General features: G+C 42.6%; 2 protein-coding genes and 1 pseudogene across 10 annotated transcripts; all 3 read left to right on the top strand.

The window, feature by feature from the left end:
* The first annotated feature begins 9,347 nt into the window (after window positions 1-9,347).
* LOC119526785 lies at window positions 9,348-18,596 on the top strand (annotated as a pseudogene).
* Window positions 18,597-30,985: 12,389 nt separating this feature from the next.
* On the top strand, window positions 30,986-37,275 carry NME6 (NME/NM23 nucleoside diphosphate kinase 6). 9 transcript variants are annotated; one of them, XM_037850034.1, is made up of 6 exons: window positions 31,013-31,032; window positions 33,404-33,496; window positions 35,096-35,198; window positions 35,747-35,786; window positions 36,176-36,336; window positions 36,606-36,772. In XM_037850034.1, the coding sequence occupies exons 2-6, from the start codon at window positions 33,407-33,409 to the stop codon at window positions 36,770-36,772; spliced, it is 561 nt and encodes a 186-aa protein (XP_037705962.1). In that variant the 5' UTR covers window positions 31,013-31,032; window positions 33,404-33,406. The 9 variants fall into 9 exon arrangements, with proteins under 9 accessions (XP_037705986.1, XP_037705962.1, XP_037705967.1 ...); XM_037850039.1 differs by lacking the exon at window positions 31,013-31,032 and adding an exon at window positions 31,052-31,078; XM_037850030.1 differs by lacking the exon at window positions 31,013-31,032 and adding an exon at window positions 31,313-31,574 and having other exon boundaries at window positions 32,829-33,496.
* Window positions 37,276-61,711: 24,436 nt separating this feature from the next.
* On the top strand, window positions 61,712-63,964 carry LOC119526789 (alkylated DNA repair protein alkB homolog 8-like). Its single transcript, XM_037826217.1, is given in 2 exon segments — window positions 61,712-61,732; window positions 62,900-63,964. Coding segments are annotated over 2 exon segments (1,086 nt in total).
* The last annotated feature ends 8,125 nt before the right edge of the window (window positions 63,965-72,089 follow it).

Below are 72,089 nucleotides of genomic sequence, written 5' to 3' on the forward strand. Positions count from 1 at the left end.
AATTCTGAGAGATTTATTGCTTCCAGGCATTTAAAAAAATCTCTGACCAATCATTAACTATTCACCAAGCTAACAGAACAGAGACTTCAGTGGTCACACATGATAATGAACATAGACTTTACCAAATTAGTTCAGAAAAGTCACTAAACGAATAACAGCAACAACTACAAATACAGCAACAAACAGGCACAACAACATTATATTACTTAAAACGTCCAGGTTTTGACAAAAAATTATGACCCATGCAAAGAAACAAGAAAGTATGGCAGGCTCATAAACGGGGGAAAAAAGCAATCAATAGAAATGTCTCTGAGGAAGCCTAGATGTTGGCCTTACTAGACAAAAACTTTAAATCAACAATTTTAAATATGTTCAAAAAATAAAGGAAACCATCTAAATAACTAAAAGGAAGCATGAAAAAAATGCCTCACCATAAGGAGTATCAGTAAAGAGACAGACAAGTAAGATTTTCCCTATTTCCTGCTCAGAACACAGACCCACAGTCTGGTGGCTGGGTGTCCTTTCTTACCAGCCATTTTTCTTAAAACAAACTTTTAATTTTGGAATAATTTTAAATATACAGAAAGTTGCAAAGATAGTACAAAGGACTTATATGTACTCTTCATGCAGGTTCCTCTCATGTTACATCTTATTTAACCATGGTACATTTGTCAAAACTAAGACATTAACATTGGTACGTTACTATTAACTAAACTCAATTTTATTTGAATTGCACCAATTTTTCTACTAATATCTACTTTTGTTTTAGGATCCCATCCAGGATTCCACAAGGCACTTGGTTGTCATGTCTCCTTACTGTTTTTGATCTGTGATGGTTTTTCAGTCTTTCCTTGTTTACCATGACCTTGGCAGTTTGGAAGAACACTGGTCAGATGCTTTATAGAAAATCTCTCAATTGGGGTTTGTTTGAAGTTTCTCTTATGCTCTTCTTATTGTATATAATGTATAGGATTAACTGCTAGTAATGTTAATTTTGATCACTTGGTTAAGGCAGTGTTTTCCAGGTTTCTCCTCTGTTAAGGTTACTATTTTCACTTTTCTACACTCTATTCTTGGTGAAAGCTAATCACTAAATCCAGCCTACATTCAACAAAGGGAGGGAATTAAACGCCACCTCCTGGAGGGGAGAGGATCTACATATATTATTTGGAATTCTTATGTAAGGAAGATTTGCCTCTTATCCCCCATTTATTTATTCAATACTTTATTTATATCAGTATTGGCTCATGTTTATTATTTTATATTTTGGCCTATAATCCAATATATATTTATTTATTTTGTTGTTCAAATTGTTCCAGTTTTGACCTTAGGGAGTTCTTTCATGATGGCTCTGGTATCCCTCTGACATGCTCCCATCCTTTCATTTTTTGAGCACATCTTTATTTTCTGGCATTGCAAGATACTCCAGACTTATCTCATATTTTCCTGTCCCCAGACCTAGAATCAGCCATTTCTCCAAAGACCCTTGATTCCATTTATTGGGAAACTATACTTAGAAACCAGTTAGCAAGATAGCAGATTTTAAACCAACTATATCAATAATCATTTTAAATGTGACTGGTCTAAATACAGCAGTTAAGAGAGATTTTCATATTTGTGACAGTTTGAATGTATTGTGTCCCCCAAACGCCATTATCTTTGATGTAATCTTGTGTGGGCAGAGGTTATCAGTTTTGATTAGATTTCTTTGAGTGTTTCTTTGGAGATGTGCACCACCTAACTGTAGGTGATAACTCTGATGAGATAATTTCCATGGAGGCATGGCCCCACCCATTTAGCATGGGCCTTGATCAGTGGAACCATATAAATGAGCTGACGGGCAGAGGCAACTCATTGCAGCTGTGAGTGACGTTTTGAAGAGGAGCTACAGCCAAGAGGGACACTTTGAAGAAAGCACAGGAGCTGCAGATGAGAGACAGTTTGAAGACGGCCGTTGAAAGCAGACTCTTGCTCCGGAGAAGCTGAGAGAGGACAAATATCCCAAGTGCAACTAAGAGTGACATTTTTGAGGAACTGCAGCCTAGAGAGGAACATCCTGGGAGAAAGCCATTTTGAAACCAGAACTTTGGAGCAGACCAAACACCACTTGCCTTCCCAGCTAACAGAGGTTTTCCGGACACCATTGGCAATCCTCCAGTGAAGTTACCTGGATTATTGATGTGTTACCTTGGACACTTTATGGCCTTAAGACTGTAACTGTGTAACCAAATAAACTCCCTTTTAAAAAAGCCAATCCATCTCTGGTGTTTTGTATTCCAGCAGCATTAGCAAACTAGAACAATATTGGATTAAAAAAAGCAAGAACTAACTATATGCTGTCTAAAGGAAACCCAGTTTAAACATAAAGACTAATACGGAGTGATTTCCAGGACACAAGTTAAGTGTAAAAAAGGAAAATGCAGAAGACTATCTACAGTATACTCCCAATCATTTAAGAAAAAAGGGGATATAAGAAAATCCACCTGAATCTGCTCATTTGTGTAAAGGAGATATAGGAAAGGTAAAACAGAAACTAAAGAAATAGGTTACCATTTTAGTTTCTTACGCTGCTCCAGCAAATACCATGAAATGGATCAGGTTAAACAATGGGAATTTATTAGTTCATGGTTTTGAGGCCAGGAAAATGTCCGAATCAAGGCATCATTAAGGTGATGCTTTCTTCCTAAAGACTTGGGTGTTCTGGGGCTGGCTGCCTGTGATTCTTGGTCCTTAGCTCCTCTGTCACATGGCAATGGTGAACTCTCCTGGCCTCTCTGTTCTCTTTTGGGTTCCACTAAATTTCAGCTTCTGGCTGTTCCCTGTGGCTTTCTGTGTCTCTCTGTCTGAATTTCACTCTGCTTATAAAGGACTCCAGTAATAGCATTAAGACCCATCCTGATTAAAGTGGGCTACATCTTAACTGAAGTAACCTCATCAAAAAGTCCTACTTATTATGAGTCCACACCCACAGGAATGGATTAAATTTAAGAACATGTTTTTCTGGGGTATATACAGCCTCAAACCACCTTATAGGGAGTGGGTGGAAAAAGGACTGAAAGAAATGGGTAATGGGAGCATGGTAATGGGGATGAGGGTGAAGTAACACTTTTCTGAGCATAGTTTTTTGTACAGCTCTGACTCTTAGAACCACAGTGATATTTCACATACACACACACACCCCACACACAAGCTCAGAAAGTCATGCACAAATGATTAAAACCAACCAAGATGTGGGGGAACCCAAAATGGAAATCAAACCAACAAATGAATCTAACTGTATTACAAATAAATAACAACCATACCGTAGGTGGTAGAGAAGAGAAAAACTATCCTAAGTAACTTCGGAGAACATCAACTTGACTGGCTGCTGTCAGGCTAATGACAAAAACAACTATCCATAAATGCTGCAATCTAGTCAGTAAGTGTGTTTCTCAGAGGGTGGGTTATTAATTCTGAAACTACTTTTTGATTATACCACAAGTGAACAAATATGTAAATTTATTGTAGATAATAAGAACTGGGTTTCTCACTGCTGGAGAAAGAAGTTAAAAATAAGGAAAAGGAGAAGACTAAAATGAACCCTGTGGCATTAGACTGTAATCTGAGGTATCAGTATAAATACACGGCTTTTAATACACACATATCCAAAAGTGTAGATCTGTGCATATATGTAGTTTCATAAACATACATACATAGCCAAGCTCTGTCTGTTGAGAGAGCAACAAAATCCAAGTAGCAATGAGCTCACTTAGCACCCAAATCTTGTTTTCTAAACACCATTTGCCAACAAAAGGAATGAGGGTTGGAGCAAGGAAATACAAGATGAACCTTGAATATCTTGCAGAATCAGAAAGTAAGGAAGTGAGTGCTGAACAAAAGACAGGGACTTGAAAAATCAATGACCAAACTGAAGGAGCTCCTAGTAGCCAAAGCTGTAACAATTTAAACAACAAAATAAATAATGATAGACTGGATTATAACTCAGAGAATAAAATAAATGTCCTCAACTCCAGAGTAATATGAATAAATGAAAATGCAGTGGAATTCCAATGCATAAATGTGGAAGGAAGAAGGGAAGTAGAAAACAGCCATTAGGCAAACACCACAGTGAACTGTTACAGACAGGATCCACTGAAGGCTACTAAAATTGGTGGAGGAGGTTTGAGAAGAAAAGGGATTTGCATAGTCTGAAAGTCTCTTTCCCAAAATATGTGTTGACCACACAGGAAAAGATAACTTTACAGTGGAAAATCCCAATGGAGACAATCTTGACCAGGTGTTCAAAGCTAACATCATCAATAATAAACATATCATCATCATGAACCTAGTGATATGATGTGCTGAAAAGGAAGCAATATCGTTTCTGTGGTGCTTTTGCCAGAGATATATGACCTCAGTCCAATCATGAGAAAATATCAGACAGACTGAATTGAGGGAGATTCAGCGAAATCACTTATTAATACACCTCAACAGTGACAAGGTCATGAAAGACAAGGAAAGACTGAGAAAATATTGCAAACTGCAGGAGAACAGGGAGAAATAACAAATTGTAATTTGGGATCCTAATCCTTGAATAACAGTAATTAAAAAATTAGTGAAAAGACAACATTCAAATGGGTTCTCTAGTTTACCTAATAATTAATAGTATTGTACCAATACTAAATACTTTACAGTATTGTTTGTACCAATGCTCATTTCCTGCTTCTGAACCTTGTATCATGGTTATGTAAGATGTTAACATTGGGAGAGATGAGTGAGGGATATATAGCAAACCTCTATTCTCTCTCTTAAGTGAGGCCCAAGCACATTTATTCTTAACTTCCCCAGATGACTATGATGTGAATGGTTTGGGGTCAACTCTTTGAGAGCTTCTTGGGATCCTTTTCCCCAACCTTCTCTCCATCCATCATACAGTGCTGTCTGAATTCTGAGACAGCCACAACAGGGCCACTTTACTTGTTTTTCCCCAAATTGGGCTCACTTTTCTCCTTTCCATCCAGGACTACTTCCCTTGTTCCAGTAAGGAGATCACATATGGCTTAGAAATAAATACCCCATGCAAAGGTGAGGGGAAGATTATAGCAGGTGAAAGTCATCACAGGTGGATGAGAGGAACAGGAACAGCCCAGGTGGTCAGAGAGGAAAATTCAAAATACCCATTGGGAAGATCACAAATTTCTGAAGAGCAAAGGGAATTCCATTTCTACTGGAGCTGCACTGGGGCCTTCCTTTGCCTTCATTCACTATCTTCCCTCTCCCCCACCCCACAGTTCTATCTATTCTCATCTCATCCCTAGGGCCAATGGTGGACTACCTCTCCTAACAACTATTCAAGACATTTATACAAAAACATCACTGCCTCTCAAATATTTCTCCTGTCCCTCATATCATTCTGGTGGAGTTGCTGAAATGGAAATAACATTTGCTTACCAGATTGTCAAAGGTACTATTTATACAGAGAACTCATCTGTTAAACTGAACATAATGCCAACAAGTAATTTAACATTGGTTTTGTTCCTTTGTATTTTAAACTATTCTAAGTGTGAAGAAATTCTAGAGTTATGTTACTATCATCTTGAAGCTATATCGTGAGATTTTAAATAGAAAATCTGTAAATGCAGAAATAAAGGCTTTAATATGTTTTATATAATGATGCATCACCCTTACTCCATGGTACAATCAAAGCATTAGTCTGTGTGTGAAATTGGCAATGTATAAAACTGACACAAAATTCCTGTTAACAGGAAAAACTTTGTGCCAAATTCAGAATATAACCACAAAAACTATTTAGACTTACCTGACCATGCAGTTATTAATCAACAATCTTAACAGGTTGTGCCGATTTGAATGTGTTGTGTCCCCCAAATGCCATTATCTTTGTAGTCTTGTGGGGGCAGACGTTTTGGTGATGGTTGGATTTGCTTGGAGTGTGCCCCACCCAGCTGTGAGTGATGATTTTGATGAGATGTTCCCATGGAGGCGTGGCCCCGCCCATTGAGGGTGGGCCTTGATCAGTGGAGCTATATAAATGAGCTGACTCAAAGAGAGAAAAACTGAGTGCAGCTGGGAGTGATGTTTTGAAGAGGAGCAAGCTTGCTAGAGAGGAACATCCTGGGAGAAAGCCGTTTTGAGGCTGGAGCTTTGGAGCAGACGCCGGCTGCCTTCCCAGCTAACAGAGGTTTTCCAGACACCATTGGCCATCCTCCAGTGAAGGTACCTGATTGCTGAGGTGTTACCTTGGACGCTTTGTGGCCTTAAGTGAGCTGACTCAAAGAGAGGGAAGTGAGTGCAGCTGTGAGTGGCATTTTGAGGAGGAGCAAGCTTGCTAGAGAGGAACGTCCTGGGAGAAAGCCGTTTTGAGGCCAGAGCTTTGGAGCGGACGCCGGCTGCCTTCCTAGCTAGCAGAGGTTTTCCGGACGCCATTGGCCATCCTTCGGTGAAGGTACCCAATTGCTGATGTGTTACCTTGGACGCTTTGTGGCCTTAAGACTGTAACTGTGTAGTGAAATAAACCCCTGTTTTATAAAAGCCTATCCATCTCTGGTGTTTTGCATTCTGCGGCATTAGCAAACTAGGATATAGGTAAAAGCACATGTTTCTACCAAAAATTCAGCCTCTTGTCAGAGTCAATAGAATTTTTCCACTTCATAAATACAAAAATTTTGAGCAAACTGATATACCTTGACTACCTCTGAAGGGAATTCATGAGATTAAAAGGTCTCTTAAAATCTAATGGAATAGCTGTTATTGTAATTGTCTTTTAGAAGCAATATTGCTATATTAGATGCTCATGTAAATGTAAAGACGGAGAAACTCAAAATACATCTCTATATTTGTTTAATTTCCTAGTCTTATGCCTTAAATATGTTGGCTCACCAGAATTTTTTTCTAAAGCTAGAACTCAGAAAAAAAAACAGTTGTAACTATGAATTTAATGATCTTCATGACCAGGTTATAAGATAAAGATGCAAAAAATTATTCTTAAACACCTCGTTCCATAAGGAATGCTTGCTATACCTCTTGTCCCCAGGGAGGAAAGAAGGGACCTGGCTAAAGCTTCATGGAGACAGTCACAGTCAAGCAAGCGTAGCTCTGTCCCTTCTTCCTTCCCTTATTTTGGGAGCCAGTTGCCCACAGTTCTGCTCTTCTGTGTTGGAATTTTTATAGTAGTAGGCTCTGCCTCTTGGCATGGGTAGGGGATAAATTTCCTTCAAAGAAGTGTTAGGATCTTATGATTTTACAGAGAACCTAAAAACGAGAGACAAGGTGAAAATGTAAGGATCACAACATCAGGTATAAATTGAGGGTATTGCAGGTCAGGACTTGAGGCATTTCAAGTTGGTCACTGTCTTGGTTTCCCAGCTGCTAAAATAAGTACCATGCAATGGGTTAGCTTAAATAATGGGAATTTATTGACTCATGGTTTTGAGGCCAGAAAAAGTCCAAAATCAAGGCATCAGTGGACTATGCTTTCTCCCCAAAGACTGTGACATTCTGGGTCTGGCTGTGAGTGATCCTTGGTCCTTGACTTCTCTGTCACATGGCGATGCACATGGAGGTGTATTCTTTTTCCTCTGGGTTCTGATGACTTCCAGCCTCTTTCCAAGGCTTTCTCTCTCTCTCTGTCTCACTTTCACTCTGCTTATAAATAACTCCAGTAGTCTGATTTTATATACAGGAAAGGGATGAATTAAGTGTCTTAGCCAAATGCCAGTTACATGGTTCAGCAAATTCTGTCCTTATGCAAGTACGTGTGGTTTTAGTATGGAAAGGCTAAGGTCTGGCCCATAGAGCACAGCCGATTACAGTCTGACCCTTAACCAAACCAACACTGGCCTTGGCCTTAGCACAGACACACTGCCTTCCCTTGTGGGGCATCTGCAGATCCCAAGCAGTGGAGGGGGTCTCAGTGAGTAGGCCCTGCTGAGACACACATTTGACTTAGGGAAGTCCTTCCTTCTACAGGCCTTTTAGACATCAGGGGAAAAACAATTACTTGTTACTACGTTTTTTAGCTAATTCTACAGGCCAGGGCTTTAAACCACAATCAAGTTCCACATAAGGCTAAGGGACGTAAGTGTATAAGCTCCTAGTTTTATACTGTTAGTCCCAGCCTGATCAACAGCATGGAAGGACTATCCCAGATTCAATCCCTTGTTATGTTGTTCTCAGCAACACTCAAGAGCAAAGGACAAAATTGGAGGGACTCATGCGGGACACTGATTACGTGCTTCGACTTGGCGGGCCTGGGCCAGGGGATCGGCCACCCCTGGGGAGGGTAGTGGGTACGGGTGAACAGCGCCCTTCACAGCCCCCCGGGCCTGGGAAAGTGAGGCCGGAGGCAGGCCCCATTTCCTCACCCAAAATACCACTGTTAGGAGAGGCTTGCCGGAGGGAACCGCCTTTTCCCCACCCCCTTATCTTGCCCCTGACACTCCCCGTTGCCAGAGCAACTCCCCCACCGTCAGTGCGCATGCGCAGTTACCAGAACAACTCTCGCCCCTTGTCTATCAATCTCCGCGCCCTCTCCGAACCAATCCGAGCCTTTGACCTCTACAGCTACCCCGCCCTCTAATCGCCCAATATAAGCTTATGCTCTCGCCTAATAAAGCTCTCTTGGCTTCTTCACCCTCAAAGAACCGTGTCCTGCCTGTTCCTTCTCGCCGCCCTCCACACCTTGCACGCCTCCGCCGGGGACCGGGCCCAGTCCCCCGCCTCGCCCTCGCCTCCGGGAAAGAGCCCCCGCCGCCGGTACCCTCCGAGCAACGCCGAGAGCCGAGGGTTCAGCAACCGGCCGCCCCCCCCCCCCAGACAAATCAACTGCGACCGCAACTGGCGCCCAACGTGGGGCACCTGCACTTGGAAGTCCTCTCCACGCAGCGGTCCAGTGACGCCACTCGCTCGCCCGGACGCCTCTCCAGCTCTCCTTCTCCTCGCCTGCAAGGTAAGGGCCGCCTCTCCCTCGCCGCTCCCAGAGCCGCTTCTCCCTCGCCGCTCCGCGTCAGGGGCCGCCTCTCCCTCGCCGCTCCGGAGCCGCTCCTCCCTTCCCCACTACCCATTCTTCCGTCTGCCTCTCGTCCTTTTCTTCTATGACCCCCATTCCTCCTAACGCTCTCCCTCTTCCCCTCCATTACTTTACTGTAGTCCTTTGTGTCTTTGTCTCTTTGTTTGGCGCCCTCTGCCTCTTTGCAACCGCCCCCCCAGATTGCTCACGCTGCCACAGGGTCCTGCTTTCTGCTCTCGCCGTCTCCTTCGGCCTTGCGGCCACGATTTATCTCATTTTCTTCACTCACTAATTAACCTCTCTTTTTTTTTTCTTTTCTTTTTTCCTCTTTTCTTCCTTCGCTATGGGTAATCGTCTATCAGCACGACAAGCACCCCAGGTTCGTGCTTCGGCGGGTCTCCTAGACACACACCGCTGTAAAGTGTCTGTCCGGCAGCTGCAAGTATACTGGGACCTCCTGCTGCCTTTTAACCCATGGCTCACCACTTGCCATCTTTGGGACCCTGTTACTTATGATCACCTTATTGATCGGGTCACCAACGCCATGGAACATGAGGGCAAGCGCTTCCCTCCCGGTTTGCTCCCCACCTTACTAACCATCCGCTCCTGCCTTCAAGGCTCCTTCCCCCCTGATCGAGGCCCCATTAAATCCAAGGAGGCCCTATCAACCCAGCCAACAGATTCCGATAGCGATAATAATTCAACTCATGACTCGGACACGGAGTCCTTGGTCGAGCAGCTTAACAACGCGCTCGACGTGTCTCCCAAAAAACAAAATAACACTGCGCCATGCCAAGATGGCGAACTTCCTCCTTCTTCTTCTATCGAGGGGAGGAAATGCTCCGGCAATGACGTCAGCCTTAAGCTGGGTCAGAAGCCGCATGCGCTTTACCCCGCCCTTTCGCAGGGCGGAGTTAGTCCGCCATCTTATGCCTTAGACCCCGCCCTTTCGCAGGGCGGAGCTAGTCCGCCATCTTGTGCCTTGGACCCCGCCCTTTCACAGGGCGGGGCTGGTCCGCCATCTTGTGTCTTGGCCACGCCTACCGCGCCGCCATCTTGCGATGCTTGGGGCCTCCCACTTCCACCTCCCCCTTCGACAAGCTCCCCCTCGGAGCCGCTACCGGCAGCTGCCGCCGCTCCTCCCACCCTGCCGACTAACAACCCCTGGCTGCCTTCTACACCTCAAGGCAACCCTTGGGGCAACGCTCCCCCTACCCCCACTCCCGCGCCAAGCCCTCTGCAAGCGCGTCCTCCTTTCTCTCGTGCTTTTCCCTGCTTTCCTCTTAACCTTCTCCCCACCCCACAGAAACCGTACGACTGGTATCCCATTGACTTAGATACTATCAAGCAGCTTCGCAGGGCCGTCAAGGAGGACGGATTAGGTAGCCCATATGCTTCCCAAATACTGCAGGATCTCGCCATGAACTATTGCCTCCCCCAAGACTGGGCCTCGCTTGCCCGTTCAATTTTTAACCCCGGTCAGTTTGTTGACTGGCGTGCTCACTTCCAGGCAGAAGCAGCTAAGCAAAGTGAGCAAGACGCAGCCATTGGAGTCTATCATCCCCCCGAAGCCTATTTGGGCACTGGAGCGTTTCTAAATGCGTCTGCTTATATTAATGCCCCTGCTGCCTTCTGGTCTGTCCTCAGAGGCATCGCCTTACGCGCGTTTGCCAACTGCTCTGCCCGTCGACCTGACAACTTTACCAGGCTCCTCCAGGAGCCAAACGAACCTTTCGCCACTTTCGTTTCCAGGGTTGAAGAAGCCTGTGCTAGAAAAGTTACCAACCCCCAAGCCCAGCTAGCTCTCACCCGGGAACTTATTCTAGAAGGGGCTAATCCCCCCTGTAAGCAAGCCATTCTCCCCTTGCGGGAAAAAACACTTAATGATTGGGTTCTCGCCTGCAGCGCCTTTGACCCAGCTGCCGCGTCCTTAGCCCAGGCTGTCTCTGGCGCTGTCACTGCCGCCTTAGCCGCCACCACCGGTTGCTTTAAGTGCGGGCAGAGCGGTCATTTTGCCCGGGAGTGCCCCAATGCGGAGGTCAAACGCCCGCCTTACATGCAGCACAATGGGCGCCCTCCTCCCACTCCCTGCCCACGCTGCCAGCGTGGCTATCACTGGGCGCGCGATTGCAAGAGCAAGCTCAGAGATCTTAGCCAGGATAGCTTAAAAAACCTCTGCTATCCAGGGTGCCCTGACGGCAGTCAGCGCCAGGGCACTGAGCACGCTTTAAACTCCAAGCGGGGCAAGCCTCAGCCCCGCCCCTAAGAGGCAGCGTGCCGGCCGGTTCTAATAAAATTAATCATTTCACCGGCAGTAAAACGCTTCTCTGGACAGTCCCTATCACTCCAGAAAAGCCTATTCGTAAGTTAAGAATAGAGGGGCAATGGTACACGGGCACGCTCGATTCAGGGGCAGAAGTCTCTTGCATGCCCGCTCAGTATGCCACCATGTGCATGGTTCTCGATGGTCCCTCGGTAATGGGAGCCACCGGTACCTCTACTTCTCTTCAGGCCATGAGACCCATTAAGTGGGAAGATGAAGAGGGCCACTCAGGCACCTTCCGCCCGTTATTTCTGCACACCATAGACCAAATTTTATGGGGCCGTGATATCCTTGCCGCTTTTGGGGCAGTGCTTACCGCGCAGCCCCCCCAATAATGTGCGCCACTGCTCGTTTAACACCTCCAACGCCTGTTCCTCTGCAGTGGGATACCGAGGAACCTATATGGGTGGAGCAGTGGCCCCTTCCCATGCATAAATTAGTAGCACTCCAAGCCCTTGTCCAGGAACAGTTGGACGCTGGCCACATAGAGCCTTCTACTAGTCCCTATAATTCGCCAGTGTTTGTTATTCATAAAAAGGCCACAGGGAAATTTAGGCTCCTCAATGATCTGCGGGAAATCAATAAGCATATTCTTCCCATGGGTTCCCCGCAGCCTGGCCTCCCCCATCCGGTGGCCATCCCGGCCCATTATCATGTAGCCACCATTGACATCAAAGACTGTTTCTTTTCCATCCCGCTACATGAGCGAGACCGCCCGCGCTTTGCCTTTACAGTCCCCGTCCCCAATCACGCGGGCGCGGCTAGTAGGTATCAATGGAAAGTCCTCCCTCAAGGGATGCGTAACAGTCCGGCCATCTGCCAAATGTATGTTAATCACGCAGTGGCCCCCCTGCGAAAGCGGGCCATGCTCATCCATTACATGGATGACATCTTGGTGGCCTCTGAGGACGCCGAGGCACTTCCTCTACTCCTTAAAGACCTCACCACTAATTTAGCTGACCTCGGCCTTACAATTCAGCCCGATAAAGTTCAAATTGTGCCACCATTGGCCTTCTTAGGGTTTAGTATTGATAAAACTATTGCTCCGTCCGCTCCCCAGCTGGACATACCGGATCAGGTCACTATCACTGAGCTCCAACAGCTCTGTGGCCAGATCAATTGGCTCCGCTCTGCGTTACCAATTACCACTGCGCAGCTTCAACCACTTTTTATGTTGCTAAGTGTCCCTGAAGCCCCGCCGTTAGCAATCTCTCGGCGTATTAAGCTCACCCAGGAGGCAAAGAAAGCCATTGCTGCCATTAACAGGGCGCTTGCTGCCTGTTGTCTCAACAGGTTTAGCACTAAAGGGGACAATCTTGTAGCACTCATCCTTCCTACGCCCGGCACACCCATGGGCTGCCTGTGGCAGGAAGGCCCTCTGCTTTGGGTGCACCCTGCTAAGAGCCGGCTTAGGAAAATTTGCCCCGCAGTGCGGCTCTGGATCAGCCTAGCTTCAGATCTAGTCACTCTAGCTGTTCATGTATTTGGAGAGCCGCCGGAAAAAATTATCTGGCCCCTGGACGCAGGCCAAACCCGCCTACTTATCCGTGATAACCCGGACATGCAAATCCTCTTGGAAGGATTTCAGGGGGAATTCAGCTGCCATTATCCTAGCCATCGACTGTTACAGGGGCTCGCCAAGCTTCCCTTCCGCAGCCCCTTCCATCCTTTCCCTTCCTCTGTACCCATCCCGGGTGCCACTACCGTCTTCACTGACGCCTCCAAAACCCGTTTCGCCTTCCTCTCTTATTCCCAAGACCACCCGGGACCCCGCCTATTCAGTTATGTTAACCTTCATTCAGTCCAAGTGGGGGAAATTCTGGCGGTATCATATGCAATAAAGGCCCACTGCAACCACCCAGTAAACCTTTTCACAGATAGCCTCTACACGTATCAGGTCTGCCGAGTCCTCGCGTTTTCCACCTTTTTCCCGGGAGACTCGGCCATTGATAAAGCACTTTCTAACCTCAGAAGCATCCTGGAGCATCGACAGGATCCTTGGTTCATTAGCCACATTCGTAGTCATTCACGCCTTCCGGGGCCCCTGGCTAATGGCAATCGTATAGTAGACCAAGCGGTCTCAGCTCAGACTACCCAAGCTATGCTAACCCACACGGCAGCCCCTCCGGGGGACGCTGTTAACCAGGCCAAGTTATTGCATTCCAGGTTTCACTTTTCGGCTACGTCGTTACATCATCTATGTGGCCTCCCCCTAGATACCTGTAAACATCTTGTCCGCAATTGTGCAACTTGTGCGCCCTTTGCGCCGCTTGGCCCCCTGCAACCTCAGGGAGTCAACCCACGAGGCCTAAAACCCAATTCTAGATGGCAAATGGACGTAACTCACGTTCCGTCCTTTGGACGCCTCAAATATGTGCATGTAATAATTGACACCTTCTCAGCCATGTGTTATGCAGTCCCCCTTGCCGGGGAAGCGGCCAAACACTGTATCAAGGCCCTAAGACAAGGAATTCTCTTCATGGGAGTCCCCTGGGACCTAAAAACGGACAATGGGCCTGCTTATCGCAGTGCCTCCTTTGCGGCCTTTCTTCAGTTATATAACATCACCCATCATTTTGGCATCCCCTATAATCCACAGGGGCAAGCCATTGTGGAAGCAGTCCATCGCCGCTTAAAAACACAAATTGAAAAAGAAAGGGCAATGCTCCCCCAGGCAACTCCAGGGGACCTTATCATAGCAGCCCTTATTCACCTTAATCTACTCACATTCAATAAAGAAGGGCTTTCGCCCCTACATAAACATTGGGGGCCCTCGTATAGGCCCACCCAGGCCCCGATGGTTTACTGGAAGGACCCAGAGAATAATGCCTGGAAGGGTCCCTCCCCACTCCTCGCCCAGGGGCGCGGGTTTGCTTGTGTTTTCCCAGATGATGCAGCACAACCAATCTGGATCCCAGGAAGGGCAATCCGGCCTGCCACCAGCAACCACGCGTCTAACGAGACGAGAACGCCGTCGTCTCCGCAACCTGGTGCACCGGATGACAACAGTACACCTGAGCCTGGATCCCAGCCCGAGTGAAACCTCAGAGAAACAAGAAATCAGAGAAATCATACGCCTCTATAGACAGGCAAAAGCCAGCCCCCTACACCTCCACAACCCTCACCCAAGCATAGCTTCCCTTCTAATGGTCATGTTGGCCCTCGCCTCTTCTACCCAGGCCAACCCCCACCAGCCTTGGAAATGGACCCTTGTGCGTTGGGAGGATTCAAAAATTGTCTTTTGCAATATCACTGCACAACCCCCCTCCTTTTCTTTTAATGCCTCTGAACTGTTTCTTCCCGAAACCTTTGCCCCCGCCAATAGCGATTCTGGTAGTTCTAGAAGGGGAGGCCGAGTTGGAGTACGCAGTAACAAAAATCTAGACCAGTATTACATGTGCCCATCCTCAAATCCTGGAAAATCGTACTGCAATTCCCCCAACGAGTACTACTGTGCATACTGGGGGTGTGAAACATTAGCCACTAATTGGAAGCCTCCTGTTCCTGATCAATACCTTACCTTAAAGTGGGCCCCTACAGGGTGCAAACTCCCTACAGTTAACTGGCTCGGCCAAGAAAGCGAGGGATCCTGCACACATCTTAATCTTACAGTGCAGCTCCCCACTGATCCCTCCTGGTTACTCGGTCGAACTTGGGGCTTCAGAATCTATGAAAAAGGAGCCGACCGAGGATCACTTATTCTCATAAAAAAGGAGGCTGTAAACCAACCATGCCAAAATACTGCTTTAAAAGCACCCTCTGGCATAGGTCCCAACCAAGTCCTTAACCCTCTTAATCCACAGCCCTCCAGCCGCACCTCAAGTACAAGCAGCGCATCCGAAAACCGCACCTCAGCTACAAGCAGCGCATCGCCAACACCACAACCCCAACCGTTTCTGCCCCCCTCTCGTTACTCCTCTCCCCTCCTCGACTTTATCCAAGCAGCCTTCACCTCGGTAAATTCCTCCCACCCCAATCTTACCTCCTCTTGTTGGCTTTGCCTCTCCACTTCTTCCCCCCTGTATGAACCAATTGCCTCCAACCTCTCCTTTTCAGAAAACACAGAGAACAGCCCTTCGGAATGCAATTGGAATACCTCTGCCGTCCCTCTAACTTTTCATTCAGTCTCCTTTACAGGAAAGTGCATCCGTCCTCGCTCAAGTAACTCTCCCAGCCTCACAGCTTGTGCCAACTACTCCTCTCCCAGCAGCTCTGCCAAGTTTCTTATTCCCCACAACTCCTCCCAATGGCTGTGCTCCTCTACAGGACTTACCCCCTGCCTTAATGTGCAAACCCTCAATACCACTAATGAAACTTGCCTCCTAATTGTCCTTATCCCTAGGGTCTTATACCACAGCGAGGAAGACTTCTTCCTCCGCCTAGAAAGGACTGCAGATCCCGCCCTTCTGCAAAAGCGAGAGCCCATCACCGCCCTCACAATTGCCTCCCTCCTAGGTCTTGCAGGCGCTGGCACCGGAATCGCTGCATTAGCCAGTCAAGGCTCCGCCCTAACTCACCTCCGAGCGGCGGTTGACGAGGACATTCGTCACCTACAGAACGCTATTTCCCATCTTAAAAATTCTGTCAATTCCCTCTCTGAGGTAGTGCTCCAAAACCGCCGAGGTCTCGACCTTCTCCTCCTCAAAGAAGGAGGCCTCTGCACCGCCCTAGGAGAAGAGTGCTGTGTATATGCCAATTCCACAGGTCTCGCCGAGGACAGCCTAAACAAGGTCCGAGAGGGACTAGAACGACGTAGAAGAGACCGTGAAGCCACCAGCTATTGGTCCCACATCTTTACCCCCCTCCTCCCTTACCTCCTCCCTCTCCTCGGCCCCCTACTAATGATCATTCTAGCTCTCACTTTAGGACCCTGCATTATCCGCAGAATTGTCCAACTTGTAAGAAAACAAACAGATGCTATTTTTTCCTCGTTCGTGCAAATCCAGTACCAGTGACTCGCCACCTCTGACGCTCCCTACTCCAAGATGACAACCAACCCTCCGCAACCTCACCGCCACCGGTCAACCCGCCGACCGCGAGGCCCTTCTCAATCGCTGAACCTCGTACCAACCTCGAGCTCCAGTTAAACCTTCCACCTTCGCCCATCCCGCTAGCAGCGAGGCCCTTGTCGAGCGCCCGGGCGCCACACCAACGCTGAGCTCCAGCCTTGCTGAGCCACCGTCAACCCTTTTTCCCCTCCCCAACCTTCCCCTTCCCTCATCCTTTAGCGGACCTCTCCGGTAAGCTTCTTCCTTTAATTAGAAAAAAAGGGGGAAATGCGGGACACTGATTACGTGCTTCGACTTGGCGGGCCTGGGCCAGGGGATCGGCCACCCCTGGGGAGGGTAGTGGGTACGGGTGAACAGCGCCCTTCACAGCCCCCCGGGCCTGGGAAAGTGAGGCCGGAGGCAGGCCCCATTTCCTCACCCAAAATACCACTGTTAGGAGAGGCTTGCCGGAGGGAACCGCCTTTTCCCCACCCCCTTATCTTGCCCCTGACACTCCCCGTTGCCAGAGCAACTCCCCCACCGTCAGTGCGCATGCGCAGTTACCAGAACAACTCTCGCCCCTTGTCTATCAATCTCCGCGCCCTCTCCGAACCAATCCGAGCCTTTGACCTCTACAGCTACCCCGCCCTCTAATCGCCCAATATAAGCTTATGCTCTCGCCTAATAAAGCTCTCTTGGCTTCTTCACCCTCAAAGAACCGTGTCCTGCCTGTTCCTTCTCGCCGCCCTCCACACCTTGCACGCCTCCGCCGGGGACCAGGCCCAGTCCCCCGCCTCGCCCTCGCCTCCGGGAAAGAGGCCCGCCGCCGGTACCCTTCGAGCAACGCCGAGAGCCGAGGGTTCAGCAACCGGCCGCCCCCCCCCCCAGACAAATCAACTGCGACCGCAGACTCATACATTTTTTTCCACATATTAAGATCATTACCCACCTATTGGTCTGATTGTCAATTTAATAAATTCTGACCATAGTTTTATACTTCCGAGATCTACAATGCAGTTTCAGTTGTAAAAGTGTGATAGATTTATAACAAAGAAACAGAGCTCTCAGTACAAAGAGAATATATTATCTCCTTAGACTGAAGTAGGAAAAGCACTCTGAAATTATTTCAGCCACAGAGATTAAGAAGGCAATAGAAAAGGCCTGTGCTTGGAATACCGTCTTGAAAAGACAAATATGTTCAGTAAGTCCAGGAGAAACAGCAGAGGTTTTAGAAATCTGCTCCATTAGATGAAGAGCAGTGAAAAAATGAAAAAGGAAGAGAGCAATTTTCTTATGAGAAAGGGTGACATCTTGGAAAACAGGACACAGGTGAATGGCCCCGGAGGCTCATTTCTTCCCCACCTGTTTCCCCATAGCTTAGCAAAGAGTAGCCTTGGCAGGGGCCCACTAGAGGCCCCTTCTCTCTAACCGGGCTTCTTAACTGAGCAAGAAACTTCCACTGTCATACAACCACAGGGATGTTTCCTGACCACCTTTCCCAAAAATATTTAAATTATTACAGGGATTCTGGCTCAGCTATGCCAGGCCTAAGCACACCTCCCTAAGTGAAAACAAAAGCTTTGAGATTTAGGTGCATTATGCCACTTTCTGTGTTTTAAATTTCCCCAAGTTGGTACTCATAGGATGTGGCTCTAGCAATGTGTGCCTGTGTGTTAAAGAAATGCATTGAGATCTGACTGCTCTTAAAGAGGGTACGAGAAAAGAGGCAGTGGTCCTGAGGCTCACCTGCTCATGGGACCTGGCCTCACATGTCTGCTTCATCCTGTGAGCTCTCACGCATTGCCCTTTGCCCCTCTCGGAGGAGTCGCTGCAGCTGTACCACCTGAAAAGGAGTCAGAGAGTTCACAGTCACTGCGGTGCCTAAAAATAAAGGTTAATGAGGTAAAAATAGACTTGGAGGTAAGAATGAGAATGAATCTGAAAAAATGAGAGCCAGTATTCAAAGTGGATGGACAAGCGTATGCTCAGGTAATCAAAATGTTGGGAAATGGACTATTAGAAGCAATGTGTTTTGATGGTGTAAAGAGGTTATATCACACAGGGAAAAAGAGACAAAAGGGTTGGATAAATACTTAAGATATTATATTTGGTTGGACTACAAGACCACCAGGATAACAAAGCTGATGTAATTTTAAAATACAATACAGATGAGCTTCCAGAACATGTTAAAATGAATGAAACAGATAATTTTGTTCCTAGTGATGATGACAAAACCCAGTCTGATAACACTGGAGATGATGAAGACATTGATGATACCTAAATTGAACTCATTTTACATTGCAGTTTTTCCGAGGATTGTTCCACATTTTGGATTTTGATCATGACCCCTAAAAAGATTAAAATCTCATTAGCGACATATGTGAGGAGGCGGGGCAAGATGGCAGACTGGTGAGCTGTAAGTTTTAGTTACTCCTCCAGGAAAGTAGGTAAAAAGCCAGGAACTGCGTGGACTGGACACCACAGAGCAATCTGTCTTTGGGCATACTTCATACAACACTCATGAAAACGTGGAACTGCTGAGATCAGCGAAATCTGTAAGTTTTTGCGGCCAGGGGACCCGCGCCCCTCCCTGCCAGGCTCAGTCCCAGGGGAGGAGGGGCTGTCAGCTCCGGGAAGGAGAAGGGAGAACTGCAGTGGCTGCTCTTATCGGAAACTCATTCTACTGATTCAAACTCCAACCATAGATAGACTGAGACCAGACACCAGAGACTCTGAGAGCAGCCAGCCCAGCAGAGAGGAGACAGGCATAGAAAAAAAACAACACGAAAAACTCCAAAATAAAAGCAGAGGATTTTTCGAGTTCTGGTGAACACAGAAAGGGGAAGGGCGGAGCTCAGGCCTTGAGGCGCATATGCAAATCCCGAAGCAAAGCTGATCTCTCTGCCCTGTGGACCTTTCCTTAATGGCCCTGGTTGCTTTGTCTATTAGCATTTCAATAACCCATTAGATCTCTGAGGAGGGCCGTTTTTTTTTTTTTTTTTAAATCCTTTTTTCTTTTTCTAAAACAATTACTCTAAGAAGCCCAATACAGAAAGCTTCAAAGAATTGCAATTTGGGCACGTCAAGTCAAGAGCAGAACTAAGAGAGCTCTGAGACAAAAGGCAATAATCCAGTGGCTGAGAAAATTCACTAAACAACACAACTTCCCAAGAAAAGGGGGGTGTCCGCTCACAGCCACCATCCTGGTGGACAGGAAACACTCCTGCCCATCGCCAGCCCCATAACCCAGAGCTGCCCCAGACAACCCAGTGTGACGGAAGTGCTTCAAATAACAGGCACACACCACAAAACTGGGCGTGGACATTAGCCTTCCCTGCAACCTCAGCTGAATGTCCCAGAGCTGGGAAGGTGGAGCAGTGTGAATTAACAAAGCCCCATTCAGCCATCATTTGAGCAGACTGGGAGCCTCCCTACACAGCCCAGCAGCCCAGAACTGCCCTGGGGGGACGGCACTCACCTGTGACATAGCACAGTCATCCCTCAACAGAGGACCCGGGGTGCACAGCCTGGAAGAGGGGCCCACTTGCAAGTCTCAGGAGCCATACGCCAATACCAAAGACTTGTGGGTCAGTGGCAGAGACAAACTGTGGCACGGCTGAACTGAAGGATTAGACTATTGCAGCAGCTTTAAAACTCTAGGATCATCAGGGAGATTTGATTGTTAGGGCCACCCCCCCTCCCCGACTGCCCAGAAACACGCCCCACATACAGGGCAGGCAACACCAACTACACACGCAAGCTTGGTACACCAATTGGGCCCCACAAGACTCACTCCACCACTCACCAAAAAGGCTAAGCAGGGGAGAACTGGCTTGTGGAGAACAGGTGGCTCGTGGATGCCACCTGCTGGTTAGTTAGAGAAAGTGTACTCCACGAAGCTGTAGATCTGATAAATTAGAGATAAGGACTTCAATAGGTCTACAAACCCTAAAAGAACCCTATCAAGTTCAGCAAATGCCACGAGGCCAAAAACAACAGAAAATTATAAAGCATATGAAAAAACCAGACGATATGGATAACCCAAGCCCAAGCACCCAAATCAAAAGACCAGAAGAGACACAGCACCTAGAGCAGCTACTCAAAGAACTAAAGATGAACAATGAGACCATAGTACGGGATATGAAGGAAATCAAGAAGACCCTAGAAGAGCATAAAGAAGACATTGCAAGACTAAATAAAAAAATGGATGATCTTATGGAAATTAAAGAAACTGTTGACCAAATTAAAAAGATTCTGGACACTCATAGTACAAGACTAGAGGAAGTTGAACAACGAATCAGTGACCTGGAAGATGACAGAATGGAAAATGAAAGCATAAAAGAAAGAATGGGGAAAAAAATTGAAAAACTCGAAATGGACCTCAGGGATATGATAGATAATATGAAACGTCCGAATATAAGACTCATTGGTGTCCCAGAAGGGGAAGAAAAGGGTAAAGGTCTAGGAAGAGTATTCAAAGAAATTGTTGGGGAAAACTTCCCAAATCTTCTAAACAACATAAATACACAAATCATAAATGCTCAGCGAACTCCAAATAGAATAAATCCAAAAAAAACCCACTCCGAGACATATACTGATCACACTGTCAAACAAAGAAGAGAAGGAGCAAGTTCTGAAAGCAGCAAGAGAAAAGCAATTCACCACATACAAAGGAAACAGCATAAGACTAAGTAGTGACTACTCAGCAGCCACCATGGAGGCAAGAAGGCAGTGGCACGATATATTTAAAATTCTGAGTGAGAGGAATTTCCAGCCAAGAATACTTTATCCAGCAAAGCTCTCCTTCAAATTTGAGGGAGAGCTTAAATTTTTCACAGACAAACAAATGCTGAGAGAATTTGCTAACAAGAGACCTGCCCTACTGGAGATACTAAAGGGAGCCCTACAGACAGAGAAACAAAGAAAGGACAGAGAGACTTGGAGAAAGGTTCAGTACTAAAGAGATTCGGTATGGGTACAATAAAGGATATTAATAGAGAGAGGGAAAAATATGGCAAACATAAACCAAAGGATAAGATGGCCGATTCAAGAAATGCCTTCACGGTTTTAACGTTGAATGTAAATGGATTAAACTCCCCAATTAAAAGATATAGATTCGCAGAATGGATCAAAAAAAATGAACCCTCAATATGTTGCATACAAGAGACTCATCTTAGACACAGGGACACAAAGAAACTGAAAGTGAAAGGATGGAAAAAAATATTTCATGCAAGCTACAGCCAAAAGAAAGCAGGTGTAGCAATATTAATCTCAGATAAAATAGACTTCAAATGCAGGGATGTTTTGAGAGACAAAGAAGGCCACTACGTACTAATAAAAGGGGCAATTCAGCAAGAAGAAATAACAATCGTAAATGTCTATGCACCCAATCAAGGTGCCACAAAATACATGAGAGAAACACTGGCAAAACTAAAGGAAGCAATTGATGTTTCCACAATAATTGTGGGAGACTTCAACACATCACTCTCTCCTATAGATAGATCAACCAGACAGAAGACCAATAAGGAAATTGAAAACCTAAACAATCTGATAAATGAATTAGATTTAACAGACATATACAGGACATTACATCCCAAATCACCAGGATACACATACTTTTCTAGTGCTCACGGAACTTTCTCCAGAATAGATCATATGCTGGGACATAAAACAAGCCTCAATAAATTTAAAAAGATTGAAATTATTCAAAGCACATTCTCTGACCACAATGGAATACAATTAGAAGTCAATAACCATCAGAGACTTAGAAAATTCACAAATACCTGGAGGTTAAACAACACACTCCTAAACAATCAGTGGGTTAAAGAAGAAATAGCAAGAGAAATTGCTAAATATATAGAGACAATCGAAAATGAGAACACAACATACCAAAACCTATGGGATGCAGCAAAAGCAGTGCTAAGGGGGAAGTTTATAGCACTAAACGCATATATTAAAAAGGAAGAAAGAGCCAAAATCAAAGAACTAATGGATCAACTGAAGAAGCTAGAAAATGAACAGCAAACCAATCCTAAACCAAGTACAAGAAAAGAAATAACAAGGGTTAAAGCAGAAATAAATGACATAGAGAACAAAAAAACAATAGAGAGGATAAATATCACCAAAAGTTGGTTCTTTGAGAAGATCAAAAAATTGACAAGCCCCTAGCTAGACTGACAAAATCAAAAAGAGAGAAGACCCATATAAACAAAATAATGAATGAAAAAGGTGACATAACTGCAGATCCTGAAGAAATTAAAAAAATTATAAGAGGATATTATGAACAACTGTATGGCAACAAACTGGATAATGTAGAAGAAATGGACAATTTCCTGGAAACATATGAACAACCTAGACTGACCAGAGAAGAAATAGAAGACCTCAACCAACCCATCACAAGCAAAGAGATCCAATCAGTCATCAAAAATCTTCCCACAAATAAATGCCCAGGGCCAGATGGCTTCACAGGGGAATTCTACCAAACTTTCCAGAAAGAACTGACACCAATCTTACTCAAACTCTTTCAAAACATTGAAAAAAATGGAACACTACCTAACTCATTTTATGAAGCTAACATCAATCTAATACCAAAACCAGGCAAAGATGCTACAAAAAAAGGAAAACTACCGGCCAATCTCCCTAATGAATATAGATGCAAAAATCCTCAACAAAATACTTGCAAATTGAATCCAAAGACACATTAAAAAAATCATACACCATGACCAAGTGGGGTTCATTCCAGGCATGCAAGGATGGTTCAACATAAGAAAAACAATCAATGTATTACAACACATTAAAAACTCGAAAGGGAAAAATCAATTGATCATCTCAATAGATGCTGAAAAAGCATTTGACAAAATCCAACATCCCTTTTTGATAAAAACACTTCAAAAGGTAGGAATTGAAGGAAACTTCCTCAACATGATAAAGAGCATATATGAAAAACCCACAGCCAGCATAGTACTCAATGGTGAGAGACTGAAAGCCTTCCCTCTAAGATCAGGAACAAGACAAGGATGCCCGCTGTCACCACTGTTATTCAACATTGTGCTGGAAGTGCTAGCCAGGGCAATCTGGCAAGACAAAGAAATAAAAGGCATCCAAATTGGAAAAGAAGAAGTAAAACTGTCATTGTTTGCAGATGATATGATCTTATATCTAGAAAACCCTGAGAAATCAACGATACACCTACTAGAGCTAATAAACAAATTTAGCAAAGTAGCGGGATACAAGATTAATGCACATAAGTCAGTAATGTTTCTATATGCTAGAAATGAACAAACTGAAGAGACACTCAAGAAAAAGATACCATTTTCAATAGCAACTAAAAAAATCAAGTACCTAGGAATAAACTTAACCAAAGATGTAAAAGACCTATACAAAGAAAACTACATAACTCTACTAAAAGAAATAGAAGGGGAACTTAAAAGATGGAAAAATATTCCATGTTCATGGATAGGAAGACTAAATGTCATTAAGATGTCAATTCTACCCAAACTCATCTACAGATTCAATGCAATCCCAATCAAAATTCCAACAACCTACTTTGCAGACTTGGAAAAGCTAGTTATCAAATTTATTTGGAAAGGGAAGATGCCTCGAATTGCTAAAGACACTCTAAAAAAGAAAAACGAAGTGGGAGGACTTACACTCCCTGACTTTGAAGCTTATTATAAAGCCACAGTTGCCAAAACAGCATGGTACTGGCACAAAGATAGACATATAGATCAATGGAATCAAATTGAGAATTCAGAGATAGACCCTCAGATCTATGGCTGACTGATCTTTGATAAGGCCCCCAAAGTCACCGAACTGAGCCATAATGGTCTTTTCAACAAATGGGGCTGGGAGAGTTGGATATCCATATCCAAAAGAATGAAAGAGGACCCCTACCTCACCCCCTACACAAAAATTAACTCAAAATGGACCAAAGATCTCAATATAAAAGAAAGTACCATAAAACTCCTAGAAGATAATGTAGGAAAACATCTTCAAGACCTTGTATTAGGAGGCCACTTCCTAGACTTTATACCCAAAGCACAAGCAACAAAAGAGAAAATAGATAAATGGGAACTCCTCAAGCTTAGAAGTTTCTGCACCTCAAAGGAATTTCTCAAAAAGGTAAAGAGGCAGCCAACTCAATGGGAAAAAATTTTTGGAAACCATGTATCTGACAAAAGACTGATATCTTGCATATACAAAGAAATCCTACAACTCAATGACAATAGTACAGACAGCCCAATTATAAAATGGGCAAAAGATATGAAAAGACAGTTGTCTGAAGAGGAAATACAAATGGCCAAGAAACACATGAAAAAATGTTCAGCTTCACTAGCTATTAGAGAGATGCAAATTAAGACCACAATGAGATACCATCTAACACCGGTTAGAATGGCTGCCATTAAACAAACAGGAAACTACAAATGCTGGAGGGGATGTGGAGAAATTGGAACTCTTATTCATTGTTGGTGGGACTGTATAATGGTTCAGCCACTCTGGAAGTCGGTCTGGCAGTAACTTAGAAAACTAGATATAGAGTTACCCTTCGATCCAGCGATTGCACTTCTCGGTATATATCTGGAAGATTGGAAAGCAGTGACACGAACAGATATCTGCACGCCAATGTTCATAGCAGCATTATTCACAATTGCCAAGAGATGGAAACAACCCAAATGTCCTTCAACAGATGAGTGGATAAATAAAATGTGGTATATACACACGATGGAATACTACGCAGCAGTAAGAAGGAACGATCTGGTGAAACATATGACAACATGGATGAACCTTGAAGACATAATGCTGAGCGAAATAAGCCAGGCACAAAAAGAGAAATATTATATGCTACCACTAATGTGAACTTTGAAAAATGTAAAACAAATGGTTTATAATGTAGAATGTAGGGGAACTAGCAGTAGAGAGCAATTAAGGAAGGGGGAACAATAATCCAAGAAGAACAGATAAGCTATTTAACGTTCTGGGGATGCCCAGAAATGACTATGGTCTGTTAATTTCTGATGGATGTAGTAGGAACAAGTTCACTGAAATGTTGCTATATTATGTAACTTTCTTGGGGTAAAGTAGGAACATGTTGGAAGTTAAGCAGTTATCTTAGGTTAGTTGTCTTTTTCTTACTCCCTTGTTATGGTCTCTTTGAAATGTTCTTTTATTGTATGTTTGTTTTCTTTTTAACTTTTTTTTTCATACAGTTGATTTAAAAAAGAAGGGAAAGTTAAAAAAAAAAGAAAAAGAAAAAAGACAAACAAGGAAAAAAAAAAAAAAGATGTAGTGCCCCCTTGAGGAGCCTGTGGAGAATGCAGGGGTATTCGCCTACCCCACCTCCATGGTTGCTAACATGACCACAGACATAGGGGACTGGTGGTTTGATGGGTTGAGCCCTCTACCATAAGTTCTACCCTTGGGAATACGGTTGCTGCAAAGGAGAGGCTAGGCCTCCCTGTATTTGTGCCTAAGAGTCTCCTCCAGAATGCCTCTTTGTTGCTCAGATGTGGCCCTCTCTCTCTGGCTAAGCCAACTTGAAAGGTGAAATCACTGCCCTCCCCCCTACGTGGGATCAGACACCCAGGGAAGTGAATCTCCCTGGCAACGTGGAATATGACTCCCGGGGAGGAATGTAGACCCGGCATCATGGGATGGAGAACATCTTCTTGACCAAAAGGGGGATGTGAAAGGAAATGAAATAAGCTTCAGTGGCAGAGAGATTCCAAAACGAGCCGAGAGATCACTCTGGTGGGCACTCTTACGCACACTTTAGACAACCTTTTTTAGGTTCTAAAGAATTGGGGTAGCTGGTGGTGGATACCTGAAACTATTAAACTACAACCCAGAACCCATGAATCTCGAAGACAGTTGTATAAAAATGTAGCTTATGAGGGGTGACAATGGGATTGGGAAAGCCATAAGGACCACACTCCCCTTTGTCTAGTTTATGGATGGATGTGTAGAAAAGTAGGGGAAGGAAACAAACAGACAAAGGTACCCAGTGTTCTTTTTTACTTCAATTGCTCTTTTTCACTCTAATTATTATTCTTGTTATTTTTGTGTGTGTGTTAATGAAGGTGTCAGGGATTGATTTAGGTGATGAATGTACAACTATGTAATGGTACTGTAAACAATCGAAAGTACAATTTGTTTTGTATGACTGCGTGGTATGTGAATATATCTCAATAAAATGATGATTAAAAAAAAATTACATATGTGGCTTACACTATGTTTCTATTGGACCACGCTGGTCTAGACTTGTGCTTCTGAATTTTAATGTGCCTACAGGTCACTGGGGAACCTTGGTGAACAGCAGATAACGACTCAGTCTGCAGAGGGGCCTGAGTTTTGGCATCTCCAACAGGCTCCCAGGTGGTGCCGATGCCTCTGTCCATGGACCACACTCTGAGAAGCTGGGTTGTGTGAGCCTCGGTCCTCTAGACCGTGACCCATTTGGAAAGTGGGAGGAGAGGCAGAGTCAGTGTCCACTTCCCACAGTGCCCACCACCACACCTCACCCCCAGAGCTCAGGCACCACACCCTGGCCCCGATACAGCCCAGGTTGCTAATGAGAGACATTCCCTAGTATTATGGTCTAGATTCTAGGGAAACACAGATGCTGCCTGATCCGCTTCAGAAGCTGGAGGCCCCATGGACATTTTTTTTCTCCATCTCCTGAGCCAACAGCCCCAGAAAGTGGCCAATTATCTCCTGTGAGCTCAGCAAGGGCCTGGCTCAATTTTCCCCAAGGAGGCATTGGACTAGAGAACATGTCAGGTTCTCCTGCCAGTTCTCAACCATTGCCCACCATATTCCTTAGAAGAAAGATACAAGGAAAGAAGGACAGAAGGAAAGAAGGAAGGAAGGAAGGGAAAAAATGAAAGAAAGAGAGAGAAGGAATGATTGATGGAAGGAGGGAAGGAAGGAAGAAGGGCAATACTAGTTGTTTCCTACCTGTGGAGGCATTGAGAGTCTCCTGGGAGCCCTTCACTCCATCCTTCTCTGCCCACACATAAAAGTTATACATAGATGCAGGTTCAAGTCCATCCACTGTGATCCTGGTGTCTGTTGTGTTTCGGGTCTCATTTTTGTCACCTCCTCCAATGCACTGGACCCAGTAGGTATAGTTCCGAAGGCCTGGGCTCTCGGGGGCTGCCCAGCTCAGGGTGATGGAGCTGCTGCTCCGAGCCTCCACAATTAAGCTTCTGACGGGGTTGGGAGCTGAAAATTGGGGCAAGAGAGGAAATCAGTTTCAGTTTCTGGCTCTCAAGCTTTCCAGCCCTTTCTTAACCTCTGGACCTGGCAGGTGTGGGCTGGATGGTCTAGACCCTCGCCATCCAATATGGCGGCCACAAGCTTCCACACCAGGCTACTGGGTTCTTGAAATGGGGCTTGTTCAAAGTGAAATGTGTCCAAGTGCAAAATATGCACCAAATGATGAAGAATTGGTATGAAATAAAGATGTAGAATATCTCTTTGGTATTTTCAAAAAGATTGGTTATATATTGAATTGATAATATTTTGAATGTATTGGTTTAAATAAAATACATTAAAATTAAAAAAAAAAATCTCATTAGCATGAGTGCAAACTGTTAGGGCAGACTGGTTTGTTTTTAACGTATGTGTGTTTCTTTAAAAACTGATCATGCTGAATTATTTTAAGTGACATGCCAAACCCATTTTGTTTGGGTATTAGAAAATGGAGCTTGTGGGTAAAAGACCCACAACATATACTGTTTAAAAAAGAAGGGAAAAAATGCATTACTGTCTTTCCTACATTTGCCCTACACTCATTGTGGGTTATGATTAAGCCTTCGTTTTGACTAGTCTGTTGAATGTACGGAATCTGTCTGTTTATTCCAGTTACCTAGATGTTCTCCTGAGATTTGATACAATTTAAAGGGGACAGAAATCTGCATTTGAAGTCAAAATGAGAAGATGCTTTTCACATTTACGTATCATGTGGCTCATTTTATACTAATTTTTATATCACATACATTCTTTTCATGATCTTGTGTTGCCACCATAAACATATCAACAAAAAAGCATTTCCAAAATGCAGTTTTTAGAACCTGGGTTTTTATAACAATTTTAAATTTATAAGATTAGTAGTTGCAGAAATTGAAAACTAAGTGGTACCCCATTATCTTAGAACTGATATAGTTGCTGACAATTTGTTTAGTTAATGTGCTAGGAAATTTCTCAACAAAAAAGATTATTTTGATGGTATGCATGTATGTAGAATATTTTTACATAACAAAAGATTATGTTAGAATAGTCATTTTATTTTCAAAAACCATATACAATATAAGCTACAATATTGGGAACATTATAAACACCTAAATTATGTGTAAATGAAAATTTAATTTGATAATAACTTGTATAAATTAAGCTTTTTTAAACTCCCTAATCTGGAGAAAGAGGAGGGAATCACAACTTAATGAAAAGACAGTCTCCAATTTCTGAGTCAAAGAGCTAGAGCTAAGAAATATAGTAAAAATTATGCTGCAGAGTATATTATGCCCTTACTTTGTGTTAAGGATGTATTTTATGGTGTGTTCAGATATTTTTGTGTTTTACTTCCTATTTTACTTTTTAAACTTATCACCCTTCCTATTTTACTTTTTAAAGTTATCAGCTATAATAAGATGAAATCAAGGACTGAGGTTAAACCTCACTAGCCACATTTAAATCTTATGCAACTTGAAAAGAGATCCATCCTCATGTACCTTGTGAAGCTTTTTTTCTTTTGGTCTCCAGAGAAATTTTCAATGATGAAAAGTAATAAAAGGGAGAATAAACCTTCACACAGCTTCAAAAACAATTTTTTTTTCTAATCCTACTCAACTGTAATTTCCTAAGTATGAAAACTCTGGTATCAAAAATGCTGAGGCCAGAATATGTACTAACTAATAAGACAATATTAAACCTAAGAATAGGAGATAAGGGTGCACAAATGTAATTCGTGTTTTTTATTCTATGGGGTTCCTGAATACTTTATCTAGCTGGAATGCATCTGAGACCAAGGACAGGTTTTTAATACTTGTAAGAAACCAAAATTGATTTAGTGATTGTCATCAGTAATCTAAATTTCCTAAGATATTTAGGCTTCTGTACATAAAAGTGTTTTGCTGAATGTACAGCATAGATCCTTCTTCCATATTCTTTTACCAAGAATGTTTCAACTCTGCATATCTGATAATGCAACTCAAACACTGGTTTTTCTACTTACCTCCTAACAAATCTGGTTTGTTTAAAGACTCTTTAAAACTTGCAGCTATGACCCCAGTTCATGTGTTTGCAGCTGATTTTTTTTTTTTCCTGCTATGTAGTAACAGCTCAATCTAGTGCTGCTGCTGCATTCTGGAAAATCCCTGCTCATAATGATTACAATAGTTAGGATAGAAATGTAGCTTGTGTGCAACACTACTTGGAGGAGTTATTTTACTAATGTGTATTTTTATGTGGAAATTGTGTAGTTTCATTGCTTTGATTATATTTCAAATAAGGAATGGAAATGGTCCTTAAGAAAAGATTTTTGTTGTTTGTATTCTTTGATTCCCGTAATACTATGTGTTCCAGTCTGTTAAAGCTGCCAAAATTCAATATACCACAAATGGGTTGGCTTTTAAAATGGAGAATTATTTTAAATCTTACAGTTCTAAAGCCAGGAAAATGTCCAAATTAAGGCATCATCAAAATGATTCCTTCTTCCTGAAGACAGAATGCCTGAAATCCTGGGCTCTTCTGTCTCATGGCAAGGAACATAGCACCATCTGCTGGTTATCTCCCTTCTCTGCCAAATTTCGTTGCTTTCAGTTTCTCGCTTCAGGGGTTTCCTGTTTCTGTGGCTTTCTCTCTCAACTTCTGCTTAACTTCACTCTCTTATAAAGGACTACAGTAAGAGGATCAAGACCCACCCTGAATGAGGTGGGTCACATCTTAAGATCCTACTCACCAAAAGATTCTACTTAAAATAGGTCCACACACACACACACAGCGATGGATTAACGTTAAAAACATAATTTTATTGTGTCCAGTTAGTCTCCAAATCATCACATGATAGAAGCTGTGCCCAAAAATAAAATAAAATGCTTGAAGTTCAAGAATAATAGTTCTTACTGCTAAGAGGGCATAAAAGTTATTAATAATGAGTTTATTATAGAGTTGCATTTTTTTGTCCGATGTTTATTCCACTCCCCGAGTATAAATATATTGTATTACTAAGGTGACTAAATAACCAAACGAATTAAGCATTTGTATGAAAAGATTTGCCAACATTTAATTGACTGCCCATCCCTTCCTCTGTCCGTCCAGCCTCCCACAGCCGCGCCAGTCCCACAGCCTGGCCCTCCTCCCGCCTCCAGGCGCCCAAGTCACCCTAGGATTCCCACAAGCTGAGCCCAACCGCTCAGTACGGATTCATCCTCTCATATGGTCCCGTGCGAGTGCTAGAGAGAGACAAGGACCACCGGCAAGTCGGCCCTTCCCCTGTAGGTTGCAGGCTGTCCCCGCCTCGATCCGGACACGGCAGCCAGCCTAGCCTCCTACCGGGATTTCCTTATCTCCCGGTTCAGCTTCCAGAGTGCGCGGCCTCGCAGCTGCTAGGCAACCGTGCGAGGACCCCAAGGTGGGCTGACCGGCCGAGTGCCTGAAGGCCTGAAGGGCCCCACTTGAGCCGCGCAGGCGCCGCAGCGAGAAGACCAAGTGAATCCGAAGTCAGTCTATGGTTGTGTCGGGGCTCTCAATAACCTGGAGTCCGGGGTGGGCTTGGGACGCGGGGATGAGGGACGCGGTCGCGCGGCTAACCTAGGGAAGGGGTGGGGGCCGGGTTAGGAACTGAAGCCGTAAGCCTGGGCGTTCTGGAGGCGGAAGTGGAATTGACGGGGTGGCGGGTCCGAGTCTCGGGTGGGAGGACAGGGCTTGGCTGCCGGCCTCGGGGATGCGAACGGGTGGGCGCCTCAGGTGTGGGGAGCAAATGACCAGGCAACTTCTAAAGTTTATAATTGTGTGATGGAGTGACGCTTTAAGTTCAGCAGGTTTTTCGACTCAGCCGTAACAGCAAGGGCAGCCATAATTTAGTGGGCATTAGGAAAGGAACCATGTCCTTTCTCCACAGACCGCGTATCCTCCCGTGGAGAGTCCCTAGCAGCCTGGCCTTGGAAGGGCTGGTTCAGTTTAATTCGTTGAATCATTCAACAAATACTGTTGAGAGCCAGCTGTGTCCTAGGCACTCCGCATATATGCTGAGGATAAGATGGTGAGCAAAACAGACCCCTACTTTCATGGAGCCGACCCTCTAGTGGAGAGGGACATATAAATCAAGTAACTGTAGCTATAAAATTAGAAACTGAAGAAAAATGCAAGGAGCTGTGAGGAGATATAACAGGGGAAGTGAACTTAGATCTGGTGTATGAGTGGGAGGTAACCAAGGGAAGCACATTCTGGACTGCAAAAACTCCCCACACAGAGGCTGTCAGGCCAGAAAGTCTTTGGGGACTGAAAGGCCCATGAGGCTGGAGCAAAAGAAGGCTAAGGAGTGCATGTTTCCAGATGATGATGGAGAGGCAGATTCTCAGGGACCAGATCATGAAAACCCTGGTAGGCCATAATAAGGATTTGGGTTTTGTCCTGAGAACAGAGTACACTTCCAAGGGTTAAGGAGGGAAATTACTATATTTACATAATAGTCTCTGGCTATTGTGTGGAGAGCAGAGTGTAAAGAGGGACAGGCCAACCATGTCTTAGACTGGGGTGGTAGCAATTGAGAGGGAAAGTTAAATTGCCAGGACTTAGTGATAGTGTTGGTGTGGAGGGTGAGGGACAGGAGGTGTCAAAGTTGGGTCCCTAGATATCTGGCAAGGATTATACTTCCTCCTGGCTTACTCACCCCCTGGGATGTTAGGAAGAGTGGGTTGGCTGATTTTGTACTGGTTAAATTGGGCTTGGCTTTGTGGTTCGAATGGAGGACCAAGCTGAAAGCCGTGGAAAGAATATGAGTAGAAGAGACCTTGCATAGCTTCCTCATGTGGGCCAGACCCTGGCATCATCTTGAACAGGATTGCCAGGTACCTTCAGGCTAAGAGAAATGAGAGTGTTGTCCAGACTCTGTCCCTGCACATGTTCATGGAAGCCTTCTCCCTAAATCTACCATGAATCTTCATGGTAGATTTAGGGGATCCACCAGATAATCTTTCGAGACTAATCCTTACCCCTACAGAAGTGATCAATTTCTTACATGTAAGTAGAATCCCACAACTGGAAGATATCTCAAAGTCCTGTTTATAGAATACTTTTCTGTTATTTTATTTCCACAATTATTTATTGAGTTCTTACACCATGATAGATACTAGGAATACAAAGATGGATAGAACAAAATTATATAGGTTCATTTAGTAAACAAAATTGATTGAGCGCCTTTGTGCCAAACACTCTCCTAGCTACCTCATACATAAAATGGTTAAGACCAGTCCCTCACCTTGAAATCCCATGTCTTTAAACTTTGTTGTTGCAGATGGCTGAGTATTAAAAGGGTTTGATTTGGGCAGGGGAGATCCTGATCTATCTGTAATATTAGGTAAGAAATAGTATGTATCCAGCAGGCTTTGGTATCCTGGCAACATCCCAATTCCTACCCATCAAACTTCCGATTGTAAAATTGATGGGATAGGGGGACTTAAGAACGGAATCAATCCTTGTACCCTGTGAATAGCCGGTTGGGGAGTGTAAATTGTAAATCCTCCATAAACATAAAAGAAAGGAAGGGTAAGGAGTATTGGTGGAAACAAATATTGTTTAAACTGATTTTTCTCTCAAATGGGTAATTCCCTCTTTGGCTTATAGTTAAACAAACTAGATTATGTGCTCCATAGGGAGACCTGAATGTCCCCTTTATCACCCCCTTCTCTAAATCCTATGAGACCAAATGGGCAATTAAATAAAACTATATGTACAGCCTTCCTGTGTAAGTGTCAAGAACTTTATGAGTGTCAGGAGTGAGAAGACTGGTTTGCAAGGCTGCACGACCCCAGAGTAGGGAGGGTTGGGAGTACAGCACTGGCAGGTCCCTAATCCAGCTCTCAATGGCAGGAGATGGCCTCAATCTTGAGAAGCCCTCAGGCTCTCCAGCTTACTCTAGCTCTGATTAAACCGGATGCAGTCGCTCACCCACTGATTCTGGAGGTAAGAAAGAATCCTAACCCTCTACCATATGCCCTGGGGATTGCTAGCATTTTAGGTGCCATAGGGCCACTCATAGCAACCGAGTGCATAGTCCTATGCTAGATGCTGTGGAGGTAAAGCTAGGAACCATGGAACCTGAGCCTAAGGAGATTTAAAATCTATTGGAGAATTGGGACAAACATAAAATGAGAAATGTTCCAATACAATGTTAAAAAAGACCAAATCTCAAAACTCTGTGTATGAATTAGTTTTTTATTGCTACATAACAAATTGCCACAAACTTAACAGCTTAAAACACCCATTTATCATTTCACATTTCTATAGTTTAGAGGTCCAGTAGGCTCAGCTGGATTCTCTCCTTAAGGTCTCACAAGATCCAAATCGAGCTGCTGGCTGGCTGGGCCCTTATCTAGAGTCTCTAGGGAGAAATCCACTTCTCAGCTGATTCAGGTTGTTGGCAGAATTAAGTCCCTGGCAGTTGTGGAACTGAGGTCCCCATTGGCTTGCCGACTAGTATGTGGAGGCCACTCTGAGTTTTTAGAGACCACCTATATTTCTCCACATATCCCCCTCCATCTTCAAGGCAGCAATAGCACACTGAATCCCTCTTGTGCTTTGAATCTCCCTGCCTTCCTCTTCTACCCTAAATAGAGAGAACTCTCTGCTTTTAAAGGACTCGTGATTGATTAGGCCCACCTGGATAATTTCTCTTTTGATTAACTCAAAATCAATAATAACCTTAATTACATCTGCAAAACCCCTTTTGCTGTGTAACATCACATAATCAAGAACATGATATCACATCCTATTCACAGCCCTGGAGATTAGGCAGGGAATAGTGGGTGGTCATTTTAGGATTCTGCATACCATAGCTTGATAAGTGCTAACTGAGCAACACAGAGAAGTAAGGCTGCTGCTGTGCAGAGGAAGACCAAAGCATTCAGGAGTGGTGGCCTGGAAGTGGTGTGACTCAGCTGACCCTCAAAGGAGGGGTGAACTTTGGATAGCACACAGGAGGAGGATGGGTGTTCCACAGAAGGGAGATGCTGAGACAGGAATGTGTGTGGAGGGTCTGAGAGCCACAGGCAGCTGGGATGGTGGGACCAGAGAACTAGAAATGGTGGAGGAGAAGGAAAATGTAGCCTTCAACACTGTGCTAAAGTGACTGCACTTTATTCCATGAATAAAAGGAGCACCCAAAAAGCTTCTGACCAGAGTGTGACACGTAAATTATGATGTTTTAAATTTATCAAGTCTGATGGTATGGATAGAGTGGGAGAAACATGAGGCAGGACAACTCAAGTTGACTCGAAAAGAGGCTTTTATAGTGGGTCCTGTGGACTTGAGCTTAGGGGGCTGCAGGAATGGAGGGGCAGAAACAGCACTTCTGTCCCCTTCTACTTCAGGCTCACACACTGGCTGCACGACTGGAGGTCTTCACCTCACCCAATCTTCTTTCTCTTCTGCCTCACCATTGGGGCAGATCCTCAAGTCCTGGGCTCCAAGGAGTTCCCAGAGTTCTTTTTGTTAGGCTGGGTCTCCTGTTCACTCAAATGGTCCCTTTGACTGACATTTATCTTTGGGGTGATGTTTATACAGGCTGTTCATCAGAAGATTCTGAGCAACAAGTTCCTTATTGTACGAATGAGAGAACTACTGTGGAGAAAGGAAGACTGCCAGAAGTTTTACCAAGAACATGAAGGTAGGACCAGCAGTCCTCTGAATGGAAGGTTTCTCTTTACTGAGAATTGAGCAAGACAGACTTTTTTACCTGGAACACACAGGGCAGGTTCTCTCTGACCTGCAAACTATGTAAGATTTCAGCCAGTCTTCTAAAATTTTAGTTTATACCCAGACTTTTCATGATTATTAGTTGTTTTGAAAACATATTTTCTACCAGAGTTCTATCTAATACTGCCCCCCAAAATTTAATTTCCTGTCCTCATATTAGTATCAGTAGTTAACATTTAGTGAGTGTTTGCTCTTTGTCAGATAAGATAATGCTCATTATTTTAAGTCTCCCAACAATCCTATGAGGTAGGTATTACTATATTCTCAGTGCACAGATATAATGACTTACCCAAACTGCACAGGTTATAAGTGGCAGAGCCTGGATTCTGACCCAGGTGTGGAAAACTCCAAGGTCCTTGTTCTTTTCTCAGTAATAGTTTTCATTATTCTAGGTAAGGAGGTAGAAGTATAAAAGTTCTCTTGGGCACCAGTGTCTTGATGAAGGTACTCTCTTTGCAGGGCGATTTTTCTATCAGCGGCTGGTGGAGTTCATGGCCAGGTACTTCTAATTTTGGTCCCATCATCTTTATCCACTGAGACATACCTCTTTGCTGGCCCCCCAAATAGAATTATTAACTTCATCCCCTGCTCTTTATACTTGTACTCAATGTCATGTCTGAAGATACATGGGCTTGGGACTCTGAGCTGACGATGACCTAGTGGCCACCTTCTCATGGTGGTTACTGGTCCAGTCGCTGTGGAAGAGTATTGTTCAGTGCAGCCTAGCAGCTATGTTGATCTCTGTGATCTTTCTTATACATTGGCACTCATCTGGAAAGGCGAGGGAACTCTCAGGATGTATGATGTGCCTTTATTCATGCCCTGCTCACAACATGCCCTCCTAGACCAGATGGCCAGTTTCCTGACATGTGCCCCTCTCATTCACAGCGGGCCAATCCGAGCCTACATCCTTGCCCACAAGGATGCTATCCAGCTCTGGAGGACACTGATGGGGCCCACCAGAGTGTTTCGAGCACGCCATATGGCCCCAGATTCAATTCGTGGGAGTTTTGGCCTCACCGATACCCGCAACACCACCCATGGCTCAGGTGAGCCTGCCTCAGTTGGGAGTTAGTGGGTGGGCTCTGTGGTGGGGCTGAGAGCCTAGTTCCCCAGTAAGCTTTATTCCCACTTGTGTTTCTGGCCCTTTTTGTTCATCTCAGCAGGTATGGCCTATGGCCTTTCTTTATAGTTCCCAGGACAGGCAGAAGTAGAGGCTTATCTTAGCAAAGCTGTCTGAACCTGAATATGACAAAACTCGTGCCTCCACCCTGCACTCAGTGTGAAAACACCTTCTCAGTCTTACCTCTTCTTACAGACTCTGTGGTTTCAGCCAGTAGAGAGATTGCAGCCTTCTTCCCTGACTTCAGTGAGCAGCGCTGGTATGAGGAGGAGGAGCCCCAGTTGCGCAGTGGCCCTGTGTGCTACAGTCCAAAGGGAGGTATCCACTGTGCAGCCAGAACAGAAGGCGCAGGACCAGCCTGATGCAGGCCTGTCGGTCTGTGAAGACTGGTGATATTGCACACCTTCTCTCTCAGACCTCTGGTCTAAAACATCTTCCTAGGACCAGGGAAGCCTGGGCTCATGGTGCCATCTCTGCTACCTCCCTGCAGGCCTAGCTCATCACTGCCGCTGCCTCCAGAATCTAGTTCTCTACCTTTTCTCTGGAATGTTCATGGCTGGTTCAGAAGCATCATGGACAACTACAGCTTTTAGACTCTTGTTGGGAACTGTCCATCCTTCTTCAAGAAGGAGCTTGCCTAAATGACTTGCCAGGGATGTAAATCCCCTGAAAGTGTGGTGACTATATAAGCAGCATTTGGCCTATATTTCTCAATAAAAGTCAGTGTTCTACTGAATCCTCAAAGCTGGGAGCACTCAAAGCTTTCTCTCTATCCTTACTTGGAATAATGAAACCTACCTAAAGCCAGGTTTCTGGTCTGTGCTATTGTGTAGGAATCTCCATGTAGGCATGTGTGCACACATACAAACACAAATGTGCAGTTTACAATAATGCATAAAGATAGCTAGGGAAGGAGCTAAGTGCAGGCTCAGATCCGTGCTGTGCACTTTGGCACAGGGCCATGTCCTGGAGGACAGGGCACCTTTAATTTGAACAAGGTGTGTCTACCCAGTGAGGGCATGTTTTTTGATTCATTTTTTTCTGATTTGCATAAAGACATTAAAGGTAGCCATGTCTCCCATGTAGCATATAATAGTTAACCTATTGCTGCATAACAAATCCATCTCAAAATTTAGTGGCTTAAAACAACAAGGATTTGTTCTGTGAGTCGGCTGGATGATTCTTCTGCTCTGGGTAGTTCTGCTGATTTCATCTGGACTCCCAAGTGGCTGCGTTCACCTGGTGGGTCTACATGATCTTTCATCCTGAGCTGCTTCACTGCAAGTTATTTCAGGGCTCCAATAGGGCAGCCCCCAATTCATAAGCTTATCAAGTTTCTGCTTGTGTCATGTTTGCTGATATGTCACCGGCCAAAGCAAGTCACATGGCCAAACCCAGAGTCCATGTGGGAGGGAACTGTACAAGGGCATGGATACCAGTAGGTACCAATTATTGGATTTCATTACTATGACAGTGTAGCACAATGGGAGTTATGAGGAGCCTTGAAAAAATGTTGTTATGGGAAGTCACTTTATATGGAGGCTGATCAGCTAAAGATCATGGGCTGATGTCTGCTGTTGTACTATCTCTTGGTTTAGTGTGAAATGTCTTTGATTCTTACAGACTCTTCCCACATCTAAATCTATGCATGTATCTGCAAATGCACCCATTTTCTTCCTCTTCCTTCCCATTACAACATAGGAAGGGTCCTGCTTCCCATCCAAGCCAGTCTTTCCACATGTGCTCTAGATCTCATCTCTTCTTCTCTGAGACCTTGCTCTTTTAGTTATCTAGTCTCTATTGCATCTTTTACTTTTCTCCACGGAGTCCTTCTCCCTTTGAATTCAGCCACATTTTGGTATCTCTCATCTTTCAGAATCGTTTTAACCTCATATTCCCCTTATCTACACAGCCAAGCCCATGTCAGTTGCCTATACTCGCAGGCTTAATCCCCATTTTCTCACCAGCCCACTCCAGTCTGTCTGGCTTACACACCTACCACTCTAGAGAAGCTGCTCCTGCCAAGGTCACAGTTAGCTCCATGGCACCCCATTTAGAGGGCACTTTTGAGGCTTCTTCAGTCTGGATTCCTCAACAGCATTCAACACTTCTTCATCCCCCAGAAACATTCTTGACTTTCCTGACCCACACATCTTAGTTTTCTTCTTGCTTCTCTTGCTTCTTGCTTAATCTCCTTTTTTGGCTTGTCCAAATGTTTGTTTTAGTAAATTCTGAAAAATACAAAGATAATGAAGACATGATTTGGTCATCAAGTTGCTAGTTATTAAGATGGGTAGTCAGTCAAGTATAATACTTGGTGAGGATGAATAAACGCCTTAATAGAGGTATAATGTCTGTGAGAGAACAGAGGAGAGAAATCTTTATTTGGCTGAGTGAGGAGCGTGATAGATGGGGGGATACGGGTGGGAAGATGTTACAGAAGATGTAGCTCTGGAACTAAGCCTCGAGGTCAAACGGTGTTAATAGGTGGGATGTGGAGAGACAGAAGGCCTGTTCATTTTCAGATCTACATGGGTCAGTTTGGTCTGGGTGTGGCCCAAGAAGTCTGTGATGCTTCCTAGCTAATGGAGAATTGAGCTCCTGACTATTCTATCTCAGTGCATGTATATTTCTCTCTTTTTGGTAGCCCTGAAATCTCAGAGTAAAAAAATTCTCTTTATCCTCCAGGTAGATCCCCTTTCACTTTCAATAATGGTGGACCAGAAATTTGGGCCAACCTTCACAGAGAATAGAGAAAATAGAAATAATGTTTATTTTATAGCATCGGGTGGCTAACAAGGTAGTGAAGAATTACAGGATCCAGATCCAGGACAAGAAGGAAACTCAGAGAAGTGAACCCTGGAATTGGGGGCTATCTTTCCCCAAAGGTATCTGCTGAGAGGTAGCTGAGAGGTTGAAAAGCTGAGTAGAACTTTCAGCAACCTCACTGAGTTAAGGAGACAGTTTCATGGACACTGACAGAAGACCCAAGATTCTTAGGTCAGAGATGATTACTCATGGCATAGCAGGCAGCATGTTTACACTGATTCCTCTTGCCCCCCCCCATTCCTACAGGGGAAACATAGAGGCAGGCCCAGGTAAATGCAGTGGGTTTGCATCAAAGCAAACAATGTTAGTAAACCAGCTTTTTTTTTTTTTAAGAAGTTGATTTATTATTTATTTTTTGAATCTGCAGATTTCATCGAGAAAAACTCAAAAGTATACACTGTCTCACACTATAATCCTCAGTTGTGCAATTGTCATCACACTCAATTTTTAAACATTTCCATTGCTCCAATAAGAAAATATTAGATAGACACACAGAAAAAATACCCCAAACACCCCATATCCCTTATCTCCCCCTACTATTGACTCCTAGAACTGGTGTATACCTGTTACTGCTGATGAAAGAATATTAAGGTAGTACTGTTAACTACAGTCTGTACCTTGCAATAGGTAATTTTTCCCCATATACCACTCTATTATTAACTCTGTACAGTGTTGTACATTTGTAGTAGTTCATGGAAGAACTTATTTATATTTGTAGTGTTCATCAAGTAAGCCAATTTTAATAATAGGACTTCAAGCAAACCTACCCAACTTTCAGCCTGGAAGGAGACATTATCTTTATTAAATTAGTCAGCAAACAAATCTGCCATCTGATCTGGAGGGATATATTATCTCTTTTAGGGCCATCTGCTGGACAAAATCTTTAAAAAGATAGTTTGGAACAAAAGTTGCCAATGCTTGTGCTCACAAGATATGCAGAGACTTGAGAGGTGAGAGATACACAGAGAATTGCCTCTCAACAAAAATGTGCCCAACTTGGTCCCTGGGAGCTCCTTTAATCTAACTCCTGGGTCCTTTAGCTATGTCTCCATCATTTTTTTTATTACTTCATTACTTTCTAGTACAAGATGTTCTAGGATCATCTTGTATTTATTTCCCTGTCCCAGTTCTAGAATCAGCCATTTCTCCAAAGAACTATGTATCACTTTAGAAGCCAAGATCTGGGTGCTGGGATGCTCATTGCTATTGGGATGCCACTACTCCCAGGTCCTCTCAGTGGACAGAGCTAGGGAATACATGTATGTACATAGATACAAATATACATATATTTACATCTATTTCTGTACATTGGAAAACATAAGTTCACCTCCAGCTCCACAGGGTTTATTCTACTTTTCCCCCATCCATATTTATAATTCTTCTCTAACAGAAATCTGGCTCCCATTATCCTCAATGTATTTATTTATTTGATCAAATCCCCTCTATGTAACCAATCAATCCCATCATTGCCCCCTTCCAATGTGGGTGCCCTCCTCACCTGTTCACGTTTTGACACCCCACTCCAGATCACTGCTGCCCCTGCATACAAACCCCCCTCATCCTGTTCAGGCTCTGACACCCTGGGTCAAGTTGTCACTGCTCCCTTCATGGATGCCCTCCTCACCTTCCTCACCCTCCTCAGGCTTTGACAACCTGCATCTAACTACCATTGCCTCTTCTCACGTGTGGATTCCTCCTTTACCCTCCCTGGGCTTCAGTGCCACATGGCTGGGACACATGGATGCCCTCACCTTGCTCAGGCTCTAACATCGCAAACCCATCTGCCACAGCTATTCCTCAACCCCCAGATTCAGGGCATTCTGACAACCCAAGCCTAGCTATCACCCCTCTCAGGCTCCAACAGCCGTGCTGGGCTGCTACTGTGGCTCCCCTGCACAGGTGCCCTCAGTCCACCCAGGATCTCACATTAGGTCACCACTGCAGCCCGCAAGCAGGCACCTTGCTGTGGTGGGCCACCACTTCTGCCACTGCTTCCACAGGGGCAGCCTTCTCACCTTGCTCAAGTTCTGACACCCCATCCTGGGCTGCAAACCTCTACCTTGCTTGGACCAAGCTAATGGCTTTTCAGATGAATTAACTGCAAGGGAAGGAGGGAGGCAAGCAGGAAGAGTGACAGGAAGTCAGGAAAACAGGAGACCTTGAAAACAATTTATACACAATCTATAAACACTCCGTTTCCCTGGTAAGACTAAGAATAAAAGAGATAAGGCCCAATAACTCTGACCAGGAAGGAAACGGGGGAATATCATTTCTGATCCCAAAGACATTAAGAGTCACAAGAAGATTATTATGTAAGATTTAATGCCCATAGTTTGAAAAGTTAGGTGAAATGGACAAAACAGCCCAATAGTCATCATACAGATGCAAATTAAAACCAATTGGCATAGCACTACACATCCACCAGCATGGCAAAAATTACAAAGACTAACAATACTAAGTGTCACTGAAAATGTGGGCAACTGGAACTTTCAGACTTTGCTATAGGGGTATAAATTGGTAATATCCACAAAAGCTAAACATCTGATCCAGCAATTCCACTCCTAAGTATGTATCCAACAGAAAAGAGTGTGTATGTCCACCAAAAGACTTCTACAAGAATATCTGTGGCAGCTTTACTAATAATAAGCCAAAACCGGAAACTCAGATGTCCATCAATAGCAGAATTGGATAAATTTCTATGTTCATATAAAGGAATTCTAGTTAGTAATAGAAAAGAATGAACTACTTGGCCAATTCTCAAAAATACCCTGAGCAAAAGAAGCCAGATTCATTATGTATAAAAGAGACACATTGTATCCATGGTGATACAAATCTGAATAATGACTCCCTTCATGTAGAGTGGGGGGAAACTGACTGGAAAGGGACACAGGGGAACATTTTTAGATGATGGAAATGTCCCTTCTCTTGATCTGGGTGATGGCTGCATGGGTGTATGAATGCATTTGTCAAAAGTCATTCAGTGGTGCACTTAAGATTTGTGCATTTTGTGGTACATAAATAAAGTGTTAGCATAAAAAAAAAAATAATTTCTATGCCCATAACACTACCAACAACAAACCTCCTATGAAAAGTTTAAGATTTCTTTGCAGTTCTTTTTGTCCCTACATTAGATCCACAGAGGGTGAATGGTCAGAGTACTATTTTCAAAACCCATTTAGATTATTTTTTTCCTTCTGATTGTGGTTTTCAATTTGATATTCAATTAGTTTAATTTATATCTACTTTCAAATTTAGTTTTCCCCTCTTTGTTTATTTAAGTTCATTTATTTTGAATATATAAAACACTAACATGGTTCAAAACTCTGAACTATAAAAAAAGAAGTCCCATTCCCTTCCCTTTCATTTGCATCCTGTAACACTCACTCCCTGCAGAAAATCAATTTTATTCTGGTTAATTCTTCTTGTGCTTCTTTTTGCAAAAATAAGTATGTCATCCCAAAGTAATCTGTGCAGGGAATAAAAATATATTTACAGGGCCTCCCTGAGGAGCTGGGGGAAAGTGCAGAGGTGTTGAACTTCCTCACCTGGACTGATGCTGATGTTGTCACAAACATTAGGACTTGTGGTTTGATGTGCTGAGCCCTCTATCATGGGACTTGCCCTTAGGAAGCTTGTTACTGCAAAGGAGAGGCTAAACTTGCACATATTGTGTCTAAGAGTCTCTCCCTGAGTACTTCTTTGTTGCTCTGATGTGGCCCACTCCTTCTAACTGAGCCACCTCGGCAGGTGAACTCACTGCCCTCCCCGCTATGTGGGACCCAACTCCCGGCGTGTAAATCTCCCTGGCAACACAGGGTATGACTCCCGGGGATGAATCTGGACCTGGCATCGTGGCATTGAGAATATCTTCTTGACCAAAAGGGGGATGCAAAATGAAACGAAATAAAGTTTCAGTGGCTGAGAGATTTCAAATGGAGTCGAGAGGTCACTATGGTGGACATTCTTATGCACTATATAGATAACAACTCTTAGGTTTTAATGTATTGGAATAGCTAGAAGTAAATACCTGAAACTATCAAACTCCAACCCAGTAGTCTGGACTCCTGTAGATGGCTGTATAACAATGCAGATTCCAAGGGGTTACAGTGTGACTGTGGAAACCTTGTGGATCACACTCCCTTTATCTAGTATATGGATGAATCAGTAGAAAATGGGGAGAAAAACTAAATGAAAAATAGGATGGGAGGGGGGATGATTTGGATGTTCTTTTACTTTTTTTTTTATTCTTATTCTAATTCTTTCTGATGTAAGGAAAATGTTCAGAAATATATTGTGGTGATGAATGCATAACTATATGATAGTACTGTGAACAGTGGATTGTACACCATGGATGACTCTATGGTATGTGAATATATTTCAATAAAACTGAATTTAATTAAAAGAAAATATTTTGAAAAAAAATAAGTGTGAGTGTGTTTCTTCTTTCTCACAAAAAAAGCAACATATATATAATAAACTCTTTTGCACCTTGCTTTTCTTTAACCCAACGATATAACTTAGAAATCATTCCTTTATCGATTTATAAAGATTTCTTTATTCTTTGTGTTTTACAGCTGCATAATGCTCCATTGTGTGGGAATACCATAGTCTATTCAATAACAAGCATTTAGATGGTCTCCAAATTTTGCTATTGCAGATAATGCCATATTGAACAACCTTACGCATATATTGCTTTGTTATACTTGTTCTTGGTGTGCATTTAGTTACCTACTGCTATAATAGTGCTGTAAAACAAGCCACTCCAAATCTCAGAGGCTTAAAACATTCATCTTTTCTCATGGATTTTCGGGTAGAGACTAGGTGGAGGCATCCGTGAGTCAGGTGTGAGGAGGAAGGGTGGCAGAGGCCACAGAAAAAGTGGGAAGGAAACACTGCGTCCTGGCGACTCTCTCTTAAATAGCTCCCAGGTCTGCCTGCTTCTTTCCACATGCACTGCTCCACCCTGGTCCAGGACACCATCATCTCTTGGCAGATCGCATATCTCGCAACTCATCGCGCCTCTTTTCCACTCTTGCTCCCCACCAATCCATTCTCCACACAGTAGTCAAAGTGTTATTTAAAAAAAAAAAAAAAAAGCATCTTTTCAGGTCATGGCCCTGTTTAAAACCCCTTCACTGCACTTGAATAAAGACCAAAATTCCCCGCATCACCTCTTCATTGTCCTGGCGCAACAATCACAGGCTTCCTCTGTTCAAGCTCGGGTGGGCATTCCAGGGTCTTTGTCCATGCTGTCGCTCATCGTCCTGCCTGGCTCACTCCTGTTTGCCTTTCGGGTTCCTGCTTAAATAGTTTCCCGCACCCCTCAGTCCAATTAGGTTCTCCCAGTTATTCTTTTTATCATACAGTGCACTGCCCTTCATATCATATATCACAATTGTAATAAGTCAAGATTGGTATTCCTACTTTTTTAAACTCTGGCTTTCCCCTTAAAATGAAAGTTTTAAGAGAAGCAAGGACTATTTTCTTTATTCCTTTATCCCTGTTGCGAAGTACAGTATTAGATGTCTATTTGTTGCTTTGTAAATAGTAATGAACTGTCCATCCTCTGGTCTTTGACATCACTTAGAATTCCTCCACCTCTAAATCCTTTAAACCCTTCTATTAAATCACAGTCTCCTTCTACATCCCACTCCCATTTCTTCCAAATCTAGTCCTTCCCTTACCCACACTCCTATCTAACTGATACAGATTGAATCACATCCCTCACAAAGACATGTTCAAGCCCTAATCCCTGGTCCTGTGGATGTGAACCCATTTGTAAACAGGATCTTTGAGGATGTTATTAGGTAAGGTGAGGCCAAACTGAATCAGGGTGGGCCTTAATCAAATGTAACTGGAGTCCTTATGAGCAGAGGAAATTTGGACACAGTCAGGAGTAGAGACAGACTGGGAGAGAGATGGCCATGTGATAGAGGCAGAGATTGAGTTATGGATTTGCCAGCAATGCTACAGACTTTCAGAGAAAACATGATTCTGCTGACAACTTGATTTTGGATTTCTAGGCTCCAAAACTCCAATAAATTCCTGTTTTTTAAGTCAACTAGTCTATGGTGGTTTCTTACAGCAGCCCTGGTAATCTAAGACAGTACGATTTCATATAGTCACATATTCTCCCCCTCTTCAAATTGCCTACACTTCTTCCCCCATCCTTATTTTCCAGCTGATGACCTTGATTCCTAGTTCACAAAGATAGTAGAAAAAACCTAAAGAGAAGCTCCCACGACCACATCAAGCCACATGCCTGCATCTGTGCTCAGGTACTCTGTCTGCTTCCCTCTTTTTACTTAGGTAAACCTTCTTCCCCCTTATTTAAAACCACCCCAAAGTATACATGAAATTCTATCTCCTCCCACCTACCCAAGGCATTGCTCCAGCAATTATTTCCTAACACTCCTGCATCATCAGTAGTCCCCCCTGTACTAGAGCATACAAACATGCTATAGTTTTTCTAAGTTAAAAAGGTAATAATACAAACAAATATATCTTCACATTGCTTCTCCTTCATGCCACTGTCCCATTTCTCTGCTCATCTTTACGGTAAAACTCTCAGAAGAGCAGCCTAGAACAGCAGCAACTTCAGGTCCATACAAGATGGTATAGCCCATTTCTCTCTCCTTCTCTCTAAGTACCACTATAACCCTGAAAATAATGCAAGAAGCAACCAAAGAGTACTCTGAAAAGAGATAAGATACAGACTGATTTGGGAACCCCAGGAATACAGGAAAAACATAGCTATAGAACATCTTCCATCCCTCCACCCAACAGAAGAGCCCAGCACAACCTGCAAGGGAAACCAATTAGGAGCCCTGCTTATCAGGAGCCCTGCTAACAATAAGCAACTAGGGAAAGCACTTTTCTTCCCCAGCAGGCCTGAGACCCCTCCCACGTGTGGAGAGATTCCAAGGTGGCCCAGTGGCACCAGCAAGAGAAACCAAAACAAGTGCCCCAGGCCTCAGACTTCCCTCCCATGTCCAGAGACATGGAGCAGCTGGATACCACCACCACAAGCATCCTGCTGATCTGAGACTCCTTTCCTTCCCCAGGACACACTGGGAGGTCAGGAGAATGGCCTGGAAGAACCAGCCATGACAAGCAGCCCACTCAGAGAAGTGCTCTTTTTTCCATCAGGCAGGGGAGATCCTGCCACAACACATATCCAGCCAGGAAAGCCCTAAAGGGCTTGACATTTCCTTCTACCATCGGTAGATCCCCGGGCAAATGAGCAAAACTGACAGGCGGGACAGAGCCAAAGAAGGAAGCTTGGCCCAAAAAGTCTCTTTGTCGCCTGAGACTCCACTTCTCTTCCCAGAAACACTGAAGCAGCTGTGGGACACAGATAAGGAGATCTCACCAACAACCAAGCCTGGAAAGCACTCTGTGTCCCCTACAGGCAAGGGGGATGTTGCCATAATGTCCACATGACATTGGAGATGGACTTGGGACTGGCCCTCAATCTTGGACATAGATCATGGTTCAGGATTTATAGTGAAATCTCACCTCAACTTGAACCTTGGACCTTGGACCTTCACCTGGATCTTGGGCCTAGGCTTAGATCTTGGACCTGGATCCGTTCCAGTTCCTTGGACCTGACCTTAAACTTGGGACCTGGACCTGGACCTTAGACTTCAACATCTGACTTCGACCTGGACATGACCCATCCATTAAATGTGGACTTAGGCCTTGTACCTGAACCTTGAAAATGGACCTCAAATTTGGATTTTGGATGTAGACTTCAGACTTGGACCTAGAACTTCGGCATGCACATTAGCACTGGAACTGGACCTGGACCTTGGACCTGGGCCTTGCACCTAAACCTTTGACATGGGTCTGGACCCAATATGAACTTGGACCTTGGATCTGTACTTTAGACTTCTAATCAGACTAATGTCCATATCCAAAGTCCATGTCCAGTACAGAGGTCCAGGTCCATGGTCCAAGTTCAAGTCCAAGCCAAGTGCAAAGACCAATTACAGGTGACCAAGGTCCTGGTCAAATCCATGGCTGAGGTCCAGGTTCAATGTCCAGAATCAGGTCATTTTCCAGGTCCAAGGCCAGGTTTAAGATCCAAGTCCATGGTCTACTCCAAGATCAAGGTCCAGATCCAAGTTTCAAGTTCAAGGTCATGCTCAAGTTCATGTCTGAGTTGTAGGTCCAAGGTCCAGATCCAAGGCCGAACAGCCAAGACCATGTCCAGGCCCAGGTCCAAGCACTGTGCTGAAGTTCAAGGTCCAGGTCTAAGGTCATGTTAGATCCAAAGCCTAGGACAAATACAAGACCAAAGTCCAGGGCCACGGTTCAGGTTCTAATTCCAAGTCCAGGTCCAAAGAACTGGACAATCCAAGTCCACAATCCAGGCCAAACATCTACAACCAAGTCCAGTTCTCAGGTTGATTCAAGGTTCACATCCAGTGCCAAGGTCCAAGGTCCAGTCCAGCTCCAATGTCTAGATCTAAGTTTCAAGTTCTAATTCTATGATCCAAATCCAGCAAAGTCCAAAATCCAGTTTTAAGATCCATGTCCAGGAACAAGTACAGATCTAAGGTCAAGTCCAAAGATCTAAAGAATTCAGGTGCAAGATCCAGGTCAAACATCAAGGACTAGGTCCAAGTGCCAGGTGCAGATCCAAGACCCAAGTCCAGTGCTGAGGTCCAAAGTTCAAGTCTAGGTCTAAGTCCAAGTTCCAGTTCCAAGGTCCAGGCCTGACATCCAGATCAATAGCCAAAAACTAGTTCTTGGGTCAAGTCCAAGATTTTTGACAAATCCTGGGTCAAGACCTGATGACCAGATTCAAGATCCAGGTCCAAGTTTGAAGTTCAGAGTCAAGGTCTGAGAACTGGGTCTGAGGTCATTGTCTAAGGTCTGGTACAATCTTCAGATCAAAACCAGGTCAAAAACCCAAATCCTAGGTACAGATTTCGGTACACATCAAGGTCCAGGTTTAGTCTAGATACAAGTGCAAAGTCCAACTTCAAGGTGCTATGTCAAGGTAAACGTCCAGGTTCAAAATCCAGGTCCAAGATCTACTTTCCAGTTCCAATGTCCAAATTCAGGTCGAAAGTCCAAATCCAGGTAAAAGATTTAAAAATCTAAAGTCAGTTTCAAAGTTCAGATTATCTCCAGGTCCAAGTTCCAAGTACAAGGTCCTGTTCCAAGTCAAGATTTGGGTCCAATTCTGAGGTACATTTCAACTTCAAATTCCAGGACCAAAGTCTAGTTCTAATTCTAGGACAAATATTAAGTCAAAGTTCATATCCAATGCCCATATCCATGTCCATTTCTAAGACCAAGGTCCCAGTCTAGGTCCAAAATTCACATCCAATGTCCAGTTTTAGGTACCAGTCAATGGTCTTAGACTCCATAGGGGTAATTGTGGACTTAAGTTCTGGGGTGAACAGTGGGAACTTAGCTTCTGTGGGGACTTACCCTCTGGTGTGGGAAATAGGAACAGCTTCTGGACAAAGAAGAGTGTAGTCATCTTCTGAGGAGGGCAATGAAACTTAACCTCTGGAGCCAAAATGGCGACCCATGCTCTGAATGAGGAACATACAATAAGTTTTTATAAGAGAGAAATGTAGATATTGATTTCTTTCCACAAAAATTTCTTTGATTCATAATTTGCTATAACTTGCATTAAGAATACATTTTTGAGAACAAAATGTGACTGAGGGGAGAACCTAAGATGGCGGCTAGAAGAGACAGAGCAAAAAACACTTCCATGAAAAATACTAGATAAAAGCCAGAAAGTGACCCGGGACACCAGTTCCAGCAATGCCCCAGCTGGACAAGGTCTGCTAAAACCACAGGGACATGAAATGGGTGAAACCGGGAGTCTGCATTCTGACATGAGTGAGTAAGCCACTGAATATCCAGCAGCCATGCTGTGGTGTAGGGAAACCGAGAATTGGCGTTTGGAGGCAGACTAGTTCTTTAAAAAAAAAACAACAAAAAACCCAAAAGCAGCTGCAGCAAGAATCACACAGTGAAGCGCAGCAGGAACGGGCTGCATGAATGCCTCAATATCTGGCATGGAAGATAGCCTTTCACACACCCGCTGCTAACTGTCTCGGAGCGAGGCAGGCAGAGGAGAGCCAAACGGGGAAAAAAACCATGCCCCTTGCAGCCATCTTTCCAACGGGCTGGGAACGCTCCTGCCTGGTGCCAGAGTTACAGCCCAGAACCGAGCCAAAAATCCCAGTGTGACAGGAAGTGTTTCCAACAACATGCACACACACCTCAATATCAGGCGTGGATGATAGCCTTTCATACACCCATAGCTAATTGTCCCGGAGCTGGGAAGGTGGAGCTGTGTGAAAAGGGGGAAATTAATACGCCCCATACAGCCATTCTTACAGCAGGCTGGGAACACACCTACATGGCCCAGGAGCCCAGATCTTCCCCTGAGGGACGGCACACACTTGTGACATAGCACAACCTTCCCTCAGCAGAGGCCCTAGAAGGGCATGGCATGGAAGAGGGACCCAATTGGAAATCCCAGGGACCATACACCAATACCAAAGACTTGGGTGTGGGTCAGTGGCAGAGACAATCTGTGGAGAGACTGAAATGAAGGTTTAGACTCTTGCAACAGCCTTAAATCTCCAGAAACAGGTTGGATTATTAAAGCTGCCCTCCCTCCCTAACTGCTTAGACACAAGCCCCGCATTCAGGGCAGACAGCACCAACAACACACCCAAACTTGGTGAACCAATTGGACCCCACCAGAATCAGACCCCACGCACCACAAAGACAAAGTTGGGGAGAACTGACTTGAGGGGAATAGGTGACTCGCGGACGCCATCTGCTGGTTAGAGAAAGTGTATGCCACCAAGCTGCAGATCTGACAAATTAGAGATTCGTCCTTGAATAACCATACATATCCTAAAAGAACCCTATCAAGTAAAGCAAATGCCAAGAGGCCAAAAACAACAGAAAATTTTAAAGCATATGATAAAACCGGATGATATGGATAACCCAAACCCAAACACCCACATCAAAAGATGAGAGGAGACACAGTACTTGGAGCAATTAATCAAAGAACTAAAGACAAACAATGACAGCATGGCACAGGATATAAAGAACATGAAGAAGAGCATGGCACAGGATATAGAAGACATGAAGAAGACCCTAGAAGAGCATAAAGAAGAAATTGCAGGGGTAAATAAAAAAATACATGATCTTATGGAAATAAAAGAAACTGTTGACCAAATTAAAAAGATTCTGTATACTCATAGTACAAGACTAGAGGAAGCAGAACAACAATCAGTGACCTCAAGGACCACAGAATGGAAAATGAAAGAACAAAAGAAAAAAATGGTGTTCTAGTTTGCTAATGCTGCCGGGATGCAAAACACCAGAAATCGATTGGCTTTCATAAACGGGGGCTTATCTGGTTACACAGTTACAGTCTTAAAGGTCATAAAGTGCCCAAGGTAAGGCATCAACAATCCAGTATCTTCACTGGAGGATGGCCAATGGTGTCCGGAAAACCTCTGTTAGCTGGGAAGGCATGTGGCTGGTGTCTGCTCCAAAGCTCTGGTTTCAAAATGGCTTTCTCCCAGGACGTACCTCTCTAGGCTGCAGTTCCTCAAAAATGTCACTGTTAGTTGCACTTGGGATGTTTGTCCTCTCTCAGCTTCTCTGGAGCAAGAGTCTGCTTTCAATGGCCGTCTTCAAACTGTCTCTCATCTGTAGCTCCTGTGCTTTCTTCAAAGTGTCCCTCTTGGCTGTGGCAAGCCCACTTCTTCTGTCTGATCTTATATAGTGCACCAGTAATTTAATTCAGACCCACCCAATGGGCGGGAACACCTCCATGGAAATTATACAATCAGAGTCATCACCTACAGTTGGGTGGGGCACATTTCCATGCAAACAACCGAATCCAAACATTCCAACTTAATCCACACCAATATGTCTGCCCCACAAGATTGCATCAAAGAATATGGCTTTTTCTGGGGGATATAATACATTCAAACCAGCACAAATGGGGGAAAAATTGAAAAAAATTGAAATGGACCTCAGGGATATGATAGATAAAATAAAATGTCCGAATATGAGACTCATTGGTGTCCCAGAAGGGGAAGAGAAGGATAAAGGTCTACAAAGTGTATTCAAAGAAATCATTGGGGAAAACTTCCCAAATCTTCTACACAATATAAATACACAAAGCATAAATGCCCAGCAAACTCCAAATGGAATAAATCCAAATAAACCCACTCCAAGACACATTGTAATCAGACTGTCAAATACTGAAGAGAAGGAGCAAGTTCTGAAAGCAGCAAGATAAAAGCAATTCACCACATACAAAGGAAACAACATAAGACTAAGTAGTGACCACTCAGCAGCCACCATGGAGGTAAGAAAGCAGTGGCATGACATATTTAAAATTCTGAGAGAGAAAAATTTCCAACCAAGAATACTTTATCCAGCAAAGCTCTCCTTCAAATTGGAGGGAGAGCTTAAACTTTTCAGACAAACAAATGCTGAGAGACTTTGCTAATAAAAGTCCTGCCCTACTTCAGATACTAAAGGGAGCCCTACCAACAGAGCAAAAAAGAAAGGAGAGAGAGATACGGAGAAAGGTTCAGTACTAAAGAGATTCAATATTGGCTCATTAAATGACATTAAGAGAGAGAGGGGAAAAAATATATCTGACAAACATAAACCAAAGGATAGTATGGCTGATTCAAGAAATGCCTTCACAGTAATAACATTGAATGTAAACAGATAAACTCCCCAATTAAAAGATACAGATTGGCAGAATGGATCAAAAAATATGAACCACCAATATGCTGCATAAAGAGACTCATCTTAGACACAGTGACACAAAGAAATTGAAAGTGAAAGGATGGGAAAAAATATTTCATAGAAGTTACAGCCAAAAGAAAGCAGGAGAAGCAAAATTAATCTCAGATAAATAGACTTCAAATGCAAGGATGTTAAGAGAGGCAAAGAAGGCCACTACATACTAATAAAAGAGACAATTCTACAAGAAGAAATAACAATCATAAATGTTTATGCACCCAATCATGGTGTCATAAATTACATGAGACAAACACATGCAAAGCTAAAGGATGCAAAGGATGTTTCCACAATAATTGTGGGAGACTTCAACACATCACTCTCTCCTATAGACAGATCAACCAGTCAGAAGACCAATAAGGAAACTGAAAACCTAAACAATCTGATAAATAAATTTGATTTAACAGACATATATAGAACATCACATCCCAAATCACCAGGATACACATTCTTCTCTAGTGATCACAGAAATTTCTCCAGAATAGACCATATGTTGGAACATAAAACAAGCCTCAATAAATTTAAAAAAATTGAAATTATTCAAAGCACATTCTCTGACCACAATAGAATACAATTTGAAGTCAATAACCATCAGAGACTTAGAAAATTCACAAACACCTGGATGTTAAACAACACACTCCTAAAATAAATGGTTTATAATGTAGAATATCGGGGAACTAGCAACAGGGAGTAATCAATGAAGTGGGAATCATAACCCAATAAGAACAGATAAGCTATTGTGGATAAATTTAACATTCTGTGAATGCCCAGGAATGACTATGGTTTGTTAATTTCTGATGGGTATGGTAGGAACAAGTACACAGAAATGTTGCTATATTAGGTTATTTTCTTGGGGTAGAGTAGGAACATGTTGGAAGTAAAGTAGTTATTTTAGGTTAGTTGTCTTTTTTCTTACTCTCTTGTCATGTTTTTTTTGAATGTTTTTTATTGTATATCTTTAAAAAAAAATTTTTTTTGATATAGTTAATTTAAAAAAAGTTGATTAAGAGTTAATGTCAATCCAGGTGAACTCGCTGCCCTCCCCTCTACGTGGGACCCGACTCCCAGAGGTGTAAATCTCCCTGGCAACGCAGAGTATGACTCCCGGGGATGAATGTGGACCCGGCATCGTGGGACTGAGAGTATCTTCTTGACCAAAAGGGGGATGCAAAATGAGACGAAATAGTTTCAGTGGCTGAGAGATTCCAAATGGAGTTGAGAGGTCACTCTGGTGGACATTCTTATGCACTATATAGATAACACCTCTTAGGTTTTAATGTATTGGAATAGCTAGAAGTAAATACCTGAAACTACCAAACTCCAACCCAGCAGTCTGGACTCCTGAAGACAATTATATAATAATGTAGATTACAAGGGGTGACAGTGTGATTGTGAAGACCTTGTGGATCACACCCCCTTTATCTAGTGCAAGGATGAGTGGAGGAATGGGGATAAAAACTAAAGGACAGATGGGGTGGGATGGGGGGATGATTTGGGTGTTCTTTTTTCACTTTTATTTTTTATTCTTGTTCTGGTTCTTTCTGATGTAAGGAAAATGTTCAGAGATAGATTGTGGTGATGAACGCATAACTATGTTATCATACTGTGGACAGTGGATTGTATATCATGGATGATTGTATGGTGTGTGAATGTATTTCAATAAAACTGAATTTAACAAAAAAAAAAAGAGTTAATGTCAATCAATGCAATATATGATACTGGAGTTGATCTAAGAATGGAGTAGATAAGCTCAAAGGGGGCATAAGGAAAAATGGAATATAGAATTTAAGCTTTCTATCCATATTAATTTTCTTGAATTAACTGCAGTTAAGTTAAGATCATAAGTTAATATCCCTGTTTGCAGGAAACGTACATGGAAGTATTATGAGTTCAAGGAGTATGATATATGCAACCTGCTCTCAAATGTTCAGAAGATGATAAATGGGTAGATAGATAATTTATAGATAATAGATACAGTTGAAAGAAAGAGGGCGAGGGAGGGAGGCAGGCAGGCAGGAAAGAAGGAAGGAAGAAAGGAAAGAGAAAGAAAGGTACTGCAATGGTAGCAAAATGTAAACTTGGTAGATACAGATATCTGGGGGTAGAGGGGGGGTTGGAGTTCTCTGTATGGGGTTTGTATTGTATTTGCAACTGTTCTATATGTTTGAAATTATTTCAAAATAAAAATAAAAAAAATGTGACTGAGTTCATATTCACAAAAACTGCCTAGATTTTTCTTAATTTCTTCTAAAATAAGTTTCTTTTGAAAACACTGCGTGAATTTGAGCTTGTTTTCACAAATACTGCTTAGATTCATCTCAACTGGCTCTAAATCAGAGTAAACATATTCAGTTAAGAAAAATGCACGGCTCTCAGCATTTTTGCTCAGATAAAGTTAACCTTCACCCAAGTTTATTCTAACAATCAATAAGAATATTCTTTAAAGGAAAAATGTCTGATTCTGAGCTTGTATACTTTTCTTATACCAGGTATTCGTACAAATACACACTATTTTCATCTAGATTTCCCCTAACAAGCAATAAGAATATAGAAGGTACTGTTGTGAACAACATGTAAATCTAAGCTCATTTTCACACATACTGCTTAGGTTCATCTTTACTTGTTCTAATTTAAAGAAGAAAGTGTGGTTATACTATTGAAACTAAATTGGTAGTAATCTGAACTGACTGTTATGAATGAGATGTTACCTTTAATCCCCAGAGCAATCACTAATAAAACAACTATAATTATATATTAAATAAATAAGAAGGCACTCAAAATGGTACACTACAAAATACCTAACACCAAAGAAGGTAGTAATAGAGCATTAGAGTTCCCCCACAAAAAAAAGATGCTATACAAATAGAAAGTAAATAGAAAAGTGGCAGAAGTTCTTATTTATCAGTTTACTTTAAATGTAAATGGATTAGATTCTCCAATCAAAGGGCAGAGAAGTAAAAAAAAAAAAAAAAAGTGACCCAACTATATGTTGTCTACAAGAGGCTCACCCTAGACCCAAAGATACAAACAGGTTGAAAATGAATGAAAGGGTTGCAAAACATATCCCAGGCAAATAGTAACCAAAAGAGAGCTGGAATAGCTAGACTAATATCAGATGAAGTAGACTTTAACCAAAAAAATGTTACAAGAGACAAAGAAGAACATTATATCCCAATAAAAGTATCAATTAATCAAGAAGATAGAACATTATAAACATGTATGTACCTGTTGTAGTTTTCAGCTATGTACCCCAGAAAAACATGTTCTTAAATTTAACCATTCCTGTGGATATGAACCCATTGTAAGTAGAACCTTTTGATGAAGTTACTTCAGTTAAGGTGTGACCCAACTCAGTAAGGATGGGTCTTAATCCTATTACTGGAGTCTGTTATAAGCAGAATAAAATTCAGACAGAGAGAGAGAAAGCCACAGAAGCAAGAAGCTGAAGGTCAACAGAATCCAGAAGAAAGGGGGAGGCCACCACATGTACTGCTATGTGACATAGGAGCCAAAGACAAAGAATTGCTGGCAGCTAGCCCCAGAACGCCAGTCTTTGGGAAGAAAGTGTCGCCTTGATGAGGCTTTGTTTTGGACTTGATTTTGACTTCTCCTAGTCTCAAAACCATGAGCCAATAAATTCCCATTGTTTAAGCCAAACCATTGCATGCTATTTGCTTGAGCAGCCAAGGAAACTAAAACAGCACTGTGCCAGTTTGCATATATTATGTCCCCCAGAAAAAGCCATGTTCTTTGGTACAGTCTTGTGGGGGCAGACATATTAGTGGGGATTAATTTGGAACATTTGGATTAGGTTGTTTCCATGGAAATGTGCCCCACCTGTAGGTGATAACTCTGGATAATTTCCATGGAGGTGTGGCCCTGCCCATTCAGCATGGGCTTTGATTGGTTTACTGGAGCACTATATAAGCTCAGACAGAAGGAGTGAGCTTACTACAGCCAAGAGGGACACTTTGAAGAATGCACAGGAGAGAACATAAGATGGTGGCTAGGTGAGACAGGGCAAAAAACACCTCTGTGAAAAATACTAGATAAAAACCAGAAAGTGACCCAGAACACCAGTTCCAGCAATGCGCCAGCCAGCAAGGTCTGCTAAATCCACAGGGAATGTGCGTTTGGTGAAACCAGGAGCCTGTATTCTGAAACAAGTGAGTGAGCCAGCTGAAAGTCTGGCAGCTGTGCTGCAGTGCGGGAAAATGGTGGGCTGGCCTTTGGAGACGGACTAGTCCTTTAAAAAAAAAAAAAGAAAAAAAAAAAGCCCAGGAGAGGCTGCAGATAAGACGGTAGAGCCGCGCAGTGAAGCACGGCGGGAGTGGGCTGGGCTAACGCCTCGGTGTCTGGCATGCAGGATACCCCTCCCCACACCCGCTGTTGATTGTCTTGAGACCAGGGGAGCAGAGGGGAGCCAAAAGGAGAAAAAAAATACATTCCTTGCAGCCATCTCCCCGGCGGGCTGTGGACACTTCTGCCTGGGGCCGGATCCACAGCCCAGAGCTGCGCCAAGAAACCCAGTGTGACAGGGAGTCTTTCCCGCAGCACTGCACACATGTCACAATATCGGCCATGGACAGTGGCCTTTAATGCACCATGGCTGATTGTCCCAGAGCTGGGAGGGTGGAGCTGTGCGAAAAGGGGGAAGTTAATGCATCCCATTCAACCATCTTTGAAGCAGGCTGGGAGTGCCCCTGCACAGCCCAGTGACCCAGGGCTTCCCTGGCGGGCTGGCGCGCACTTGTGACGTGGCACAGCCCTCCCTCAGCAGAGGTCCTAGAAGAGCACAGCTGGGAAGGGGGAACCACTCAGAAATCCCAGGGACCCTACGCAACTACCAAGGACTTGTGGGTCAGCGGCAGAGATAATCTGTAGCAAGACTAAAATGAAGGCTTAGGGTCCTGCAACAGCCTTAAATCTCCGGGAACACCTGGGAGGTTTGATTATTAAAGCTCCTGCCTCCCTAACCACCCACACACCCCACATTCAGGGTGGACAGCACCAAAAACACACCCAAATTAAGTGCACCAATTGAACCCCACAAGAATCAGATCCCCACACACCACAAAGACAAAGCTGGGGAGAACTGACTTGAGGGGAATAGGTGACTCACAGACACCATCTGCTGGTTAGTTAGAGAAAGCGTATGCCACCAAGCTGCAGTTCTGACAAATTAGCGATCAAGTAAAGCAAATGCCAAGAGGCCAAAAACAACAGAAAATCTTAAAGCATGTAATAAAACCAGACGATAAGGAGAACCCAAACCCAAACACCCAAATCAAAAGATCAGAAGACACACAGTACTTGGCACAATTAATCAAAGAACTACAGACAGGCAACAAGAGCATGGCAAAGGATATAAAGGACATGAAGAAGAGCATGGCACAGGATATAAAGGACATAAAGACCCTAGAAGAGCATAAAGAAGAAATTGCAAGAGTAAATAAAAAAATAGAAGATCTTATGGAAATAAAAGAAACATAGGCCAAATTAAAAAGAATGCACAGAAGCTGAGAGAGTAGTTGCAAATGAGAGACAGTTTCAAGATGGCCGTTGAAAGCAGACCCTTGCTCTGGAGAAGATAAGAGAGGACAAACACCCCAAGAGCAACTAAGAGTGACACTTTTGAGGAACTGCAGCCTAGAGAGGAACGTCCTGGGACAAAGCCATTTAGAAACCAGAACTTTGGAGAAGATGCCACCCACGTGCCTTCCCAGCTAACAGAGATTTTCCAGACACCACTGGCCATCCTCCAGTGAAGGTACCCTTTCTTGATGGACACTTTATGGACTTAACACTGTAATTTTGTAACCAACTATACCCCCTTTTATAAAAGCCAATCCATTTCTGGTGTTTTGCATTCTGGCAGCATTAGTAAACTAGAACAAGCACCTAATAACAAAGCTCCAAAATATATAAAGTGGCAGAACAAAGAATCAGTGAACTCGAAGATAAGACAATTGAAATCATCTAGTCTGAGAAGGAGAAAAAAGAACGGATGAAGAGAAGTGAACAGAGCCTGAAGAACCTATGGAACACCATCAAGTGTACCAATATACACATTGTGGGGAATCGAGAAGGAGAAGAGAGACAGAAAGGAGTAGAAACAATATTCAAAGAAATAATGGCTGGCAATTTCTCAGATTTAGTGAATCATATGAATATATGTGGGCAGGATGCTCACCAAACTCCAAACAGGATAAACCGAAATAGACCCACCCTGCAACATTTTATAATCAAAACTGTTGAATGCCAAAGAGAAAATTCTGAAAGCTGCAAGAAAGAAGGAACATGGCATATAAAAGGCAGCTTCAATAAGATTAAGCACCTGTTTCTCAAAGGAAACCATGGAGGCAAAATATTGCCAAAGAAGAATTCTATATCTGATAAAATATATCTCAGAAATGAAAGAGCAATTAAGACATCCCCAGATGAACAAAAGCTGAGGACATTCACTGCCACTAGACCAGCCCTATCAAAGATGCTAAAGAGAGTTCTGCAGGTTGAAAGGAAAGGACAGTAGGCAATAGGTTGAAACCATACAAAGAAGTAAGGACCTCTAGTAAGGGTAATGACATAGGTAAATATAAATGTCAATACTGTTGTGTTTTTTGTTTGTAACTTCACTTTTTACCCACTACATGATCTAAAAATGCAAATGCATGAAGTATAACTATAAAGCAGTGGTTTTAGACTCATAATGTATAAACATGCAGCCTGTAACAAGAATTGCATAAAGGTGGGGGATGGAAGGGTATAGGAACATAGTTTGTGTGTACCATTGAAGTTAAGTTGGTATCTAAGCAAACAAGAGACTTAGGTGGAAAAGTAAAGCTGCATGGTAACTATAAAGAAAACATGAAATAACATGCAACCTCACAGAGACAGAAATTCAGATACAGATAGCAAAGGGCAGGCAGGGGGCAGGAGGTATAGGGAGTTAATGTGTAGTGGGTGTGGGGTTTCTCTTTGGGGAGATGGGAAAGTTTTGGTAATGAAAGATGGTGGGGTACTGCAACAATGTAAATATAAGTGATTCCACTGAATGGTGTGCTTGGAAGTGGGTGTGATGGGAAATTAATGTTCTATATATGTTCCCAGAAATTTTTTTAAAATGAGCATCTAAAGAGACAATGACAATGAAATGAAATATGTGTTGCTGGATAGGATCTAATAAGGGAAGAGAGGGGGCCCATGAAGATATTTTAGGGAGTGTGGTGGTTTGGAATTGTATGTACACAGAAAATCATGTTTTTAAAGCTAATTCATTCCTGTGTGTGTAAACCTATTGTAAGTAAGACCTTTTGATGAGGTTACTTCAGTTAAGGTGTGGTCCAGGGCAAATCTTAATCCTCTTACTGGAGTCCTTTATAAATGGATGAATACAGAGAGTAAGAGAAAGCCATGAAAGCAAGAAACTGAAAGCAACGAAACCTAGAAGAAAAGGGAGACACAAGCAGATGCTGCTATGTGCCTTGTCATGTGAGAGAGCACCCAAGGATCACCAGCAACCAGTCTTTGGTAAGAAAGCATTGCCTTGATGATGCCTTGATTTGGATATTCTCACAGTCTCAAACTGTAAGCTAATAAATTCTGATTGTTAAAAAGACCAACCATTTTATGGTATCTGCTTTCAGCAACCTAGAAAACTAAAACAGGGACATATGGAAAAGTTGGAATATGCACTGTAAGCTTGATATCAATGTTAAATTTCTCAAACTTGGTAACTGCACTTAGGGTGGTTACATCAGTGAATAACCTTATTCTTAGGAAATGTATATGGCAATATTAAGTGTTTAAGGAGCATGATGTATTAAAACCTATAATCAAGTGTTCAGAAAATGGATTGATAAATGATCAGACAGATACATGGATAGATAGAGGGATAGATAGAATGAGACATCAAATGTAACAAAATGCTAACATTCGTGAATGTGGGTATCTGGTGAATAGGGATGTGCTGGAGTTCTCTGTATGGGGTTTGTATTATTATTGTAAATGTCATATAAGCTTAAAAGTGTTTCAAAATAAAAAGTTCTTAAAATATGAAGCAAAAAGTAACAGAACAGGGGAAGGGAGGGCAAGATGGCAGCATAGGGAGGTGTGGAATTTAGTTAGTCCCCTAGAGCAACTAGTAACTAGCCAGGAATAACTAGCAAATAGTCTGGAACAACTGTTGGGGGACATCTGTGACAAGACACATGTTGCACACCAGTCTGAAACAGGTGGAATGGCTGAGATCACAGCATAGAGCTATAAGTAAAGCTCCCCGAAGTGTGGAGCTGGTGCCCCTCCCCCACCAACACAGCAGGCTGAGTTGGAAGACTTCCTTGTGGGAAAACGAAGTGATAGCTGCTGGGAGCAAGGGAAGATAGCTCAACCAAGCTCCAATCACAGTTTTAATTAACAAATTTGGACTACTGAATATAAGCTATGAGCACAGATAAACCTGGAACAAGCAGGAAAGGAACCCTGAGGTCTCTCCCAGCAGAGAGAAGGTGGGGTTGATGGAAAAATAAATAATAAATAAGAATAGAAGCTTTTGGAGGCAGCTGAGCTCAGTAAAGGGCTGTGTCCAAAGAAAATGGCACAAAGAACCAGATACTGACTCTGGTGAACTGCTGAAACTGGGAGGCTTGGAGACTAGCTCTGGAAAAGAGGATTTCTTTCTTTGTTCTTTTTTTTCTCTCATCCAAAGTACTTCATTAGAGAAAGCCTCAGGCATTTACATTTGTCAGGACTGACCAGGCAAAGGTGGAGTTAAGTTAGAGAGACAAAGGAAGAAATCAAGTGAAGGAGATAATTCCCTAAAGGGCTCATCTTCCCTAAGAAAAGGGGGGTGAGGCCCAGCTCACATGGTTTCCCTCCTTAGAGAATTAACACCCCAGGGCCTGGGGAAAAAGAAAAAAAAAAAAAAAAAAAACCAGAAACAGCTTAAGTTTGACTTCTGATGAACCTCTGGGCCCTGGCAGGGATAGGATCTGCTAAGAATGAAAGGTGCCACACCTCTTTACACCAATGGGGAGCTGTGGGCTGACAATCACCACCTGCTGGACAGGATAGGAAAAGCACAGAGTCTAGAGACCTCACAGGAAAGTTTGACAATGTTCTGGGGCTCATCCTCAGGGAAACTTGATACTGATTACACCATCCTCCTGGAACCTAGGCCTGTCTGGTCTGGGAAAATCTGATTGGGGTAAACAAGGAAACGAGATGCCTAGACAACAAAAAATTACATTTCACACAAAGAAACATGAAGATATGACTCAGTCAAAGGAACAAACTTACACTTCAAGTGAGATACAGGAGTTGAAACAAGTAATCAAAGATGTTCAAACAAAACTAAATCAAATAAAAAAGCTGAAGGAAAATGTGGGAAAAGAGATGAAGGACATAAAGAAGACACTGTGTGACCATAAAAAAGAATTAGTGAGCTTGAAAAACAAATGGCAGAACTTGTGGGAATGAAAGGTAAAAGAGAAGAGATGAAAAAAATAATGGAGACATACAATAGCAGATCTGAAGAGGCAGAAGAAAGGAGTCATGAACTAGAGAACAGAACATCTGAAATCCTACACACAAAAGAACAGATAGGGAAAAGAATGGAAAAATATGAGCAGCATCTCAGAGAATTGAAGGACAACATGAAGCACAAGAACATACACGTTACGGGTATCTCAGAAAGAGAAGAGGACGGAAATGGGACAGAAAAAATAATGGAGGAAATAATCACTGAAAATTTCTCACCTGTGTGACTTTGGATGTATTATATCCCCCAAAATGCCATTATCTTTAATGCAATCTTGTGGGGGAAGACATATTAGTTTTGATTAGGATGGAATCTTTGGATTAGGTTGTTTCCATGGAGGTATGGCCCCACCCATTCAGTGTGGGTGTTGATTTCATCACTGGAGTCCTATATAAGAGCTCAGACAGAAGGAGCTCAATGCTGCAGCCAAGAGAGACATTTTGAAGATGGCCATTGAAAGTAGACTTTTGCTACTCTAGAGTTTGCCTGGGAGAAACTAAAAGAATATCCCCTGTTCTGGTTTGCTAATGCTGCTGTTTTGCAAAATACCAGAAATGGATTGGCTTTTATAAGGGATTTACTTGGTTACAAAGTTACAGTCTTAAGGCCATAAAGTGTCCAAGATAAGGCATCAACAACAGGGTACCTTCAGTGAAGAATAGCGATGGTGTCGGAAAACCTCTGCTGGCTGGGAAGGCATGCGGCTGGTGTCTGCTTGCTCCCAGGTTCTGTTTCAAAATGGCGTTCTCAAAAATGTCAGTGTCAGCTTCCAACGGCCCTCTTCAAAATGTCTGTCTCAGCTGCAGCTGTTCTGAGGTCCTTCTGTTTGTGAGCTATTTTACAGGGCTCCAGTAATTAAATCAGGACCCACCCTGAGTGGGCAGGATCCACACCTCCATGGAAATTATCCAATCAGACATTTCACTCACAGTTGACTGAGTCACATCTCCATGGAAACAACCCGATCCCAATATCACACGAGATTGGATTAAAAGATCATGGCTTTTTCTGGGGGACATAATATATCCAAACTTGCATACCACAGACACCTAGAGAGAAATGTCCTAAGAGAAAGCCATTTTGAAACACAACCTGGGAGCAAAGGAAGAAGACGCCAGCTACATGCCTTCCAAGCTAACAGATGTCTTCCGGATGCCAATGACTTTTCTCCAGTGAAGGTATACTGTAACTTTGAAGCTAAATAGATCCCCTTTATAAAAGCCAATCCAGATCACAGAACTGGGAACTGAAAATGGCTGAGGCTTTCGCCACTGAGCTGAAAAAGGAACAGAGCTAGTCCGAGGCGACCCTCCGGCTCTCCAAGATTGTCATGGATTTTAAGCACCCAGATGGTGTCACAGTGCCAGTTATGTTGCCTCGTCGGAGTTTCCTGGTGATGACAGGAGAATCTAGGTACCTTTGTACCCATGGATTACCCTTTGGTCTGTGACAGCCAGAAACTCCACCCTCATTTCCAGAGAGTGATAAAGAAGCTTCACAGCTGGAACAAGAGTATGTCCATAGTGTTTATGAAGAAATTGCTGGGCATTTCAGCAGCACAAGACACACTCCTTGGCCACATATTTTGGAGTTTTTGAAAGCTTTGCCAAATGGTTCAATAGTAGCTGATGTTGGATGTGGAAATGGAAAATATCTTGGCATCAATAAGGAGTTATATATGATTGGTTGTGATCGTAGCCAAAACCTTGTGGACATTTGTAGAGAGAGGCAATTTCAGGCCTTTGTCTGTGATGCATTAGTAGTACCAATCTGTAGTGAGTCTTGTGATGCCTGTATCTCCATGGCCATCATTCACCATTTTGCAACAGTAGAGCATAGAGTGACAGCTCTCCAAGAACTTGTTCGACTCTTGAGACCTGGTGGGAAGGCACTCATTTATGTCTGGGCAATGGAACAAGAATATAATAAGCAGAAGTCCAAGTATCTTAGAGGAAACAGAATTAGCCAAGGAATGAAAGAGGTGCTCAGCAGCAATATATCAGTGCAAGGGTTGTTTGTCAAGCAAGTGTCTGATGTGGACAGTCAAGATTTGACATGTTCCATCCCCTCCAATGATGACTTGCAGGAGGCAGGCTGTAATTCAAGGAAAGTTGGTAATTCCAAGCTTCCTATTCACACTAACAGGACTTCTTTTCATTCTCAAGACCTACTTGTTCCTTGGCACCTTAAGGGAAACCCTGCTAAAGACAAACCTGTTCAGCCATTTGGTCTGGATGGATCCCATGACCCAAGTCCTGTGTTTCATCATTACTACCATGTATTCTGTAAGGGAGAATTGAGTAATGTAAGCATTCTGCAAAACTATTATGATCAGGGAAACTGGTGTGTGATTCTTCAAAAGGTGTAATTATTTGTATGAACATACAACATATAGGGAAAAACATGTTCAGTTTTTTCTTAAAGGAGACTAAGTTGACTGTCTTTTAGTGGAAGAGAAAATTTGTGAAAAGTACCAAAATAGAGTTCCTGAGAGAGCTTTGGATGTAGAGATTAGTTAGTAGACATTAATCTGCTACTGTTGCTGACCTCATTTTATCCATAAATGTGGGCTCCTCCTGAGGGCTTTGATCTCTATATTCTTCAGAGGAACAGGAATGGTTTTTAAAAATGATTGAAGCAGTTTGTGAAGTCTTTGGGATCTATGGATAAAAGTACAGCACTTTGAAGATAACCTTTTGTTATAAACTGTTACTGAGTGAACTAAATCATGTAAAATCTCACTAAAGGAACCGTATAACATTTCAATAAAGAAAATGTTCCTGGTCGATATAAAATTGTCTGAAGTTTAACTGTAACTGTTAGCTCCATAAAAACATAGATTATAACCACTCTATCTACACACCTTACTAGCACAGGGCCTGACAAAATTTCTAAAAAATTAGAAATACCCCCCCATTAGTTAGCAGGAGCTTCATTCAACAAATATTCATTGAGCTTTTAATAAGTACCAGTTACTATTTTAAGTACTGGGAATGGAGCAGTGAAACAGACAGCAAAGAAAGTCCAGTGGTCAAAACAGCATGGTACTGGCATAAAGATAGAAATATTGATCATTGGAATCAAATTGAGAGTTCAGATATAGACCCATGCATTTATGGTCAGTTGATTTTTGACAAGGCTGCCAAGTCCACTCAACTGGGACAGAACAGTCTCTTCAACAATTGCTGGAAGAACTGGATATCCATATCCAAAAGAATGATAGAGCACCCCTATCTCAACTTTGTACAAAAACTATCTCAAAATGGATCAAAGACCTAGATATAAGAGCCAGGACAATAAAACTCCTAGAAGGAAAAAGTGAAGCATCTTCAAGATCTTGTGATAGGCGGTGGTTTCTTAGAACTTACACCCAAAGCACAAGCAATGAAAGAAAAAAATAGATACAGGAGACCTCCTCAAAAATTAAGACTTTTGTGTTTCAAAGGACTTTGACAAAAAGGTGAAAAGGCAGCCTATTCAATGGGAGAAAATATTTGGAAGCCACATATCCAATAAGGGTTAATACCAAGAATATATAAAGAAATCCTATAACTAAACAATAAAAAGACAAACAACCCAATTTAAAAATGGGCAAAAGATTTGAGTAGACATTTTTCCAAAGAGGAAATACAAATGACTAAAAAAACACATAAAAAGATGCTCAGCATCACTAGCTATTAGGAAAATACAAATCACAACCACCATGAGCCCACATTATGGATAAGATGAGGTCAGCAACAGTAGCAGATCAATGTCTTTTTAATATTAGCCATTTGGGGGGTTTGAAATGGTATCTTCCTTAGTTTTAATTTGTATTTCTCTGAAGACCAGTGATGATAGCATTTTTACATATCTTACTTGCCACTTGTATATCTTGAAGTGTCTGTTCAAATCTTTTGTCCATTTTAAAAAATTGAGTAGCTTGACTTCTTATTGAGTTGCACAAGTTCTTTATATATGCTAGATACATGTCCTCTGTCATGTATATATATTGCCAGGATTTTCTCCCAGTCTCTGATTGCCTGTTATTTTCTTTACAATGTCTTTTGAAGAACCAACATTTTAAATTTTTATGAAGTTCAGTCTATCAATTTTTTAATTTCATAGATCATACTTTTTATGTCCTATATAAGAAATTTTTCCCAATCCACATCAGTAAGATTTCTTCCTATATTTCTACCTAAGTTTTTATACTTTTAGCCTTTACATTTACATCTATGACATATTTTGAATTAATTTTTCTATGTTGTGTGAAGTGCTTGGCTGTTCATTTATTCCAGCATCATTTTTGAGAAGAGTATTCCTTCCCAAAATGAATTGCTTTGACACCTTCTGGAAAATAAATTTACCACGTATGGGTGGGTCTAAAAAACAACAACAACAAAAAAAAGCCAATCCATTTCTGCTGTTTTGCATAATAGCAGCATTAGGAAACTGGAACACCATCTCTTATGAAAGACATAAAATTATAGATCCAAGAAGTGCAGCATACCCCAAATAGAACAGATCCAAATACACCTCCACCAAGACACATAATAATCAGATTATCAAATATCAAAGACAGAGAGACAATTCTGAAAGCAGCAAAAGTGATCCACCACGTACAAGGGAAGTTTGATAAGACTATGTGCAGATTTTTGAGAGAAACCATGGAGGTGAGAAGGCAATGGTATAATATATTTAAGACAGTGAAAGAGGAAAACTACCAACCAAAAATTCTATATCCAGCAAAACTGTCCTTCAAAATGAGGGAGAGTGTAAAATATTTTAAAGACAAACAGACACTGAGAGAGTTTGTGAACAAAAGACCTACTCTACAAGAAATACTAAAAGCAGCACTACAGGCAGATAGGAAAAGCAAGGAGAGAGAGGTTTGGAGAAGAGTGTAGAAATGAAGACTATCAGTAAGGGTAAAAAAAGAAAGAGAGAGAGGAAAAAAAATAAAATAAAATATGACATATAAAATCCAAAAGACAAAATGGTAGACAGTAGACAATATGTTGAGTGAAATTAGCCAGAAACAAAAGGACAAATAATGTATGGTCTCACTAATATGAACTAATATTCATGAGTGAATGTTGAGAGTTAACGTTGAGAACACAGGTTATCAGGAAATAGAAAGAGGTTAGAGATCAGGCATTTGATACTGAAGGTTCAACAGGATTGACTGTATAGATGAAGAAATGGATAGCACATTACTGTATGATGGTGGCACAGTATTGTAAGGATGCAGAACAAAGATGACTCTGAGTACGGTTGAAAGAGGAGAGCTAGGACCAGAAGGAAAGACAAAAGATAAAGACTGGTATTGTATGACTTAGCAAAACCTAGAGTTGTCAAGGGTGGTGATTAAATGTACAAAAACATGAGTGTTTTTACATGAGGGAGAACAAATGAATGACAACATTGCAAGGGGTTGAATATTGGGTGGTACAGAGGAAAAAATACAGTCAATGCAAACTAGAGGCTATAGCTAACAGTAACACTGTAAGATGCTTCCATGAATTGTAACAAAGGCAATACACGAAAGCTAAATGTCTATAAAAGGGGGATATAAGGGAGTGGTATGGTATTCTTACTATTGATGTTGTCTGACCCGTTCACTGTATTTTATTTTTTTTATTTTCCTTGTATCTTTTATTTTCTATTCTTCAGGTTTTTTTCCTCTTCCTCTTTCTTTGCAGAAGAAATGGAAATATCCTCATATAGATTCTGGTGGTGAATGCATAACTATGTCATTATACTGGGAATTATTGACAGTTTATTTGGATGGATTGTATGGTGTTTAAAAATAAACAGAGGAATACAAGTGCTGGAGAAAATTGTGCAGAGAGGGACATAACTATTCCCTGTTGGTAGGAAAGTAGAATGCTGCAGCCCATCTGGAAAGCAGTGTGGTGGTTCCACAGGAAGCTAAGAATGGGGTTTCCATATGGTCCTGCAACCCTGTTACTGGATGTATACTTGGAAGAACTGAGATCAGGGACACAAACAGATATTTGCGTACCAATGTTTATGGTGGCGGTATTCACAATTTTCAATGGATGGAGGTGGCCTAAGGGTACATCAACTGAAAAATGGAATGGTGAGCTGTGGTGTGTACATACAATGCAATATTGAGTGGCAGTAAAAAGGAATGAAGTTGTGAGGTATGCAACTAGGTGAATGGACCTTGAGGACCATATGTTGTGTGAAATAAACCAGAATTGAAAAGACAAACATTACAACGCTTCACTAATATGGACTAACTATAACATGCAAACTCTGAGAATTGAATCTGACAGCACAGGTTATCAGGGGAAGGCTTCTTCTAAAGGTTCCTGGATTGTAAGCTCTTAGACCATTCACTTCCATTCATGAGTTGTAACAGTTATTTCTAAATTCTGAGATGCTGAGTTGTTTGTGTATAACCTAGTCAGTCCCTGTTACTTCGGGTATCTGTGTGACATCTATGACTCAGAGACGGAGTTCTGCCACTATGAATGTCAGCATTACCCCATTGAGCAATTGCTGAAAAAGCTGAAAAAGAGATCAGACTTCAATTAGAGATATGAACAACATGGACTTGGTTAGGACTAAGTAAACCAGACTAAAGGGAAAAGGATGATATTGGCTGTGTTTTAAAACTTCAGCTTCTATGGAAGACTAAAGGAATTGATGTTTATTTGGCAGAAAATCTATATTTTCTGTAGCATGCTAAATAATTTAACTTGTATGGTCAGTTTATTCAAACACCATAATTACCTGGAACCTTGAATAGGGGGTGAGATCTGGTAGGCTTGTACAGGTTAGCATGAAGCCCCGATACATTTGGGCAGAGAATAAAAATATATTTGCAAAGCCCCCTTGAGGGGAGGGAATAGGGAAAATTGGAAATATTAGACTTCCCCACCTGGGGAATTCCTGATATTCTCACAAGCATTGGGGACTACCACTGACTGTGTTTTACAATTTCAACTTCTATGTGAGATCAAAGGAAGAAATGTTTATTTGGTGGAAAAATCTATATTTTCTTTACCACACTATATAATTTAACTTGTATGGTCAGTTTATTCAAACACCATAATTACAAGGAACCTTGAATAGGGAATAAGATCTGGTTGGTTTGTACAGGTTAGCATGAAGCCCCAATACATCCCAGAATAATTTGGGCAGAGAATAAAAAGGATTTACAAAGCCCCCCTTGAGGGACTGGGGAAAAATGTGTAATATCAAACTTCCCCAACCAGGGAATTCCTGATATTCTTGCAAGCATTGGGAACTATCAGTTTTGTAGGTTGAGCCCTTGATCTTGGGGCTTGTCCTTATGAAGCTTGTTACTGAAAAGGAGAGGCTAAGCCTACTTATAAATGTGCCTATGAGTCACCCCCTGAGAACTTCTTTTGTTATGCACATGTGGCCTCTCTCTCTAAGCCAACTCTGGAGGAAAACTCACTTCCCTCTCCCCTACGTGGGACATGACTCCCAGGTGTGGAAATCTCCCTGACAATGTGGGACATGACTCCCAGGGATGAGTCTGGACCCAGCATCATAGGATTGAGAACGCTTTCTGGACCAAAAGGGGGAAGAGAAATGAAATAAAATAAAGTTTCAGTAGCTGAGAGATTTCAAATGGAGTCAAGAGGACATTCTGGAGTTTATTCTTAAGCATCATACAGATATCCCTTTCTAGATTTTAGTGTATTAGAATAGCTAGAAGGAAATACCTGAAACTGTTGAACTGCAACCCAGTATCCTTGATTCTTGAAGATGATTGTATATAGCTTACATGGTGTGACCATGTGATTGTGAAAACCTTGTGACTCACACTCCCTTTATCCAGTGTATGGATACATGAGTAGAAAAATAGGGACAAAAAGTAAATGAATAAAAGGGGGGGAGAAGGTATATGAGGTGTTGTGGGTGGTTTTTCTTTTACTTCTATTTTTATTTTTGTTTTTTTTTTTTTTTGAGTAATGAAAACATTCAAAAATTGTGGAGATGAATTCACAACTATATGATTTGATACTGTGACCAACTGACTGTACACTTAGGATGACTGCTTTGTGAATATATCTCAATAAAATTGCACTTTAAAAAGTAACAGAATTGAAGAGAGAAATAAATAGTTCAACAATAATAGTTGGAAACTTCAACACCTCACTTTCAATAAAGAATAGAACTAGACAAAAGATAAACAAGAAACTAGAAGACTTAAACACTGCTAGAAGCCAATTAGGCATAAATGTTACAGACATATATAGAACACTTCACCCAACAACAGAACAATGCATAGTCTTCTTAAGCACACATGGCACATTCTCCAGGATAGATCATGACCTAGGTCACAAAACAAGTCTCAACAAATTTTAAAAGACTGAAATCATACAAGGTTTGTTCTCTGACCACAATAGAATAAAATTAGACATCAACAAAAGAAAAAAATCTTGGAAATTCATAAATATGTGGAAATTAAAGAAGATATTCTAAAAAAAATCAGTGGGCCAAAGAAGAAATCAAAGGAAATATTAGAAAATACTTTGACACATGAAAATGAAAACACAACATACTAAAACTTATGGGATGCAGTGAAAGCAGTTTTCAGAGGGAAATGTATAGCTGTAAATGCCTACCTTGAAAAAGAAGAACTATCTGAAATCAACAACCTAGTCTTCTACCTGGAAAAAGAAGAGCAAACTAATCCTACAACAAGCAGAAGGAAGGAAATAATAAACATTAGACCCAAAATCAATGAAATAGAATACAGAAAAATAATAGAGAGAATGAACAGAACCAAAATTGGTACTTTGAAAAGATCAACAAAACTGACCAACATTTAGCTAGACTGACAAAGTAAAAAGAGAGAAAGCTAAATTACTAAAATCATAAATGAGGATATTACCACAAACCCTACAGAAATAAAAGGATTATAAAGAAACACTATGAAAGTTGTACACCAACAAATTATATAATTTACATGAAATGAATAAATTTCTAAAAAAGCACAAATTACCAAAGCTGACTCAAGAAGAAATGGAAAATCTCCATACACCTATAACCAGTAAAAAGATTGAATCAGCAATCAAAAAACTTCCAACAAAGAAAAGCCTGGGCACACATGACTGTATTCTACCATACCTTTAAAGAAGAGTTGAGATTAGTACTTCTGAAACACTTCCAAAAAATAGAAGCAGAAGGGCTACTTCCCTCCTTTTATGAAAATGTGGTGTGGTGGTTTGATTAAGTCATACACCTGTGATGGTTATGTTCATGTGTCAACTTGGCCAGGTGATGGAGCCCAAGTGTCTGCTCAAGCAAGCACTTGCCTAACCATTACTGCAAGGAAATTTCTGCCTGGTTAATAAAGCAGAAGGCTTGTTTATTAAGACATCAGTCAATCGACTGCATCTGTGGCTGATTACTTCAATGAAGGGTGTGTCTTCCACAATGAGAATTTAATCAGCTGGATTTAATCCAATCAGTTGAAGACTGTTAAGGAAGAAGAGAGAGAACCTTCACTTCTTCAGCCAACCAGCCTGTCCTGGGGAGTTCATCAAAGACCTTTATTGGAGTTACCAGCTCACTGTGTGCCCTACAGAATTTGGACTCGGGCAAACTGCCCTACGCAATTTGGACTCATGCATCCCCACAGCTGCATGAGACACTTTTATAAAATCTTGTATTTACAGATATCTCCTGTTGGTTCTCTTTCCCTAAAAAAAACCCTAACTGATAAGGCTCAGTACCAAAAGTGGTTCTTGAGAAACAGAATCTTAAAATGGGCTTTTACAATAGGCTTTCTATTCTGATTAGATTCAACCGTACTAATTATTCCATTTCCAATAATCAAGATAGCACTGACAGTCCATTGCATGAGTTCGCAATGGAGATACACAAAATATCACCATTTGATTCTTCTAATCATACTCTTGTATGAGGCAAGGCTCTGAGTGACAGTGTTTTTGACAACTTAACAGAGTTTTGTGGAGTTAAGACGTATAATGATGGGGTTGCTCTTAGATACACTGCATAAAGTTCCAAGAGAAAAGGACAAGATGAAGGCTTCAAATTTGAAACTTAAATGCTGTATGACAGATATAAAGGTTTCTGTGTGTGCCTTGATAGAAAATATTATTTCCTGTGGCTGCAAACTTGAGATTTTTGAAAACCAGACCCAGAGTCTCATTGTGCGAGTAGCAGATTTACAACATAAACTAAAATCTCAACCTCGCAGGGTGTCTGCTGTTAAAGTAAAGGCATTGACTGGAAAAGAATGGAACCCTAAAACTTGTGATGGGGACATATGGATTGATAATAATGACAGTGAGGACATTGGAACCCTGGATTCGGCTGAGTCTTTGCTAGATATACCTGTAATGGTCTGCCCTGAGGAAACAGCCCCCACACAAACACCTCCAGTCTACCCTGAAGAGACACCCAACCTCCAGCCTGCTTTGAGGAAACAGCTTCCAGACATCCAGTCTGCCCTGAGGAGCCCACCATCCAACCATCAC

Source organism: Choloepus didactylus, chromosome 1 (assembly GCF_015220235.1).
Source record: "Choloepus didactylus isolate mChoDid1 chromosome 1, mChoDid1.pri, whole genome shotgun sequence".
Taxonomy (NCBI): Eukaryota; Metazoa; Chordata; class Mammalia; order Pilosa; family Megalonychidae; genus Choloepus; species Choloepus didactylus.

Bases quoted from the DNA above. Each gene is read 5' to 3' on its own strand.
- NME6 (XM_037850016.1), top strand. From the start codon at position 31,868: ATGATGATGGAGAGGCAGATTCTCAGGGACCAGATCATGAAAACCCTG. The intron at 31,916-33,403 runs GTAGGCCATAAT...TCTCAATGGCAG, and splicing joins ACCAGATCATGAAAACCCTG to GAGATGGCCTCAATCTTGAG. The intron at 35,199-35,746 runs GTAGGACCAGCA...CTCTCTTTGCAG, and splicing joins GTTTTACCAAGAACATGAAG to GGCGATTTTTCTATCAGCGG.